This window comes from Elephas maximus, chromosome 14 (genome assembly GCF_024166365.1).
Source record: "Elephas maximus indicus isolate mEleMax1 chromosome 14, mEleMax1 primary haplotype, whole genome shotgun sequence".
NCBI lineage: Eukaryota > Metazoa > Chordata > Mammalia > Proboscidea > Elephantidae > Elephas > Elephas maximus.
In genome coordinates this window covers 87,235,076-87,307,164 of record NC_064832.1, presented here as the reverse complement: position 1 = coordinate 87,307,164, position 72,089 = coordinate 87,235,076, and the positions used below count along the sequence as shown (strand labels likewise).

General features: G+C 38.1%; 3 pseudogenes; 2 read left to right on the top strand and 1 right to left on the bottom strand.

The window, feature by feature from the left end:
- The first annotated feature begins 18,320 nt into the window (after positions 1–18,320).
- On the top strand, positions 18,321–18,624 carry LOC126058103 (cytochrome c-like; annotated as a pseudogene).
- A 12,598-nt stretch (positions 18,625–31,222) lies between these two features.
- LOC126058102 (GA-binding protein alpha chain-like) lies at positions 31,223–31,920 on the top strand (annotated as a pseudogene).
- A 1,133-nt stretch (positions 31,921–33,053) lies between these two features.
- LOC126058101 (GA-binding protein alpha chain-like) lies at positions 33,054–54,080 on the bottom strand (annotated as a pseudogene).
- Positions 54,081–72,089: the final 18,009 nt, after the last annotated feature.

Genomic DNA, 72,089 nt, shown 5'->3' with positions numbered 1-72,089 from the left:
AAAAAAGTAACTGCTGATGTTGTTTATGTACAATCAAACACCTCATGGGATTTGGTTCCTTTGTTTGGAGGTTTAGGGTCATGGTTTCATGGGACATTCCATTTAATTGGCCTAATAATGTATTTAGCACTTCTGTTCTACCTTCTATTTCATTGCATAGTGCCTGCGGTCTTAAAAGCTCGCAAGTGGCCATTCAAACCACAATTGTTCTCTAATTCACCTGAAGAAGCAGCAGAAGGAGAGTCAAAAATAGGAGGAGGATATGAAATGTGTGGCTAATCGCCTCCGTGAATAACTGCCTAGTTTGCCATGAGACCAGAACTGGATGTCTCATGTCCAGTTGTCTTGCCATTACTGAACATTTTGATCAAAGATTCCGCAGTAGACTCCTGATCAAAAAAGGGAAAATGTAGAACAGAATTTCAAATTTTCATGGATTCCAGACTTTTTGGAGCCATGGAGGGTAGATAAACCCCTGAAACTATTGCCCTGAGATAATCTTTGAAACTTGAACCAAAAATATTCCCTGAAGTTTTTTTAAAACCAAACAATAGTTTAGCTTTTGTGGCTTCGGTTCCAATTTTAAAGGATATCTCACAGTGATAGTCTTGGGGATTCCTCCAGTCTCTACCAGTCCAGTAAGTCTGTCCTTTTTCAGGAATTTGAGTTTTGTTCTACATTTTTCTTCCATTCTAACTGAGATCGTCTATTGTGTCCCTGATCAGAATGGTCAGTAGTGGTAGCCGAGCACCATGTAGTTCCTCTGGTCTCAGGGTATAAGAGGCTGTAGTTCATGTGGGCTATTAGTCCTGTAGACTTGTTTATTCTTTGAATTTTTGGTTTCCTGAAATCATTTTTTTTTTAATAAAAAAAAAATAGTTAATAGTTGTTCTAATGTAATTTAATTGTCCTGCCTGGAAACAGTAATGAATGTATCACATACCTTGAAACATCTAAAGTGTGTTACAAACTTAATTTGCACAATATCCATGATTCATAGAGTAATAAAAACGATTTGGATTTACAAAGCAATATGTTGAAAAGTTTATACAAAACCTTAGAGCTAAAAGGATCTAAAGGAATCTAATCCAATTTTTCAATCTAATCTAATCTCTTCATTTCAAATATGATGAAAGAGTAGTTGGGTGGTGGTGGATTGCATTATAGAAACTAAAATCAAACCAGTTGCTGTCAAGTCGATTCTGACTCATAATAACCCCGTATATGCAGAGCAGAACTGCTCCATAAGGCTTTCCAGACTGTGATATCTAGGAAGCAAACCTTTTCTTCTGGGGCACCTCTGGGTGAGTTTGAACTGTCAACCTTTCAGTTAGTAGTCAAGGGCCTAATCATTTGCACCAACCAGGGACTCCTGATTGTACTATAAAACTATAGGCGTTCCTTTTTTTTTTTTTGTTAAAACATTTCCTTTATCTGGGCCTTTGACATGTGGCGTTGGAGTTCCTCACATAATAAACCAAAATTGATGCCATTGAGTTGCTTCAGCCACCCTAAAGGACAGAGTAGAAATGCCCCGTGGGGTTTCCAAGGCTGTAAATCTATACAAGAGCAAACTGCCACATCTTTCTCCTGTGGAGCTGCTGGTGGATTCAAACCTCCAGTGCAAAGCCAAAAGTAAAAAAAATGGGGCCACCACTCAATTAATCTTTTTTCACCATATTTGAAATGAAGAAATTGGATTGGATTTTTCTTTAGATTCTCTCTACTTCCAACTCTTCAAAATAAAAAATATATATAGTGCCTTGTAAATCCAAAGTGGCCTTACAAATTTCCGCTTGTTCTCTTGTGCTTCTGTTATCCTCATAAAATGTATTTGCCCAAGGAGAATGAAGAGTCAAGTGGGGCAGAGCTGTTTCAGTTGAGCTGTCCTTCCGAGCCCAGCCTAGAACAGCAAATCCCCAGTCAACCTCAGAACCAATTGCACATTGATGTTTCCTTTCTGGTTTCCAGTGTCCAATATAATAACTTATTTAGGGGAAATCTTTTTTTGTTGTTGTTGTTAAGTTTTTATTGAACTTTAGATGAAGGTTTACAGAACAAACCAGTTTCTCATTAAACAGTCAGTATACACATTGTTCTATGACATTGGTTAACAACCCCACATGTCAACACTCTCCCTTCTCGAACTTGGACTCTCTGTTAACAGCTTTCTTGTTCCCTTCTGCCTTCTAGTCCCTGCCCCTGGGCTGGTGTGCCCCTTTAGTCTTTTTTTCTTTTATGGGCCTGTCTAATCTTTGGCTGAAGGGTGAACCTCAGGAGTGACTTCATTACTGAACTGAAAGGGTGTCCGGGGGCCATACTCTCAGGGTTTCTCCAGTCTCTGTCAGGCCAGCAAGTCTTGTCTTCCTTTTTGAGTGAGAATTTTGTTCTACATTTTTCTCCATCTCTGTCCAGGACTCTGTACTGTGATACTTGTCAGAGTATTCAGTAGTGATAGCCAGGCACCATCCAGTTGTATTGGACTCAGTCCAGTGCAGGTTGTGGTAGATGTGGTCCATTAGTTCTTTAGACTAATCTTTCCCTTGTATCTTTAGTTTTCTTCATTCTTCCTTGCTTCCAAATATTTAGTGGAAATCTTGAAGCAGCATAACATAGGCCACAGGGGTAGAATTACTCAGTGAAGTCTAACCTTTCTCCATTAACTGGAAAATGAGCCTGTACCAAATCATAATACCAAAAGGAGCCTTGTGATACAGTGGTTATGTGCTCCACTGCTAACTGAAAGGTTGAAGGTTTGAACCCACCCAGCAGCTCCATGGGAGAAAGACTCTGTGATTTCCTTCTTTAAAGATTCCCGCTGCCTTTGAGTTAATTTCAACAGCCTAGGAAACCTTATGCGGGCAGCTCTACCCTGTCATGTAGGGTAGCTATGAGTTACAATTGATTTGAGGGCACCAAACAATAACAACATACTACCCAAAGCAAAGTTGTAAAGAAAACAAAATTTACTTTGTTGCTCTTTTAATCTTCCAGAAGCTAAGTACTTTCAGGTGTTCAAAGGAATTATTTTTGGGACAGTACAGCTTGCATGCTAACTCCTCCTATTGCCTAAAAACTGTGTCCATTTTGTAACTGACCCTTAAGATGTGGGAAAATATGAGGAAATTTTAAATAGATCAAGAACCGGAGAGAAAGAAGCCTTGTTCTTTGGGAGAAGATAGTTCTTGGTGTCATTTCCCCCAGAGTTATTATTTTAGAATAAGAGATACAGGATAAAATGTCTTCACTCAATCAGGTGAGGAGGGAGACTAGAGGGGTCACTGAGATGTGAGAGTTAGAAAAAAATTGGAGCTATGCCCTAGTTGGAGTAGACCAGTCCCACCTACTATTGGCCGTGTGGTTACCAACCAGCAAGGCCGAGCTGATTAGGAGACCTGTACCCTGCCCTTGCCAGGGACCTTAGGAAGTGGCTAGAGCAACCCAAATACCATATAGTGAACCTGAACTGGAGCCCCCTGGTAGGGCAAATGATTAACACGCTCAGCTGCTAACCAAAGGGCTGGAGGTTTGAGTCACCTAGAGTCACCTCAAAAGGAAGGTCTGGTGATATTCTTTTAAAAAATCATCCATTGAAAAACCCTAAGGAACACCACCCTACTCTGACACACATGGGGTGGATGTGAGTTGGAGTTGACTTGAAGACAACTTTTTTTTTTTAAAACTTGAACTAAGCACAGATGAGTTCAATTCATCAAAAAAAGATGATTTTAAAAAATCCCCAAATTTTCTGATTTGATAAAGTATCTCCTACTTAAGCAAAGCCAAATGTGAACTAGATAAACAGAATTAGTAGCAGAATAAAAAAAATAAAATAGCAGCTATAAAATCATATAAAGAATAATCCTTTGAAATCTGACTTCAGGAAAGCAAAGGGAAAGGAATTTTTGCAGTCAGCAAAATTATTAAAAAAAAAAAAAAGGACTGGCTGGTGAAGACTACCATGATTCCTTCTCTAGCCATTATAAGACTTGACCAGGGGGCATGCTGGCCCTCAAGAGATTGACAACGGGGAAAATAAAACAAGTGAGCAGGGTGAGGTTAAGGTTAGAGAGTTAATTGCACAAAGGGCCTGGCCCCAAAGAGAGTGACTAGTTGCTGCCCTATGCTTCTGGCATTAGGAAGTAGAAACCGACTTGACCCAGCTTAAATCAAAAGAAGCATTCATTAGGAAGATGCAGAGTTATCTCATAATAGTGAACGTCCTGGAGTACAGGTAGCCCCTGACTTAACATGGGCTTCTGTTCTGACGACTCTGTCGTAAGTCAGTTCTGACATAAGTCGAATACCTCTTTTTTTTTTTTTTTTTTTAGTTTTTATTATTATCGCTTTTTATTTTCTGTATCTTTATAAATCCAATCTTTATTTGTCTTTGTGGGGTTGCATGAGAATGATAGCATCAGCAAATTACACACTGCAACATGTATGTAGTACATATTACTAACAAAACATGTACAGAAGAAAAAAAAAGATGGTTGTAAATGCAGTTGGTCCTAACATGAATGGTCGTAAATTGAGGACTACCTGTACTGCTGGCTCTTAAGTAAGATTAATCCGAAGTCCATGCGGTCACTCCTTTTCTTGTTTTTCCTAGGTCTCTCGGCCTCTTGTCTCTGCTTTTCTCTGCATGCTTGTATCGTTCTCCACTCTTGGCAGTCTAGGTTTTGCTCTACCTCTGGGATCTTAGCAGAGGAACCCAGCTTCACTTCTGCTGGTTTTGCATCACCTCAGTTGAGGTAATCTTCCTAGGTTAAACTAGAATCTGAAACTCTAAAATTCCAGGAAAAGTAATTTTATTGGTTTAGGTTCAGTGCTGTACCCATTTCTGTCCTATCGGTTATGCCCAGAATAGGGCATGTATGTGGTCATGTTGTATAAACAGACTTCCAGAGATATTGCTTGCATCTGTAGGTGGAAAGGTCAATTCCCATGGAAAGAAAGTTACCATGGACTGTGAGATACTTCCAAAGGGGTCTCTCTCATTTTATTCCTCGGCTAATCAACAGTCAAATTGTCTCAGTTTGGGTTCTCTAAAGGAGCAAAGCCAGTAGATGGAACTGTGTGTGTGTAACCAAACCTGTTGCCATCAAGTCGATTCCAACTCATAGGGACTGTATAGAGCAGAGTAGAACTGCCCCATAGGGTTTTAAAGGAACAGCTGGTAAATTCGAACTGCTGCCCTGTTTGTTAGCAGCCTGAGCTCTTAACCACTGGGCTACCAGGGCTCCATATATATATAGAGAGAGAGACAGAGACAGAGAGAGAGAGAGAAAGAAGGAGATTTACTTCAAGGGATTAGTTCATGCAATTGTAGGGTTGGCAGGTCCAAAATCCATGGGTCAGGTGAGAAGAAAGCTCAGGGTCAAAAGAGAGAGAGAGAGAGCTCTGCCAGAACATCCATTTCTATACTGGAGGCAGACCACACTCCCAAGGAAACTTCCCTTCCAATTGATCGGTTATTACGTCAGATCACGTCATGGAAGGTGATCACATTACATGACATGACATTACATTATAGAATAGCAACCAGTTCAATATCTGGCCAAACCACTGAGAATCATACCTTAGCCTAGTTGACATGTAAAATTAACCATCACACAAATATCTTTCCTTCTTCCTGAGTATTCACAGATGTCCCTGAGTATGGCCCCCTCTGCAAATACACTTAGTCATTTCCTAAGAGGTAGCATTGTACAGATGTAGGTAACTATATGGAGTCAAGGGGAAATGCCAAAAGACCTCTGCCAGGTGTAGGCTATAGTGGGCAGGGGTGTGGAAGAGAAAACTGTCATAAAGAATTCCATTTAGCAAATAGGGTAAAACCAACATCTCCAGGATGGCCCATGGAATATTGGATCCACAGGATAAACAGAATCCTGAGCAACAGTTGCAGTAAAATAAATGAAAAGGTCAACTGTTTATATCAGCAATGTGTGGTAATTGGTTTATCAATCTCACTCCTATTTTATTCCTGTTGGGAGGATTTTTCTTCTTTCAGATCTTCAGGGCACTACTGGGAAGGATTTAGGGTAGGATTTTCTGCTTGGAGTGATACACAGCTTTAGGGGAACACTTCTTTATACCTTCGTATCTTTGTAGCCTGTCCTAGAGAGTTATGCAACTGACTTGCCCAATGAATCCTTTTTTGTAGAGCTGATATTTTTCTGATAGTTCAACTCCCATAACTACAACTTTGGGTTTGATCTGAAGCATTTCCTTTACTAGGAACCATCTCAAGAATTCTTGAAAGCTCATGATTTGGGAATAGACTTCTAAACCAATTGGGTAGAATTATAAACCAATTGGGTAGTATGAGTTTCAGTTTCTTAGCAGCAAATGCAGAAGTTATTTATATCTATTTGTATTTATATCTATTATATAGTGGATTTGGAGGTAGTGGAGACTGTATTTATACTCATCCTTAGAGATCAAGACACTTTGTTTTATTTTATTTATTTTGATTATTTTTATCCCCCTGCAAATGGGCTGTGGACAAGGTATCCTAGAGTTCTTCGGAGGATCCTGTGTAATGGTTCCATACTTGGATCCTCTCACTTAAATTTCTATTCTAATTGCAGGAACCCACATTCTCTCTATCAGCTCTTTAACTTTTCTTTTTCTTTTTTTTTATTTTTACAGAAAGAGGAGTTTATTAGCAAAGACAGTTCTAGGTATTGTGATAGATAAATTCCTTCACCTCAGTTTAGTACAATAAAACTTTCTAACTCACTTGAAGTCTAGTTGGCTATAGGTGGTAAGGCAGTCATTCAGAGACTTAGGCTGACTCTGTGCCACTAAAAAAAAAAAAAAAACTCACTTTCAGGGACTTCTTGGGATACCAAACCAAAAAAACCAAACCCAGTGCTATCGAGTCAATTCCGACTCATAGCGACCCTGTAGGACAGAGTAGAACTGCCCCACAGAGTTTCCAAGGAGTGCCTAGCAAATTCGAACTGCTGACCCTTTGGTTAGCAGCCATAGCACTTAACCACTAAGCCAGCAGGGTTTCCCTTCTTGGGATAAAACTCCCAAATTACAGACAGGGAAGGAAAGATAATTGGTTATGTGAACTCTGCTCTAAGACTGTTAGTGGTGGTTGAATAATTAGAAATAGTGGTGATAGCTGCAGAGCATGATATACATGATCAATGTCATTAAGTTGGGCATGTAAAACATGTTGAACTGGCAAATGTTTTATATATACAGACATATTTTAACACAATAAAACAATTTTAAAAAACTGAGTCATAGGCATATTAATATAAGATTCTGAATGCTTTTGGTAATACAATTTCCTTATAAACTTAGTAGACTTCTGATCTGTATACTTCCTGTAGGCTTCATGTGCTCATAATTGTCATTCAAAGTTATTTCCAAGATATAATTTTCAAGCTTCATTTATATCTTTTCTTTCTAGCTCATGTGTCTCCTTCTCTGTTTATTATTGTCTACTCATAAGCCATCTGAAATAATAGGTGGGATGGCTGTGCCCTGAATCTAATTATTTTTGTAGGGTTGAGCATTAAGAGACTTTTGTACCTCAGAATCTTTTTCAACCTTAACTTTGTTGTTTGAGGCCTGATAGCAGGAGGTGTTTTAACTTACAGGCTCGAAATTTCTGGATTCCCTTTCCTTCTAATCTGCTTGCTGGACATAGAGGATTCAATAGAGGAATGAAAGTGTGAGGGCATGGTGAAGCCACTGAGGCACTGACCTTGGCTAGCTGTCTTAGGCTGGGTTCTCTAGAGAAGCAAAACCAGTAAAGCATATAAGTAAATATATACATAGAGAGAGATTTATGTCAAGAAAACGGCTCAGGCAATTTTTAGAGGTTGTAATGTCCCAAGTCCATAATGCAGGAAAGAGCCTTCTCTGAATCCATGTTGGTACAGGGGCTGGTGAACCCAAGATCAGCAGGCTGGAGAGCAGGGCTGTTGCAGGCTGCAAAGATCCACAAATCTCAAGATCGGCAGGCATGATTGCAGGTAAGCTGCTAGCTCACGTCCCAAGAACCTAAGTTCAGATGAACAGGAGTCAGCTGCAGGACCTGGAACAAGCAAAAATCCCAGCAAAGAGAGCAGGAAGGACTAGGTGGCTGAGGGCAGAGAAATGAAGGCCGAGGGGGTGGTGAGCAGCCACAGGGCCTGCCCCTGCCAGTACCACTCAGGAGGTCCCATCACCAGGGTGGTCACGTATCATATCTCAACACGGAAGTGATCAGTACATTATATGACTGCCAAAACACTGAGAATCATGGCTCAGCCAAGCTGACACACAATCTTAACCGTCACAGTAACTGAGTTTTTATTTGTAGGATATGTGTCCAAGGGAGCTACTTGAACACAGCTTTTGCTTGAGTGAGAAATAAACTGTTAGTGCACTGAGTTTCTTAAGTTTTAATGTTTTTATAGCAGGTAGCCTACCAGGCTGATAAAGAGTTGAAGCATAGAATTTGCTAGTTACATATTTCTTGTTCTGGACATAGCAGTCTCTAGGTAAATTCCCTAGGTTTTTCCACTTCAAGTGCAATAAGCTTCTATTACACTTTCTTTCTGGTTTTGCATACTCAAGATAGCTAAGACTCACCAACCACACTCTCATCCTTTCAAGATATTTCCAAAGACAGACAGCTGTGTATCCAGTGAAGAAGGAATCCTAGGTCTGCACTGCTGTGCCTTAGCTAATATCACATTTTTTTTCTTTGAGGCAGTTACTTGTGACTCCATTTCCTAGTACCAAATTACAATGAGGACTCAAGAATATTTTGCAGAATGCAAGAGTAGAAATACAGGCCAGCCTTGACACTGGAAAGCCATCAGAAACTGGAGAACCATTGGAAACCAAGGTGCTCTATCCCAGGGGCTTATCTGGTTTTGTCCTCTGCTTCTCTCTACCTGTCAGTATTATTCTTTTCTTCTGCTGACACTTCGTCTGCAGTTCTTCTTCTATTGGCAGCCCTGAAATTCCTGAGCTTACATTACTTCAAATCAAGTGAATAGCTCAAATTGTACTAGAAGCTGTCAACCTCTCAATTTCAAAATCCTGGTGTGAAACTCTTACTGGTCCAACTCAGCCCAGCTCATTGTCCATCTCTAACCCAATGAACTGGAGGCTTGGTCACGTAGTACAAGCATGGCTGCCAGAGATCAACTCTTTGAAATATGAGATAAATTCCTAGGAAAAAATAAATAAATAAATAAGAGGAGATGGCAAACCAGGCAGATACTTCATAAGATTTATACACTAATCAACCACAATACCCAGGGAGAGTGATAACGTTCATATCTTACCTGGGCTGATGGCTGATGTCTACATATAAGAGAATAAAAATGTTCCCTTTGATAAAAATAAATGGTCACGGAATCAAAGACCTTATGGCGTGGCTGAAAGGACATTAGATTTGAAGTCCGAAGATGTGGAAATAGTTGTAGCTTTGCTTCTGCTAGAAGTACGACAGACAAAATATTTCACGTCTTTGTGCCTCATGTTTTAACGCTGTGAAAATGGGGTAGAAGCCTCTTAGGTCCTCTTTGATGGGACTTTGATCTGGTTGTGTCGGCTATATATTTTGATGAATACTAACTGTTACTGTGCAGATGGTGATAGTTTTATTTTTTAAGGCCTCAGGCTGACTTCCTGATGAACTGAAGGAACAAATGTATTCTAAACACCCGAATCCATTAACCTTACACCAATCCCCACACACTAATTTCAGTGCAACAGGATCTCTCCCAAATGGGCACTAATTTCTAAACAATCCAATGTGGAAAATCCATAAATTAAACCTTAATTCATTATTAAAACCATATTTGCTAAGACTGTACAGCTGCCAAATCTGAGAGTCCTGTCTGCCACAAATTAGATCTGCGTAAATGTGTTTTTAATCACTCTGTTTTCAATGTACCATAAGTGTCTTATCTAATCTGAATAAATGTTGATACTAATTCATAGAGCAGTCAAATAGTTTCTTCCTCTGTGCTTTGATAGGGCTCAAGAACTCTTTGACTTTGTCTACACACTGTCAAGAGGGATCTGTTGGAGGCTCAAGTGTGAAGCTGGTGAAGTGGGTAGTTGGCTTATGCAGCTTCAATCCTCCAGTTTGCATATTCCTTATTCTCTAGCTGCACACTTGAACCCAAGTCTTTCCAGTGATGTAAGGTGATCTGGAAAACGCTGCAAGTATCTTCCTGCTTCATCAAAATGATCCTTTTCCTGTAAGTATTCTCTCGTGTCCACGTTCCTCAATGAACCAACTGTGTTTTGCTTGCCTCTTAAGCTTCAACTTCTGTCACTAATGTCAGGATGTTTAATATTCCATTACTACTCTGTATCTCCTAGGCTACCGCATACAGATTTTTACATTATTTCTCCAGTAGTCCCCCCCTCTATGTTTTCTGCTAGGCAAAAACCTAGACATTAAATTTCGTCCTCTGTGAAGAGTTTCTATACCAAATTAAGCACAGTCATTTGTGTCTGCACTATTCAGTACTTATCTCTAAAACAACACTCATCAAAGTGTATCGCCATGATTTGTTTTTATGCTTAACATTTCACTAGATATTGTGAACCTTGAAGAAAAAAATCATATCTTATTTTTTAGCATGTACCCAATGCCTACCAGGTTTTCTGGCACTTAGAGGGTGCTCAGGATATCCTTGAGAATGTTCTGGATAACTGGTGTGTCAACTCCAAGCAAACAATGTTTTGGGCAAGGAAAAAACAAAGTCCCTTAAAAAATAATGGTGTTTAGATCATGTTTACCCAGAAGCAAACGTTTCTCTCTTTTGCACCCCAAAATCCAGAGCTGACAACCAGATCCCTGGGTTTACTCTTGTTGCTGGTGCTAAATATTTGGAAAGCAGTTGAAATGCTTTATAATCTGACTGTCAGGTACTTGGGTAACTGGCATTGTGTAGGGAAGCTGATACTTGGACTTTTTATTTAGATGTGTGAGAACAGTGCCAGATGCAGCCAATACTCCTATATTGCCGTCATACACAACTCCTCTTGTTTGTTTAGATTCAATGTTTTCTCATGGGAAGAAGAGAAATAAAACTCTACTTGTTATTGGGAACCAGTATATACAAGAAGAGCAAACCTATAAAATGACAGAATGATCTTAACTTTTTTTTCCCTCTTTAGTGTTAAGTATGTGAAACAACAACTGGACAGGTGTGCAATGGGTTTCTTTCTAGTGTGAAAATTTCTAGACGATTTAAAAATATGAATACTGTATTTCACTTTATTAGCGTGCCTTAGTGACCTTCTTCCCCATCCCAACATTTTTCTTCCCAAGGAAGAAGAAGAAAAAAAAAAAAATCTGCTGATATAGTAACCCTTTAGGTAACGTATGATTGTGCTGTCTTGATTAAAATGTGGAAGACCACAGTTGTCAATTGGCAATGTGCTCAGCTATTCTGGCTTGTAACTGTGGTTTCATGAGTAATTTGGGCTTAATTCTAGCTTTTTCATGGTAACTTTAACTGTATTAGTCACACAGCTGAGCTAATAACATTAAATGGCCCAGAAAAAGACTAATCCCAAAACATTATAATTTAGGAACAAAGTCCAAGGTGTCTTAGCACGAGGTGTTTGCATTTGCAACTTTTTGAATAAGAGCAATTTTAAAGTGTGGCTTGATTCTTTGATTGTTTTCATGTCTTTATTGGACCCTAAGTCTGTCTTTCCACGGAGAAGTTCTGTGCTTTTGAAGTGCTGGTGGTCTAAGGGTGATTTTTAGGTGTGTGAAAAACTGAAAATACATAAAACAAAACCAAACCAAACCCACTGCCATCAAGTTGACTCCGACTCATAGCAACCTTATAGGACAGAACAGAACTGCCCCATAGAGTTTCCAAGGAGCGCCTGGGGGATTCGAACTGCCGACCTCTTGGTTAGCAGCTATAGCACTTAACCACTATGCCACAAAATACATTACAGCAGTTAAATGATAACTTATTGACTATGATTGTTGAATTTGTTGAACAACATTTACAGAGTGAGTGCCTGCTGTCAAAAGCTTTTTGGCAACTATTTTATTTTATTTTTTCCTTTCCTCCAGTTCGGTATATTAGATTCTATTAAAGATATGAACCATTGAGTTTTTTTGTTTGTTTGTTTGTACAAAACCTGTTGCCATAGAGTCAATTCTGACTCATAGTGACCCCACAGGACACAGTAGAACAGTCCCAGAGAGTTTCCAAGGAGCACCTGGCGGATTCGAACTGCTGACCCTTTGGTGAGCAGCCATAACACTTAACCACTACGCTACCAGGTTTTCCTTGTGTCAATTTAAGTTTTAAGTTTCCTTTGTTTCAATTTAAGTTTTCTTCCATTACTGTTTTTCAAAGCGTGTTTCCTGGACCAGCATCATCAGCACCTAAAAACTTGTTAGAAATGCACGTTTTCACACTGTAACCCAGATTTACAGAGTCAGAAAATCTGCAAGTGAGGTCCAAACATCTGTTTAAAATGCCGTAACTTTCTCCCATAGTGCAGCTGGTAGGTTCCAACTGCCCACCTTTCAATTAGCAGCCAACTGCTTTAACCACTGCACTACCAGGGCTCCAGAATAATTGTGACTATTTTTACAATCTACCATGGTGCTTGGTAGAGTTGAATTTACCTTCTAGTGGGAGGAGACTGACAAGGAGTATGCAAACACAAAAGCAAAGAAGCAAACAGAAAAACAATAAATAGATGAAGTAATATTAAACTGTAATAAGTAAAATGAAGAAAATAAAACACTTGAGCAAGGAGCATTCTAGGCAGAGAACACAGGTGGAAAAGTTTTACGTAGAAATGAGCTTTGTATGTTTGAAAGCCAATGTGACGGGAGTGTCATGGCTCTGGGGTGGGAATGGAAGGTGAGGCAAGATACATAAGTGGGACCATATCATAAAGAGCATTGAGGGACAAAATAAAGAGTTGGTGCTGTGATCTAAACATTGCAGGTTTTTAATCAGGCAAGAAATCTGTTCTAGGTTAAACCCCACTTTGAGACTTCAAGATTGTAGATGTCCTCAAATGACCTTTATGGTTGGAAGCATTAATTCCTGGGTGTTCCTCTTATTTATGCTACTTGTAGTTTTCCCTAGGAATTGAAATTTTGGCTGCTAGGAGTACTGTCAGCAGTCTCTTTGCCTGATAAATTCTGCTCCTATCTCCTTGAGCTCAAACTGGCCACAGGGACAATTAGGGAGAGACAAGGACCTAAACTCAAGAGTGAAGGGGAGATTTGTTAGAATTGTCACATATAGCACTTTCTTCTACCTCCATATTTTTCTCTGTGGCAAATAGCTAAGAAGGATAGGTATGAGTGAGTACATTTACTGTGAGAAAAATTGGTGACTACTTTCCTATGTACAAAACCAAGAGGAGCTACAAAGGCCATCAAGTTTTTACCTGATGTTTTTAGCCACTAGATATGCAGAGAATAAGATGTTCTAGGTAGAATACTACTAAATTGTAATATGAAAGTTACATTATCTCTCTCTCGATTATTCTTAGAGAGACTATGACCAGCTAAAGAACATTCTTTCAAGCTGTGTCTACAAAAGACCAAAACACTAGTTGGAAATAAAGAGATAAATCAAAATATTAAAGTCAAAGGCAGAACGCACACACTGACTATCAAAAATAAAATCTGTTTCCTGAAACAATCCCGCCTGAATTTTTCACATCATGACACACACAGAAAATGATAGTACTTGTAAAGTGCACTAAGACAAAAAGGTGAAGCTGCTTGTTAAAGAAGATAACTATATCCAGTGACTTCAGCCTCCAGAGCCGGCCTCATTGCCACCAGAATTCAGGGATGCTATGGATTGAATTGTGTCCCCCCAAAATGTGTGTCAACTTGATTACGCCATGATTCCCGGTATTGTGTGATTATCCACCATTTTGTCATCTGATGTGATTTTCCTATGTGTTGTAAATCCTACCTCTATGATGTTAATGAGGTGAGATTAGTGGCAGTTATGTTAATGAGGAAAGAATCAATCTACAAGATTAGGTAGTGTCTTAAACTAATCTCTTTTGAGATATAAAAGAGAGAAGCTAGCAGAGCGACATGTGGAGCTCATACCACCAAGAACGTAATGCCAGGAGAAGAGTAAGGCCTTTGGACCCAGGGTCCCTGCACTGCGAATCTCCTAGTCCAGGTTAAGATTGATGACAAGGACGTTCCTCCAGAGCTGACAGAGAAAGAAGGCCTTCCCTGGAGCTGGCATCCTGAATTTGGACTTCTATACTCCTAGACTGTGAAAGAATAAATTCCTGTGTGTTAAAGTCATCGACTTTTAGTATTTCTGTTTTTTTTTTTTTAGGACTAGATAACAAAGACAGGGGACAAATATTTCATCACATGTTTTTGTTAGGTGCCATAGAGTTACTTCTGACTCATAGCGACTCTATGTACAGCAGAAAGAAACCCTGCCCAGTCCTACACCATCCTCAAAATTGTTGTTATACTTGAGCCCATTGTTGCAGCCACTGTGTCAATCCATCTCATTGAGGGTCTTCCTCTTTTTCACTGAGCGTCTACTTTACCAAGCATGATGTCCTTTTCCAGGGATGGGTCCCTTCTAATAATGTCCAAAATATGGGAGACATAGTCTGGCCATCCTTACTTCTGAGGAGAGCATTCTGGTTGTACTTCTTCCAAGACAGGTTTGTTCATTCTTCTGGCAGTCCATGGTATAGTCAGTATTCTTCGCCAACACCCTAATTCAAAGGCATCAATTCTTCTTCAGTCTACCTTATTCATTGTCCAGCTTTCACATGCATATGAGGCATTTGAGAACACCATGGCTTGGGTCAGGCGCCCTTACTCTTCAAAATGACATCTTTGCTTTTAACACTTCAAAGAGGTCTTTTGCAGCAAGTTTGCCCAATGCAATGTGTCATTTGATTTCTTTTGTGCTGCTTCCAAAGATGTCAATTGTGGATCCAAGTAAAATGAAATCCTTGTCAACGTCAGTCTTCTCTCTGTTTATCATGATGTTGCTTATTCGTTCAGCTGTGAGGATTTTTGTTTTCTTTATGTTGAGGTGTAATCCATGCTGAAGGTCTTTGATTTTCCTCAGTAAGTGCTTCAAGTCCTCTTTCCTTTCAGCAGCAAGGTTATATCATCTGCATATTGCAGGTTGTTAATGAGTCTTCCTTCCATCCTGATGTTTTGTTCTTCTTAATACAGTCAAGCTTCTCAGGTTATTTGCTCAGCATACAGATTGAATAAGTATGTTGAAGGAATACAACACTGACACACACCTTTCCTGACTTTAAACCATGCAGTATCCCCTTGTTCTGTTCGAACAACTGCCTCTTGGTCTACCTACATATTCCTCATGAGCACAGTTAAGTTTCTAGGATTCCCATTCTTCTCAATGTTATCCATAATTTGTTATGATACACACAGTCGAATGCCTTTGCATGGTCAATAAAACAGAGATAAATACCTTCTGGTATTCTCCGCTTTCAGCCAGGATCCGTCTGACCTCAGCAATGATATCCCATGTTCCAAGCCCTCTTCTGAACCTGGCTTGAATTTCTGGCAGTTCACTGTTGATGTACTGCTGCAACCACTTTGGAATAATCTTCAGTAAAATTTTACTACACATTGGTTATCAAAAAAAAGCTAATATTTGAAAAATTATTTTATTTTATTTGAGCCAAGTATACTACCTCACTTAAATCTTAGAGGGAGATATTCTTTGACATTATTGATCCAAATGATTGCTATTTTGACTTTTGTAGGTAGCATAGTCTTGAACTGTTTCCTAAATTCTTTAAGTACTGACAAGTTCTTCAAAGGTGAGGGACAGGACTTGTGAAGGATGGTTGCATGTTCTTTTGGCAATTCTGGATAAAGAACCAAAATACAATAAATACAGTCATCAACATATCAATGGGGAAATGAATTTGTCTCTTTTCAATGTTATTTTCATTGGAAACATGTTTTCTTGGTTCGCGCTATAAAATGAGTACATCATTCTTGACATGCTCTTCCTGGCGCACTTGTCTACACTAGTTAGCAATCATCAAGATACAAAGTAGAAGCATGCTGTGCATAAGATGAGTTTAAGGGCCACACAAGTAGCCATGTTTACTTAATTTGGAAGATAGTGCTGTAATTTTCCACTTACATTTCCGTCTCTGAGTCTATAATAGAACTATTTTCTTGGTTGTGGCTTTTGCCGCTTTAGCATTTGTTGTAGCTTTGGTTTTGCTTGCTAGCCTTATTTCCCTTTTACTGTTTTTGGATTAAACCCCCCAAACCAACGCTTTGTCATCGAGTCGATTCCGACTCATAGCGATCCTATAGGACAGAGTAGAACTGCCCCATACAGTTTCCAAGGAGGGCTGGTGGATGCAAACTGCTGACCTTTTTGTTAGCAGCTATAGGTAGCCGTAGCTCTTAAACACTGTGCCACCAGGGCTCCATACTTAGATTAGATACTTCTAATTATACAGTGGCTTTCAAATGTACCTTAAAAAAGGAATTTTCAATTTTCCTAGACAAATTTTTGAAGCTTCTTTCCATGCTCAGGTAACTATTTCCTACAGCTTTATTGACTAGAGTCTAATTACTTGACTTAATTTGTATCATCTCTCTATATTAAGGATATTTTATGGCTTTTGTCTCAGGCTGTTGGTCTATACTTCATTAATGATGTTTTTTTTAAAGGCTACAGACATTTTCTATTGGAAGAACTATTCCTTAATTCATCACTTTTAAATTTGCATGTATGTTTTCTAGGCATTAAGTATTGCCATTATCATTAATATTACTATGAGCTTATTAAAGAAGTGGCAATATGCTGGATAATATTTAGCATATGACCTCCCCTCCAGAGCCAGCTAAAAATGTGAAGAAGAAAACACGGTACACTTGTCTCCCATCTCGTTGAGAAAATGAAGTTCTGGACACAAATAGAGAAGAGTCTGTTACATTTCAAGCCTATGTACTATTTCTTCAACTGTCTATGGTGTGAGTGAACAGTTGCCACACACGCTGCGGGGGCAGACTGAAGCAGTTGGCTCCAGGAGTTGCATTTTGTCCTCTTGGTAGCAGATTCAGAATCACCTTTCTTTTCCTGCTCACCTTTGAGGTGCAGTGAGTGAGTGACTGTAGCAGTGGTAGGAGACAGGGGAGGAAACATCCCGCTGTACAGAAGGTGCAAGGGTACGCTGCTGCACCATCTGCCTTCTTTCCTATGATGTGTTGTTGAGGACACATGTGGAGACTCCCAAGCTTGTGCATAGTAGGAGACAACCAGCCCAGCCTCTCTAGGGCTTCCAGGAAAAGTCAAGGAGCTTTGGGACAGCTATTTCTCTTTGCTATGTCTCACATTCTGTGTCAGTGACATGGTTCTCAGGATTTGGACACATGTATAAACATGCAAATATTCACTAAGAGGTGTTCACAGCCTCTCACTTCTAAATTGTTCACCAAAAAGTACAACTGTACTCGCTCATGGCAGATATCTGGACCCTGGAAAGATGGCAGTGAATATTGCTTTGACTGTTTTGAAGAGGATATCAGCGGCACAGTGGTTAAGCGTTCACTGCTAACCAGAAGGTTGGCAGTTTGAACCTACCAGCCACTCCTCGTAAAGCCTATGGGGCAGTTCTACTCTGTCATGTAGGGTCTCTGTGAGTCAGAATCGACTCCATGGCAATGGATTTGGTTTCGGTTTTTTATCAGGTAATTTGGGAATTTTCATTTACTCTGTTCTTTCCCTTAGGCCAGTTCCAAGGAATGACAGAGTCTTGCTAAGTTTTCCTTCTACATGTTTTTCAAATTTGTCCCTCTCCTGTCCATTACTGAAAATGCTGTCTTAGGTTGCACCCCATCATCTTGAAGTCTGACCACTGCAACAGCCACTTAAACACTTTTTCTGACTTCGATCATGTTGCCTTCAAGTCAGTCCTGCACCAAACCATCAGAGGGATCTAAGATAGAAATCTAATTCTGACATTCTGTTGTTTAAAACTCCCACATAGCTCCCCATTGCCCAGGGGACACAGTGAAAGTCTACGTCAGAGCTCTCTGTGATGGACTTCCCTCTAATTCCACCTTCGTTATTTTTTACGCTCTGCTTCAGCAACACTGAACATTTGTCATGGAGTTCCTCCTTTTCATGCCTTTGCTCACGATGGTCTATCTTCTTGAAATACGTTCTTTCTCTTATTCAGTTTTTGGTTCCTCTTCATTCTTTAAAACTCACCACAGGAAAGCAGAACATCCAGCTTCTGAGAGGTGACCTTTGTATGCAGCCTGATGAGAGAGTGAATTCAAAATGGGGGATGTTGAGAAGGGCAAGAAACATCTTGTTCAGAAATGTGCCTTGTGTCACACTGTGGAAAAGGGATGCTGGGCTAAATCTGCGGGGTTTGTTTGGGCAGAAGACTGCTCAAGTCCCTGGATTCTCTTACACTGATGCCAATAAGAGCAAAGTTATCACTTGGGGAGAGGACACACTGATGGGGTATTTCTAGAATCCCAAGAAGCACATCCCTGGAACAAAAATGATCTTTGGCATTAAGAAGGCAGAAAGTGCAGGCTTGATAGCTTACCTCAAGAAAGCTTCTAATGAGAAATAGTTGGCCTCTGTCTTGTTTATTACAGAACAGAAAGGTCTTGTGACCTTTTCTTACGAATACCAGAATATTTTTCTTGGACAGTCCTGAATTAAATAAGATTGGCTGTGGTTAAATGAATATGATCAAACTTTTTAAAATTTAGTAATAGTTTCAGTTCAGCAAGTGCTATCATTCCTTTCCTCTTCTAAAGATAGGTTTGGACTTGAGGCTGGGTTGGATTAGTAATGTTCAATTTTTCACAACGATGGTAAATGCCATCTCACAACCTATAGGAGATTGGTTTTTTAGTTAGATTTATATAGCTGGTTATATGAATATATTTAAATACTGGGAAAGTCTCTACTGCCTCACGGAACAGAGCAAGACTCATCTGTGTTTCAATTTGTATTCATCAGCCTGTTTAAATGCACAGGCTGGAGATAAAGTAGCAATGACCACTTTGTCTTTTTGCTCTTAACTATGTCAATCTAATTAAAATTCACTGTATCTAAAACAACAACAACAACAAATCAGCACAAATGCCAACTCTTTCAGGAATCCTTCCTATTCCCCTCCAGGCAGGAACAGGAGCCTTTACTCTGTGCCCCGTATGCTTGTAATTGTACTTGCTTTATAATGACACTTACTACAGCATCTCTGAGCTCATCTCTGCCACTGTACTTCAAGCCCTTTAAGGACGGAGAATATGTCTTATTCTTTGAATTCTGGACTCCTTGCCCAGTACATAACACATTAAAGGGACCCCAGTACATGTCTGTATAATGAGTGAACTAACACACCTCTGTGAGCAGATGAAATCTCTATGAGGCAGGGAGAGAGAGGAAGAGAAAAGTGCAATGGGCCTTTGGAAATCCCCACGAAGTGTGGCCTTTATCATATTCTATTTCATCTCTCTGTTCTTATTCTCATCTTTAGATTAAGGGCTATAGCTGGGTATTCTGCTTTCTCTGAACCACCTCACAATAGATGATATGGTTCTCAACATATGCACTGTGCGTTCAGTGAATGTTTGTAACTGAGTGACAATCCTTGGGACACCACTGAGATAATACTCACCAACAAGACAGAGCAACATCTAAGAAAAATTGATTCAAAGCAGAGATATAAATACTCAATATTATATTGCAAGGAATGTTCTTGTGCTCTATAAAAAGAAAACATGGGAACATTTGCAGGAGGAAAGAAAAATGAAAGCAGAAAGATCCATCCCTTCAGTCTGTTATTTTTCTTATAATTTATCATCTATCTATTATCCTCCTATTCTCTCTCACTCTAAACCCCCAAACCCAGTGCTACCCATCATCTATTTGCTCAACACCAATCATTAATTGCAGGAGCATATACTTTATTTTAGTAGTACCAATTTTAATAGGATATGTTTGTAAACACAAGGGAACACAGAATACTGATCTTAATTATTTACATGCATCCTAGTGCTCGAATATCTTCCAAGGTCATTTTCTTCTTCCTCTGTGTGTGTGTGTATGTAATACCTATTCTTTACCTGGTGAAAGAGAACCAGTTACATCATTCTTATATATCTAGAAAAATCAGAACAAAGTACTATCCATAAAATTATTTCATGTGAAATTGATATCAATTAACGTAGTGAACTATTATTTCTCCTGGATGGAAGTGTCATTTAAGAAATATGGAGATATTACTTCATTGTCTTAAGAGAAAAAGGTAGGCATCAGGAGAATTCTTATTCAAGCACAGATAGCTAATCAAACCTTACCTGAGGTGCCCTGTAACGGGGCCTCTCTCACATCCTGTCTTATCTTTGACAGCCTGTCTTAATGCAGAGTCTTAAGGCCAAAGGCAGGCCACAGCTCAGAACGGTGAACACCGTGCCAGTTTCACTAGATTCTATAGACAGTGTTTTTTTTAAAACTAACTTTCCTTGTGGCTGTATACATCCACGACAGTTGACATCCATCAATCAAGAAAGGTTTACTCTTCCCACTTGCCACTTGCATGGCACTTGGAGAATTGAGGCAAAACAATTCCACTGAGTTGTACATTTGGGCACAAAAGGACATTTCACATTCATCTACAGAGCAGAAAGCTAGAGTGAAATGAAGCATGATTAGTTCCGGTTATACACTTGATCTTGTTAGCTGAGAAAAAATCCCTTGCTGGAATATCTGAAATTCTTAATAAAAAATTTCTGGAAGACTGTGAGCATCTTGGCAGCATATGTGAATTTAGGAGAAAGAAATAATCACAAATCTGTCATGTTAAAAAGGGTTGGTTGGGGTTTTTTGAGGACAGTGGAAGAATTTCTAAACACTTGTTTAGCTCCTTTTGAAATTCACCAAAATATGGACAGTATATGTAAAGAAGGGGAAAATAATCTATAATCAAAACATGGAACTTGTGCAAGCTCTTGATGCAAATCTAAAGACTACTGGATATGAGGAAATTTTAAACAACATGAAAGGAGATTCAGAGATTCATCAATTACTCCCTAATGATGAATATGGTATTGTTTTCAACGAAGTAGATTATGGAATTGTGAATATTCTGCCAATAGTCTTTATCATGGAAAGAGAAGGAGTGGAAACATGGGAAGCCAAGAGTAAAAAGAAGTAAGGGGCACCAGACTTGAGGCCTATTTTCATTTTCTAAGACAGCATGGAATTGGGCCTGAAAGGCATCTTAAATCTATATATGCTTCTGATACAGAAAGGTGGCCTGGTGTCAACTGATATTTTAGAGGAAGTAAAGAGTGGGGAGGTACTGGTGAAGGAACAATAAGGCATCTGAGAGGATACAAGTACTAGAAGAACTGACAAATGTAATAACTGAAAGTTGATGGGTACGATTTTTCCTCGAGGGATTGGCCACACTGTGGTTGAGTATCTTAGTTATGTAGTGCTGTAATAACAGAATCAAAAGGTCGCAGTTCAAATCTACCAGCCACCCCTTGGAAACCCTATGGGGCAGTTCTGGTCTGTCCTATAGGGTTGCCGAGAGTCAGAATTGACTCAGCGATGACAGGTTTGTTTTTCTTTAATTATGTTAATTAAAAGTTTAAAACATCAAGTCGTATTATCCCCTAAGTACCTCAACATTCACTTCTAACAATAAGGAAAATTTCCTACATAACCATTATACCATTATCATTAAAATAAATAATTACATGATATCATTTAGTATTTAGTCTTTATTAAACATTTCTAAATTGTTGCAATAATACATTTTATAGTTTTTTTTTTTTGAGGCCTCGGGGACCCAAGACAGAATCGTGGTTGATGTATTGCAATTGGCAGTTTTATCTATTTAGTTTCTTTTAAGCTAAAACATCTCCCTTCCTTTAAAATTTTTTTCATAGCATTCACTTTTTGAAGAGTTTAGGACAACTGACTGACGTATTTTTCCCAAATCTGAGTTTGTCTGATTGTTTTTCTTGGTGTTGTTTTACCTACTCCTTTACCATGTCTTATTTTCTGTAAACTGAAAATTAGGTTCAGAGGCTTACGAAAGAGTTTTGAACTTGTATAAACTTAGGGAATATTTTTTCTATGAGTTTTTTTTTTTTTTTTTTTAGGAATTTATTGGAGAAAAAAACTTCAGCTTTTCAAAATGACTGGAAATTTTGCAGTAAAAGGATCAGTGATGATCATTGGATTTACTGCAGTATTACTTCTAGTAGAGGCTAAGCCATTGTTACAAAATTATCCTAAAATTTAGAGGCCTAAATTGGATAAAAGTTTTTGTGTTCATGAAATGGTCCAGGTATGAGTATTCAAGGGCTGATGCAGAGGCTATGCTCTAGGAAGCCAGGCATCTCCCAGAAAGTAGTCTTCATGGTTTAGATTGGCTCATCCCAGCTCCTGATCCAAGAAGGATAAGGAAGACAGTGATTAGCAGCTTCTTCTTTAAGGAAATATCCTGGAAGTATAACTCATCCTTTAGTTCATAATCCATTGGCCTGAACTGTGTGATAAAGGCACACTTAGCTGTAGGAGAGGCTAGGAAATTTAGTATCCGGTTTGATTACCTTGGGACAAGCTAAACTTAAAGGGACTCATTGAAAAAATGAAAATGTTACTAGGTTTGCTCTCCACTATTAACTGGAAGGTTGGAAATTTGAATCTACCCAGTGGGTCCATGGAAGAAAAGCTTAACGATCTGCTCTTGTAGGATTATAATCAAAAAAACCCAGTGGAGTGCAGTTCTACGTTGAGGTACATGGGGTCGCCATGTGTCAGAATCAACTCAATGGTAACTGATTTGGCTTTTTGGTTTACTAATTAAAAAATATGAAGATGAGGTGACAGAATGGACTGCAAATGCCAAATGCACTGACAATGAAGAAAACAAAAATGCAGGTAGCAAACGTACAAAAAGCGAGCTGTAGAGTAAGTGTGATGATTTAGTCTACTAACTGGAGGCCAAAACTCACTTAAACTTACCAGTCAAAAAATAGATATATAACCAAATTTACGGCAACAAGATAAATATTAAGCTTGATTATCATTGTTTAAAATTGGAAGTGGGAAGGAGAGTAAAAGAAAACACTAAATTTATCACTGATTTTTGTATTGAATTAATAGACACTTTTTTTTTTTTTAGTCTAACAAAATGGAGTCCTTGTGGCACAGCGGTTAAAAGCTCGGCCGCTGATCAAAAGCTTGGTACTTTGAATCCACCAGCTGCTCCTTGGAAACCCCATGAGGGAGTTCTACTCTGTCCTATAGGGTTGATACAAGTCAGAATTAACTTGATGGTAAATGGCAATGGATTTTTTCTTTTTTTTGTCTACTAAAATGAAGGTGTAACTTTACTGTATTAAAAAATTATACAGTAGTTTGTAAGCATAAACATCAGAATATACAAACTTTAAAAGGCTAGACAGTAAAATCTTTTCAAAAGCAATAAAACTAGAAAAAATAATATGAACTAAAATGATAAGCCTAAACAGAGTCTTCTTAGTACACATAAATGAGTAGACACATCAAGGAAGAAAAGGGTTTCCGATTGAATTTCAAAGCAAAACCCTATACCATGATGTTAACAAGAGATTTGTGTTCCAAAATGATTTATAGACTGCACTAAACAATAGGCAAAGTGGGCAAAGTCCCACCTTCATGGCTAACTGCCTGATAAGAATGAGCATGAATCTAATCCTCAAAATGGGGAGATGGATCAGTCCTTCCCTTCCCTCTCCTCCATCCTCATTACCAGCCTCCCAGGTAGTGCTCTTTCTCTGACAAGTTAGTCCTTCAAACCAGCTGCACATGGCCTCTTCCCTGACCTTAGCCACTCAAGTTAGATCAGAGCTCACAAATTGAAAAGACACAGTCTTTAGACTGTCAAGTAGGCGGATGCCAGTCCCTGCTGGCTCTCGCTGTCCCTGTGCATTTGACTCACAGAATCTCACAGAGTGGATACCATACAGCTACAGACTTAAGATGTCAGAAAAAGATGTAAAGGAAGAGATGCATAGGGCAACGTCTGGGAGGAGACCCCATGCAAAGCTTCTACGTCCGAAAGGGATGTGCATCCCTCCTGAGAGTAGATGTTGTTACCAATCAGTCTCAGGGCTCAGGGTTTTTACTGGCCTCACCACACGCTCATGGTAGGTTACATCATGCCTTCTGAGGCTTAGTCAACTTTGGGCCCCCTAGTGGTTCTTCTCGGTCTGGCCAGCCCCCATTCATTATGTTCAAGTGTGGCCCAGCTCTCAGGAACCAAGACCAAAGGCAAATTGATTTTTCCAGGTGACTCATCACCTCACAGAGAGGTTGAAAAATAAAAATGTTCACAAAGATACGCCAGGCAAATGTAAACAAAAAGAAGCAGAATTATGATTTTATTTTTGGACAAGTTTGAATTCAATCCCTAAACAATTAATAGAGACAATGAAGAGCCATGCTTAGGTATGCAGTCAACAACGATGATCTAACAGTTACGAATGTCTATACACCAAAAACCTAGTATCATTATCCGTAAAGTAGAAAGTATAGGAAATTCAAGAAGAAATAGATATCATTAACAGTGAAAATAATAATCCCAAACCAACCCAGTGCTGTCGAGTCGATTCCGACTCATAGCGACCCTACAGGGTTTCAGCCCATGACTGATACAGACAAAAATTATGTAAAGATATCAAAGACCCAAAAGACATAATTATTGAGGTACACACTTAAATGATCACACTTTGTACCTAAAAATTTTGTATTCCTTTAACTATTCCTGAAATAGTGAATGTAGCATTAATTAAACAAAAACAAAAGAGTTTTTACAAAGAGAAAAATACAATCTAATCTTACTTTGAATATAGAATCAAAATTTCTAAACAGTCAGCAGCACATTAGGACATTATATATTATTGTCAAGTGGTATTTATTTTAGAAATGAAAGAATATTTCAATAATGACTAAAATTAACCATATTAACATGTCTAATAAGAAACATCATATTACCATTTTCATAAATGTTAAAAAGTATTTGTCAAGACTCAATATTTATTCTTGATAAGAAGTCTTAAAAACAAAGTAAGACTAGATGAATACTATTTCAACATGACAAAATAATCATCTAAAATAAAAGGCTGGAATAATACTTGTTGGAAAAACTTTAGAAGCATGCCCACCTATGTCAGGAACAAGACACATGTCTCCAATCTTACCTTTGTTAATTGGATTGAATCTGGGGGCACTAGCCAATATATTTAGACAAGAAAAATAAATTATAAAAACTGGAAGGAAAGAGAAAATCGTCACCATTTGCAGATGATATGATTATATATCTAAAAAACTCAATCAACTAAAAACTACTAAGAGATTCAATAAAGGTTGCCAGTTAGCAGTTGCTGTCAACATGATTCCAAGTCATGGCAACCTCATGTGCGTGTCAGAGTAGGACTGTGCTGCATAGGGTTTTCAATGATCAATTTTTTGGAAATAGATTGACAAGTCTTTCTCCCAAGGTCCCTCTGGGTGGACTCCAACATCCAACCTAAGAGTTAGCAACTGATTGTGTTAACCATTTGCAACACTTAGTAAGGTAGTGAGATACAAACTTAATATACAGTAATCAATAGCCTTTATTTATAGAAAGAATAAGATAGGTGATATAACAGAAAAAAATACCTTATTTATATTAAGATAGAATATCTATTGTATTAGGTTTCTATGGATACTATAATGAATTACCACAAACAGTGGCTTAAAACAACACAAATATATTATCTCACTGTTCTGGAAATCAGAAGACCAAAATAGGTCTTACTGGGCCCTGGTGGCACAGTAGTTAAGCATTTGGCTGCTAACAAAAAGGTCGGCAGTTCAAATCCTCCAACTGCTCCTTGGAAAACCTATGGGGCAGTTCTACTATGTCCTGTAGGGTTGCTATGAGTCAGAATGAACTTCATGGCAACGAGTTTTGGGCTAAAATCAAGGGCGGTGTTCATTCTGGAAATTCTAGGGAATGATCCAACCCTTGCCCTTTCCAGCTTCCAGATGCAGCCCACATTCTTTGACTCATGGCCCTTTTCCTCCTTTTTCAAAGCTGTGTTGGTCCAACTCTTTTTCACCCTGTAATTTCTCTGGTTCTTACTCTTCTGTTTCTTGTTCCACTATTGGGACATTTGTAATTACATTGCGCCCACCCGAACAATACAGGGTAATCTCCCTATCTCAAAGTCTGTTGATTAGTAAACTTAATTGCATCTGAAACCTTAATTCTCCATTGCCATATACCCTAACATATTCACTGTTTCTGAGGATTAGGGTGTGTATATCTTCGGACAGTAGGGATCATTCTGCCTAGTACGCATAGTAATAAATTTAACAATAAAAATGCAATGCTGAGCACAAGAAAGCTTTGAGACAGTTCAGAGAGGCACAAAAGAATGCTTGAACAAATGGAAAAACACACCATTAAGCATGCACTTCAATAGGAAAACAAACATAAAGATGTCAGTTATTCCTAAATTAATCCATATATTTAAAGCAATCTCAATTAAAAAAAAAATGAACAGAATGATTTTGGAAAGAAGCAAATTGATTCTAAAATACATATGGAAACCAAAGCAAGAATAATTAGAGAAGTTGTGAAAAGGAAGAGTAATGGGATATTACCAGATGTCAATGCGTATTATTAACCCTCAGTAATTAAAACAGTGTAGTACTGCTCGTGAGTAAACAAACACATCTATGGAATCACATAAAAAGCCCAGAAATAGGCCCCAAAACATATGAGGATTTACTAAATGAAAAAGATGGCATCTTTGATAGTGGTGAAAAGATTATTGAAATCAAATGGTGTTGGGACATCTTGGTAGCTACCTGGATTAAAATAACCTTTTTTACTGTTTCACATCTTATACCAGGGTACATTTCAAATTAATAAACACTTTTAAGATATAAACAAAATCATAAAAATACTATAGGTTCATGGTAAAAATTTTATAATCTCAAAATTGGGAAGGTCTTCCTATGACAGAAAATCCAGGAGCCATAAAGAAACTACCTAAGAACAATAACAACAATGAAAACAAAATTATTATAAGGAAATTCAAACTGGGAAAAATTATTTGCAACTAATATTAGAGAGAAAACTCTAGTTCCATAATATACAAAGAATTTCTGCAAATTGAGACGATAAAGACCAATAGGTAAATATAAAAACATGCAAAGATTATAAAAAGATAGTTTTTGGAAAAGGTGAGACATTTTGATTTTAGATATATGAAAACATCCTTAACAAAACTCAATCATAATAAAAGAGAAAAAAAAGTACAAGTTAAATCTATAGTTAGATACTCATTTGTTGCCTTTCAAATTGGCTTTTCTAATTGGCAAAGAACCCAAAGTTTGATAATCTACCCTGTGGACAAGGGTGAAGAGAATAGCCATTGTCATTTATTGCTTGTGAATATTTAAATAGGCTCATTTCCTATGGAGGACAATGGCTATCAGAATTACAAGCCACATGCCTTAACATCCAACAATTCTACACCTCAATATATTCAATTATGTGCAAAATGAAAAGGCTTATTAATTGCAACACACTCACTTTTAATAGCAAAATAGAACAAAGAACATAAATGTCTACTGTTACTGTTGTTAGCTGCCATTGAGTTGGCCCCCTACTATTGGTGACCCCATGTATGACAGGGTAGAATGCTCAGTAGGGGTTTTTTTGGCTGTGATCTTTACAGAGGAAGATAGCCAGATCTTTCTTTCCCGGAGCTGCTGGATGGGTTGGAACCACCAACCTTTTGGTTAGCAGTTGATTGGAAATCACTTGCACTACCCGGGCTTCTTTAAAAATAGGGACTAATTAACTGAATTATGGTACATCACACAATGGGTTCTACGTAGAGGTAAAACAAAATTATGACTCTCTTCACATTAAGATTTGTTAAGACCTGCATGATACACTTTTAAGTTAAAAAAGCAAGAAGCAGAGGGGTGAATGTAATATTGAGGTATTATCTGTTTGAAAGAGGGGATAAAAAGACCCTACATGTAATTGCTAACACTAACGAAGCACCCCTGTGCTCTAGTCCAAATTATTCTATAAGGCAGGTAGGGTTATTTCTTTCCCCAAACTGTAACAACTGTCTTGTTAACTGCTTTATTCCCAACACCAAGCACTGGTCCTGGCACTTAGGGTGCTCAGTAAGCATTTGCTGACTAAGTGAATGAAGGAATCCCTATTTAAAGATAAGAAATTTGACACTCAGGTAGGTTAAGTAACTTGATCCACATCACACAGGCAATAAGTAGAGGAGTCTCACCTGTGAATATGATATTTTTGGAAGCATTCACAAGCCACTCCCTCCACACCACTCCCCCAAACTCTTCCCATTAGTTATTTGTGAGGAAAAGAACTGGCTGGAGGGGAGCTGGGGGGCAGGTCAGACTTTTTACTATATGCGCTATTATTATTTTTGGAATTTTGAAATATATGAATATATTACACATTCAAAAAGGTAAATTAAAAATATAAGTCATGATTAAGAATGGTGACATAAAACACCAGAAATATGCACTATATTACTTTAAAATATATGTAATATAAACGTTACTGTTGTTAGGTGCTGTTGAGCCGATTTTGACTCAGGGATCCCCTGTGACAGAGTAGAGCCACCACATAGGGTTTTCTAGGCTGTCTTCTTTATGGAAACGGATTGCCAGGTCTTCCTCCCGTGGAGCTGGTGGTGGGCTTAAGCCGTCAGCCTTTCCAATTGCAGCCAAGCACTTAACCGTGGTGCCATCAGGGCTCCTATAATACAAATAAATCATATAATAAATGTGGTTAGTACTATTACACAAAGGGCAATTCTTGAAGTACATCTTAAAATACTTATGATTTGAAAATAAAGAGCTGGAACAAACCTCAAAATACAATCACAAAAACTGGAAATTTGCAAGAAAGAAGAGAGACAGTGAGCTTACTTGAGTATCTCTCACAGAGGGTGCCTCTCATGACAGATTTTTGGGAGATGGTTCGTTGATGCATAGATGCCTAACTCTCTTATGTAAAAGTACAAACATGGCCTCTAACAGTGCTAAACAGTTTCCACTACTACGAGTAATGAAAAAAAGGTGGTATAACAAAAAATGCAGAGAGAACGCATTCATATATTAAATACACAATAATCCCATATTGGCTTACAACGAAGCCCCTATCTATGTTAATAAAATATCCAAACTGACTTTGAGAAGTTGAAATAAACACCTAATAAAAATTATAATCAGTAAATGTAAACAAAAAAGGGGGAATTTATAATATTTAAATTTCATAAATAAAATATTGAAAAAAGCCATTGAATGGGAACAAAGTCCCTCTAGAATGATAGACTACATAGCTCTCAATGAGTGTTCATGCACCAACTGACATAACATCCACAATACCTGAAGAAAATATTACAGGAACCGAAATGAGAACTAGGGGGAATAACAGCAAGGGAGAGAAAATTTAAGAAATAATGTTTTGTTCTTCAGATATCATGCATACAAAAGTTATCACTAGAAAAAATTTAAATAGTAAAATGAAAGATTGATATGTTCTACTCAGTAAATAAGCAAATATACTAAAAGCTATAATCTGCAAAGAGAACATTCTTTGGCAATTGCCCTTAGAACATTTTACAAAAATGTTATCATATATTAGCCAAAAAGAAATGTTCATTCAATTCCAAAAAGGAAAAGTACTTCAGATCATATTGTCAAACCACAATCTAATAAAGTAAAAAAAAATGAATGTCAAATTTAGAATAAAAAATTCCAAGTATTTGATGTTTTAGTACGATTTTTTTCTAAAGAATTCTTAGAGCAAAAGGAATTTAAAAAAATATTGCAGAGTATTTATAAAATAGTGGTAATAACAAGGAACCCTGGAGGTGAAGTGGTTCAGAGCTTGGCTGCTAATCAAAAGGTGGGCAGTTCGAATCTACCAGCAGCTCTTTGGAGACCCTATGGGGCAGTTCTACTCTGTCCTATACGGTTGCTATAATATGGCCTCAAATATTTCTACTGTAAACAAAAATAATGAAAACAATAAAAATAACATTCAACTCCATAAGTTATGAAAAACAATACAGTGAACCCAATGAAGACAAAATAAAACAACAAAAATGAAAGCATAAATAAATGAATTAAGGAACAAAAAGGTGGTAGGATTGATAATAGCTTATTCTCAGGGGAAAAATAAAATGAACGTCTGACTTGCCCATTCACGAGAAAAGGAGAAAATGCAGCACAAATATAAAAACATTAAAAGTAAGGAAGGAAAAATAACACAGATGAAATTACAGAACTTTAAGATAATATTTTATTATTTAAAAAAACTCTGCATTAAAAAGACCAGACTTAATGGTCTGACTGAGACTAGAAGGACCTTGGTGGTCATGGCCTCCAGACCTTCTTTTGGCCCAAGACAAGGAACCATTCCCAAAGCCAACTCTTCAGACAGGGCTTGGACTGGACAATGGGTTGGAGAGGGATGCTAGTGAGGAGTGAGCTTCTGGGATCAGGTAGACACTAAGGGCTATGTCGGCATCTCCTCCCTGGAGGGGAGACGAGAGGGTAGAGGGGTTAGAAGCTGGCAAAATGGACATGAAAAGAGAGAGTAGAGGGAGGGAGCAGACTGTTTCATTAAGGGGAGTGTGTAGTAAGGTCGCATATAAGTTTTTGTGTGAAAGACTGACTTGATTTGTAAACTTTCACTTAAAGCACAATAAAAATAAAAATAAAACTCTACATTAACAAATTGAAAAACCTAGATAAGTAAATGATGGTATATTGCAATTAAAATTTCTAAGACAGATTCAAGAAGGGAAAGAAAACACAAAGCAAACAAACAAAAAATAGCTAGTGGTAAAAACTCACAAAGTTGCCAGAGAGTTATACTTGCCAAGTTACCAGGCTCAGATGGTGGCGTGGTTGAATTTTATCAGATCAATCAAGGAACGTCTAATTTTCATGGTAAATGAATCATTCTAGCAAAAAAAGCCAAAAGGGGGAAAAAAAAAGTCTTCTTTTAATTTCTTTTTATGAAGCCACATGACTCAGACAACAAAACTTGGAATTATAGTACAAAACTAAAATAAAAAAACACATATTAAAAATAATTATGTAGCCTCAATCAAGAAGATTTTTTCAGCGGGTTCCTTGGGGAGAAATTCTCTGTAGTCATCTGGACCTTCTTTGAAAATAAGTACTGGCAAACCAAGAACAACACAAGAATGAAATAGTTACAATCGATCGGCCTGTGCAGATTATCCCAGCCTCAGGGCAGTCGGCTACACCAACTACCATTAAAGTTATCCACGGTGATACAAAGGCAGCCAAAGTGCAGAGAGCTCCACGGATTTCAGGAGACGATAGAAGCCCCTCCAGGAACAGCACAGGAAACCATGGCCAGTTGCTGCTATGGCAGTTTTTGCTAGAGCTTCTTACTGACAAGGATGATGGGGACTGCATTTCCTGGGTTGGTGATGAAGGCAAGTTTAAGCTGAATCAGCCCAAACTGGTTGCACAAAAATGGGGACAGTGTAAAAATAAACCTACTATGAACTACGAGAAACTCAGCCGTGCATTAAGGTATTATTATGACGGGGAGGTGATTTGTAAAGTTCAAGGCAAGTGGTTTGTATACAAGCTTGTTTGTGACTTGAAGACTCTTACCGGATACGGTGTGGCAGAGTTGAACCGTTGGGTCACAGAGTGCGAACAGAAGAAACTTGCCAAGATGCAGCTTCATGGAAGTGCCCAGCCAGTCACGGCAGTAGCCCTGGCCACTGCTTCTCTGCAAACAGAAAAGGATAGTTGAGTCCCAGGACCTTCTGGGAGGCTGAGGGCTTTCTGAAATATTTAGAGCAAGTATTGCTCTTACCTTTATTACTGAATTTGAATCTTTTATTTCTAGACTCTAAAATCTGATTCATGATTTTTTTTAAATAAATATTTCATGCTCTTGTAAATTTGGATCTTTTTACTTTGAACGTCTATTTTAGACAATGTGTATGTTAAGGGATCACCACAATGTTTTCAGTGTGAAGGCAACGTGCATTGCGGGGTAGTTGGTTAACAGTCAGGAAAGCTAAGCTGGTCAGTATTAATGTCTAGCCCTACCAAAACTAGTCAGTACCATCTGAGGATGAAAAGTAAGTGAAGGATCTCCAGGAAAAAAGTCTGGTTTAACTATTTTTGCAAACAGTTAAAAAATGCTGCTTTAGATGTTGCTTTACACAGTCAGAAAACGGCATTTTCACAGCTAAGGCATGTGTGCCTGTGTCATTTAACCAAGCAGAGCCGAAATAGTGGTATCAAATACAAGTATAATGATATTAATAAATCACTCATCTAAGAGTATCAAGTTATTAATTTGTATATTTGCAAGCAAAGACCATAAGAAGTCGACTGGCAGAAGAGCTGTGCTGAAGAAGGAAATCTAGCCAACTTTAAGGATTTACTGTATAGATTATACATAATGTGAGGCCATGAAGTTAAATTATTTTGAGGAGGCATTCAATTCTAATAAACCAGCTATTACAAAAAAAATTTATAATAATAATAACGGTGATGGGGCAAGCATTCTTTCTTTTGTTTCTAACAATGTTTCATCTTTGAACATTTGAGAATCATATGTATGTACAATTGTGCTCTTTCTCTCTCTATATATGTATATCACATTTTAAAGAAATATCTACTTATTCCAAGTTTACTAAAAATTTTATCAGGAACAAAGATCAATTATATCAAAAGACTTTTGCTTATCTATGAAGGTGATTTTTATCCTGGCTTTTATCCTTTTTTGTCCTTTGTACATATAAAAGGCTTTACTTTTTGTGCTTATAACTGTAGTGAATTCTACTAACAGATTTCCTGATATTAAATCATATTTACACACCTTGGAATGAACCTCACTGGAATGAACCTCAGCCTCCCAGAAGGTCCTGGGACTCAACTATCCTTTTCTGTTTGCAGAGAAGCAGTGGCCAGGGCTACTGCCGTGACTGGCTGGGCACTTCCATGAAGCTGCATCTTGGCAAGTTTCTTCTGTTCGCACTCTGTGACCCAACGGTTCAACTCTGCCACATCGTATCCGGTAAGAGTCTTCAAGTCACAAACAAGCTTGTATACAAACCACTTGCCTTGAACTTTACAAATCACCTCCCCGTCATAATAATACCTTAATGCACGGCTGAGTTTCTCGTAGTTCATAGTAGGTTTATTTTTACACTGTCCCCATTTTTGTGCAACCAGTTTGGGCTGATTCAGCTTAAACTTGCCTTCATCACCAACCCAGGAAATGCAGTCCCCATCATCCTTGTCAGTAAGAAGCTCTAGCAAAAACTGCCATAGCAGCAACTGGCCATGGTTTCCTGTGCTGTTCCTGGAGGGGCTTCTATCGTCTCCTGAAATCCGTGGAGCTCTCTGCACTTTGGCTGCCTTTGTATCACCGTGGATAACTTTAATGGTAGTTGGTGTAGCCGACTGCCCTGAGGCTGGGATAATCTGCACAGGCTGATCGATTGTAACTATTTCATTCATGTGTTGTTCTTGGTTTGCCAGTACTTATTTTCGAAGAAGGTCCAGATGACTACAGAGAATTTCTCCCCAAGGAACCCGCTGAAAAAATCTTGATTGAGGCTACATAATTCTCTTCCCGAAATGGTTAGCGTGGTAAGGTCTATATTAGCCATGCTGAATTCCTTAGTTACCCAGACCATCCAATGCAGGACTTGGTCTGTGGACCACTGTATAGGATCGTAGGGTATCCCCAGGCGTTCTTGCTCTTTCCTTTCCTGTAACCTTCCAAAGTGGCTGCCCATCTCCTCACTTGTTCTGAGGCTTTATCCGAGATGGTGGTAATGTGTTTTGTGCCATCAAGGGTTATCCCAGGAGCCTCCTCAACCAGGTGTGCTTCAGCTTCGGCACGGTGGGCATCTGGGTCTATAACTACTTCAACAGTTTCCGCAGGTTTAACAATTTCAAGGATGTTTAGCTTTGGCTCAATTCCTTGGTAAGAAGTTACCTGTACACTAAGTTGTACAGTTCCATCTGTCTTCACTCCTTGGTCAAATAAACTTCGTTCTGGATCCAGCTGGATATCTTGCAGACAAATGTCATGAGTCCGATGAACACTGTAGTCTTGATTCCGGCAGTTTAAGTTGCCCATTGGCTCATCGATGTCTATGGCTTACACATTCTGCTGGGGTGTAGGTTTGTTCTACAATGCTTTCTCCTGCTCACTCGGCTTCTCTGTTCCATCAGTCTCAATTTCTATCAGCTCCTCTGCTTCTCTTTTAGTTATGGCTTAAGTCTTCAAGGGAGCAGTCCCACTCCGGAATCGGGCCGGACGCCCCCGCCCCTCAGCCGGCTGAGAACAGCGGTGGCCCCGACTGGGCGTGCAGCGTCTCTCCGGGTAAGACCTGCCGCTCCTGCGACCCGAGGTCGAGGCCCCTGGGCCCTTCCCGCGGAATCCGCTCCGAGAAACCCCGCACCGTTATTTTTTATATTATCTTGCAGCTGCTAGCCAATGCAGTTAAGCAAGACAAAAAAGTAAGAGGTAAAAATGTTTAAAAGGAGAGAGAAACAAGTTTTTTACTTTTTGAGTTTATGTGGGCAGTAAGAATTACCCTATCCACGGTTGAGTCCTTGCAGGCTAGCAGGCTAGCATGCTACAGAGCGCTGTGGAAAGCATCTATAGCCGAGGTGGTGGCCACAGATTCTATTCTGCTTCATTATCAGCTGTAGTTGCAAAGCTTGGATTCCAGTCTCCTCATCCCACCAAGAGGGGAGCTGGTGTTTTCTTAAGCATGTAGGCTCAAGGCCTGGGGTCCCTCTCACAGAAGGAGAGGTCCAGGTCTATTCCATCCCTATGCTCTGCCCTGGATTATAAAAGGCAATGTAAGGCCTGTTCACCAGATGCTGCTGTGATGCTCTCAATCAAAAAGCTCTGCTAGTAGTCTGGGGGAATTCCAAGAGAACTAAAAAGAAAACTTTATGAATAATAGTAGAATTTAGAAAATTTTGAATTATTGTGAAAAAACCATTAGCTTTCCTCTATATAAAACAATAAGAAGCTAGAAATACAACAAAAGTCAACTTCCAAGCAATTATGTAAATATGCAGCCTGTGAAAACTAAAAAAAAAAAAAAAAATACGGATGGACAAAGTCAGCAAGATGGAGACACTGATGATCCCTGGAAATTATCCAAGCCATAGGAATCGAATACAATCTCACCAGCAACAGATGTCATCCCTGAACACCAGCAGGGCAAGCAGCATCTGAATGGGCAAGGAGTATTAGACATGGCAAGAGGCCAGAGGAGGTAGAAGACATAAAGCCAGAAAGCCTCAACTCTTCCCTACACTCTGAGGCTACAAAACTCACACCCTTTATTTCCTCCTCCACTCTCATATCTGAGTGCCATCTTGGATGTAAGCTGAGTTTGGAGAACGGAAGACTAACACCTGAGAAAATAAAGAAAGCTTTGAGAAGAAAATAACACTTAAGTTAAACCTTCAAAGATGGGTAGAATTTTCACTAAATGAAATGAGAGAGGTCCTTTTTTTGGTAGACAACCCATAGCTGCAATGGCACATGGATAGGAAAAACCAAACATATGCTCAGAGATTTGTGAGTAATTCAGTTTGGTTGTAATGAAGGTAGGTGAAGAAAGTGAGAGAAGGCTAAAAGCTTAGATTAAAACTTAAATAAAGTGTCACCAGTAGGGGTTTAATCTCATGACCATGTATTATTTTGACTGAGGCTGAGAGATCCCCAATGTGTTAAAATCAGCCTTGGGTTTGAGGACTGGAAGGAGGAACGTCATTCTAGAAAGAGAAACATGGAGGGTAGATTGCATCAATATCAAGAAAATATGGGTGAGACTTAGTGACAGGTTGTAGCAAAGAACTAGCTCTGGCGGCACAGTGGTTAAGAGCTCGGCTGCTAACCAAAAGTTCTTCAGTTCGAATCTCCCAGCTGCTTGTTGGAAACCCTATAGGGCAGTCCTATTCTGCCCTATAGGGTTGCTAGGAGTTGGTATCAACTCAGCGGCAATGGGTTTGGGTTGGTTTTGTAGCAAAGGAACAACAGAAAAGGATAGATTCTGAAGATTGTAAAGAAATTATGATACCATTAGAGCAAAAGAAGAAAAAATTTAGGACTAAGAACTGACCTGAAAAGAGAATAACTAAATTCTTTTTTTACATAAGGAATTAGGAATGCCTGTGGTGCTTCAAGATAGATATAAATGCCTTACAGGAGGTTGGAAATATCATAATATAATTGGGAAGAGAGGTTATCATGGAAACTATAAATTTTGAGTCATTCACATGTATACGATAAAGTGTTGAAATGACCAGGCTTTACAAGAGAGAAGATTTAGAGGAGAAAAGAAAGCTGTGGACAAAACTTTGAGCAATGCCTCCTTGTCAGCATCAGCAATAAAAAAATTGAGAACAAGTAAGAAAGGAGACAGAAAAAAATAGAGATTGAGAAAAAGGAAAATTCAATTTTTTAAAAGAAGGACTAGCCGACAGTTCTAAATGCTGTGAAGTGGGAGGAGCAGGTCTTAAAAAGAGCATGACTATGAATGATTAAAAAAAAAATTAAAAGGCATCATTGCTGAGAAATAGATTTAGTGGGCTAATTGGGAGAGAAACCAATAGTGGTGTGGGTCATGAGTTTATAATACAATTTTCCTCATCCTATAGCTTGCTTCTCCCTCGTGTCTGTTTGTCGTACTGTGGTGGCTTGTGTGTTGCTGTGATATTGGAAGCTATGCCACCAGTATTCAAATACCAGCAGGGTCACCCATGGTGGACAGGTTCCTGCTGAGCTTCCAGACTAAGACAGACTAAGAAGAGGAACCAGATGATCTACTTCTGAAAAGCATTAGCCAGTGAAAACCTTATGAACAGGAGCAGAGCATTGTCTGATATAGTGCTGGAAAATGAACACCTCAGGTTGGAAGGCACTCAAAAGATGACTAGGGAAGAGCTGCCCCCTCAAAGCAGAGTAGACCTTAATGACGTGGCTGGAGTCAAGGTATTTTTGGGACCTTCATTTGCTGATATGGCACAACTCAAAATGAGAAGAAATAGCTGCAAACGTTCATTTATAATTGGAACCTGGAAAGTACTAAGCATGAATCTAGGAAAATTGGAAATCGTCAAAAATGAAATGGAACCCATAAACATCAATACCCTAGGCATTAGAGAGCTGAAATGGACTGGTATTGGCCATTTTGACTAGAATAATCTTATGGTCTACTATGCCAGGAATGACAACTTGAAGAGGAATGGCATTGCATTCATCTTCAAAAAGAACATTGCAAGATCCGTCCTGAAGTACAACACTGCCAGTGATGGGATAATATCCATTTGCAGTCTGAAATTGATCGAACATGTTATCAGGATGCATTGATAATTACTGGTGATTGGAATGTGAAAGTTGGAAACAAAGAAGAAGGCTCAGTAGTTGGAAAATATGGCTTTGGTGACAGAAACAGTGCTGGAGATCACTTGACAGAACTTTGTGAGACTAGCGACTTCTTCAATGCAAGTATCTTTTTTTCAACAACATGAACAGTGGCTATACATGTGGACCTCAACAGATAGAACACTTAGGAATCAAATTGACTACACCTGTGGAAAGAGACAATGGAGAAGCTCAATATCACCAATCAGAACAAGACCAGGGCCTGACTAAGGAACAGACCATCTATTCCTCATATGCAGGTTCAAGTTGAAACTGAAGAAAATTAGAACAAGTCTATGAGAGCCAAATATGACCTGGGTCAGCAAAAAAGAAGAAGACCCTCAACGAGATGGATTGACACAATGGCAGCAAAAATGGGCTCAAGCATGGCAACAACTGTGAGGATGGCACAGGGCTGGGCAGTGTTTCGTTCTGTTGTACATAGGATTGCTGTGAATCAGAACCGACTCGAAGGCACACTAACAACAACAACAACAACAATAGCTTGCTTTGTGCACTGAAGTTTTTTGGGGTAGTGCTACGGCTGCTAACCAAAAGGTCTCAGTTCGAATCTGCCAGGCGCTCCTTGGAAACTCTGTGGGGCAGTTCTAATCTGTCCTATAGGGTCGCTATGAGTCGGAATCGACTGGACGACACTGGGTTTTTGGGAATCTTATAAATGTAGTCCTGGTGGCACAGCTGTTAAGAGATCAGCTGCTAACCAAATGGTCGGCAGTTAAAATCCAGCAGCCACTCCTTGAAAACCCTATGTGGCAGTTCTACTCTGTCCTATAGTGTTTTTGTGAGTCAGAAAGGACTAGATGGCAAAGAGTTTTTTTTTTTTTAAATCACAAATAGTATCTCTTTCAAATACCTGATAATCTACTTAGATACCATCCACTCAGAATATTCACACACCAATTATTAGCAACATCCTTGCAACCCAAACATAGAAAATAAATGTCATCACATTTTGGGAGTATTTTATTACCTAGAAAATGGAAAGACCAAATCTTGCGTTCTTTTTTTTTTTTGATTAGGTGGATGCAAAATCCTGGTAATAATAAGTTTTTCGCTTGAGAAAATCTCATAGGTTATTCATTAGATTGTTAATTAACACAGTGCCTTAGTTATCTAGTACTGCTATAAAGGAAATTCCACAAGTGGGTGTCTTTAACAAACATATTTATTTTCTCACAGTTTAGGAGGCTAGAAGCATGAATTCAGAGCCCTGGCTCTTGGGAAGACTTTCTCTCTCTGTTGGCTCTGGAAGTAGGTCCTTGTCTCTTCAGCTTCTGCTTCCTGGTTCCTTGGAGGTTTCCATGTGTCTTTTTTGGCATCTATGTTACCCCATCTCTCCTCTTCTCACTTGTTGTGATTTCTCCTGTATCTCAAGAGATCTACTCAAGAAACACCCTACACAAATCCCGCCTCATTAACATAACAAAGATAACCCATTCTGGAATGGGATTATAACCACAGGTAAAAAGGTTAGGGTTGACAACACTTTTTTTTTTTGCAACAATGGGCTCAAACATAACAATGGTTATGAGGATGGTGCAGGACTGGGCAGTGTTTTGTTCTGTTGTACATAGGGTTGTTTCTCTTGGTAAATATCTAGGAGTGGGGTTGTAGGTTGGTAAATATATGTTCAGCTTTAGAAATGATAAAATTGTTATTTAAATATATGTGACATTTTGTTTTCCCACAAGCAATGTGTATTCCGATTCTTCCACATCCCTGGTAACACTAGGTATCACAGCTCTTTTAATTTTGGTTGTTCTAGTGGGTGTGTAGTGGTTGCTTGTTTTGGTTTTAAATCGTACTTTCCTACTGATTTACATGTTATCATGTAAAATAAAACATGATATATGCACTTGCTATTGAAAATGGAATTATTTCCTTAATTTCATTTTTGGATAATTAATTGCTATGTATTAATTGCAAAGAAATACAATAGATTTTTGTATATTCATCTTATACTCTACAACCTTGCTGAATTTGCTTATTAATTTTAATAGTTTTTTTAATGGAGTTCTTGGAATTTTCCATACAGAAAATCATGTCGTCTACTCATGTTGCTGTTGTTAGGTGCCACCAAGTCACTTCCAACTCATGGCCACCCTATGTACAACAGAACAAAACACTGCTGGGTCCTGCACCATCCTCAAAATCGTGGTTATGCTTGAGTACATTTTTGCAGCAGCTGTGTCAATTCATCTTGTTGAAGAACTTCCTCTTTTTCACTGACCCTCTGCTTTACCAAGCATGATGTTGTTCTCCTGGGGCTGGCCCCTCCGGAAAACATGTCCTAAACATATGAGACAAAGTCTCACCATCCTTGCTTCTAAGGAGCATTCTGGCTGTCCTTCTTCCAAGACAGTTTTGTTCATTCTTCTGGCAGTCCATGGAATATTCAACATTCTTCGCCAACACCATAATTCAGAGGCATCAATACTTCTCTAGTCTTCCTTGTTCGTTGTCTTGCTCGTCTACTCCTAGAGAGGTATTTATGTCTTCCCTTATAATCTAATTGCCTTTTATTTCCTTTTCTTGTCCAGTTTCCCAGGCTGGAACTTCCAGTGCGATGTTGAATAAAAGTGGAGAGAATGAACATCCTTGCCTTGTACTGGCCTTAAGGGGAAACATTTAGTATTTCATCATTTTTTTTTAAGAAGCGCTTCATCAAATCGAGAAAACTATTTCCAGTTTTTTAAGATGCTTTTCTTGTGAGAGAGCATTGGATTTTATGAGATGATTTTTGTGTGTGTGTTGAGATGACAGTGGGATTTTGTACTTTATTCCATTGATATGGTGTATTATATTAATTGATTTCTGGATGTCAAGCCAGCCTTGTATTTCTGGAATAAATCACACTTGGCAATGTTTTATAATTTTTTGTATGCTCCTAAATATGATTTGCCGGAATTTTATTAAGACTTTTTGCATCTATATTTATAATGATTATTGATTTATAGTTTCCTTTTCTTGTGATTTCTTTTGTTTGGGATTAGAGTTAATATGAGCCTCAGAGGGTAAATTGGGCTATTGTTCCTTTTCTATTTTTTGGAAGATTGTGAAGAATTACCGTTGATTCTCCTTAAAATATTTGGTACAATTCACCAATGAAGCCATCTGGATCTGTTGTCTTCTTTGTGGGTAGGCTTTTTTTTTTTTTAAACTAATTCGATCTATTTACTTGTTACAGGTCTATTCATATTTATTCTGAGTCATTTTTGGTAGTTTGTGTCTTTCTAGAATTTAGTTTGGTTGATTTATGTTTTAATTCCTGGAATACACTCTATATGATTCTACTCTTTTAAATTTGAGACTTGTTTGATAACCCTGTATGTTAGCTAGACTTGAATGTTCCTCAAGCATGTGAAATGAGTGGGTATTCAGCTGTTGTTAGGTAGAGTACTTTATAATATCATTTATTATAAGTTGTTAATGGTGTTGTTCAAGTCTTACATATTCCACTGATTTTTTTTTTCTGTACTAGTTTTGTTAGTTAATTATTCAAAAAGTGTGTTCAAATCTCTAAACATAATTTTGGATTTACCAGTTTTTCAGTTCTATCAGTTTCTAATTTAGGAATGTTATGCTTTCTAGATTAATTGGCCTCTTCACATTATAAAATACAAGTTTTCATCCCTGATAATAGTGATTTGCTTGTCCTTCCTTGTAGGATAGTAGTATCATTACTCCAACTTTCTTTTGATCAGCTTTTGTGTAACAAAGGCTTTCATCCTTTAGTTTTCATATGTTGTTGTTGTTGTTAGGTGCCATCGCGTCAGTTCTGACTCATAGCGACCCTACGCACAACAAAATGAAACACTGCTCAGTCCTGTGCCATCCTTACAATCGTCGTTATGCTTGAGCTCATTGTTGCAGCCACTGTGTCAATCCACCTTGTTGAGGGTCTTCCTCTTTTCCGCTGACCCTGTACTCTGCCAAGCATAATGTCCTTCTCCAGGGACTGATCCCCCCTGACAACATGTCCAAAGTATGTAAAACGCAGTCTTGCCATCCCTGCTTCTAAAGAGCGTTCTGGCTGTACTTCTTCAGAGACAGATTTGTTCATTCTTTTGGCAGTCCATGGTATATTCAATATTCTTCGCCAACACCACAATTCAAAGGCGTCGACTCTTCTTCGGTCTTCCTTATTCATTGTCCAGCTTTTACATGCATATAATGCGATTGAAAATACCATGGCTTGGGTCAGGCGCACCTTAGCCTTCAGGGTGACATCTTTGCTCTTCAACACTTTGAAGAGGTCCTTTGCAGCAGATTTGCCCAATGCAATGCGTCTTTTGATTTCTTGACTGCTGCTTCCATGGCTGTTGATTGTGGATCCAAGTAAAATGTAATCCTTGACAACTTCAATCTTTTCTCCGTTTATCATGATGTTGCTCATTGGTCCAGTTGTGTGGATTTTTGTTTTATGTTGAGGTGTAATCCATGCTGAAGGCTGTGGTCTTTGATCTTCATTAGTAAGTGCTTCAAGTCCTCTTCACTTTCAGCAAGCAACGTTGTGTCATCTGCATAACGCAGATCGTTAATGAGTCTTCCTCCAATCCTGATGACCCGTTCTTCTTTATATAGTCCAGCTTCTCGTATTATTTGTTCAGCATACAGATTAAATAGGTATGGTGAAAGAATACAACCCTGACGCACACCTCTCCTGACTTTAAACCAATCAGCATCCCTTTGTTCTGTCCGAACGACTGCCTCTTGATCTATGTAAAGGTTCCTCATGAGTACAATTAAGTGTTCTGGAATTCCCATTCTTCACAGTGTTATACATAGTTTGTTATGATCCACACAGTCAAATGCCTTTGCATAATCAATAAAACACAGGTAAACATCCTTCTGGTATTCTCCACTTTCAGCCAGGATCCACCTGACATCAGCAATGATATCCCTGGTTCCACATCCTCTTCTGAAACTGGCCTGAATTTCTGGCAGTTCCCTGTTGATACACTGCTGCAGCCGTTTTTGAATGATCTTCAGCAGAATTTTGCTTGCGTGTGATATTAATGATATTGTTCTATAATTTCTACATTCGGTTGGATCACCTTTCTTGGGAATAGGCATAAATATGGATCTCTTCCAATCATAAGGTTTTCATTGGCTAATGCTTTTCAGAAGTAGACTGCCGAGTCCTTCTCCTTAGTCATGTTAGTCTGGAGGCTCAGCTGAAACCTGTCCTCCGTGGGTGACCCTCCTGGTATCTGAATACCAGTGGCATAGCTTCCAGCATTACAGCAACACAAGCCCCCACAGTACGACAAGCTGACAGACATGTGGGGGTGATTGGAAGTTTTCATATATCTGTGTTTTTATACTTAAAGTTTGTGTTTTGGAGATAGCATAGAGTTGGTTCTTGGTTTTATATCCAATATGACAGTCTCTGGCTTTTATCTGAATATTAGGACCATTTATATATTTTTTCATATTTAATGTAAGTATTGATATAGTTAGGTTTAAATATTATACCTTGCTATTATTTTCTATTTGTTCCATCTGTTATTTATTCCCATTTCCCTCTTTTCTTGTCACCTTTGATAGTAATTGAGTATTTCTTATTATTTAAATTCATCTCCATTATTAGATTATTTGCTAAACAACTTTATTTAATCTTTTGTGATTGCTCAGATTTATAAGATTCATTTTTACATTTTTGTAGTCTATATTCAAATATCAATCACTTCATGTATCATATAGGAATCTTACAAAGTATAATTCCATTTCCCTTTGTTTTTTTTTTTTTTGTTATAGATTGAATAGTATCCCCCCCCCACAAGATATGTTTTAGTCTTAACCTCTGTATCTGTGAGTATGACCTTGTTTAGGATTTCCTAAAGAAAGGTTTTTCTTTTTCAGAGGTTATCAGTCAACAAGGTCACACAGAAATAGGCTGGGTCCAAATCACTCTGAGTGGTGAGTTATAAAATGGGAGAACAATCACAGAAAAAGTCACACACAGGGGAAAGACACCATATCAGGATCCATCTATTAGTCGAGGAATGCCAAGAAATACCCAAGGCTACCAAAGCTGAAAAGGACAACGAAGGATCTTCCCCAGAGCAGAGAGAGAGAGAGAGAAACCACAGCTCCATTGATGCCCTGAGTTAGGACTTCCAGAGACAATACATTTCTGTTCTTTAAAGTCACCCACTTTGTGGCATTTTGTTATGACAGCCCTAGGAAACTAAGATTACCCTCCTTCCTCCTTTGTTATAGATTTTAATCCTACATGTCACAAATCCCACAATCCACCGTTACTATTTCTGCTCTAGAAAGTCAATTATCTTAATGAACAAAAATGTCTTTTATGTTTACTCACATATATACCATTTCAGAACTTTTTGTTCTTTTGTGTGGATCCAAACTTTCATCTGGGGTTTTATTTTATTTTTTTCTTCTAAGGAAGTACTTCCTTAAATACATATTATAGTTCAGCTGAGCTGGATGTATACTGGAAGTATATTTTCTCAGCTTTCTTTCATTTGAAAATGTCTTTATTTCATTATTTTGGAAAGACATATTTGCTGGTTATAGAATTATATGCTTTCATTTTTTTTCCTAAGATTTTGAAGAAATTGTTTCATTGTTTTCTGGCCTTCATGATTTCTGAGAAGACGGTTGTAATTCTTTTCTTTGTTCCTTTGTATGTAACATATCTTTTCCGCTGGCTCCTTTTAAGATTTTCTGTTTACCTCCAGTTTTTGAATTTGATTATGATATGATGTTGTTTTCTTTACATTTCTTCTGCTTGGTGTTCATTGACCTTGTCGGATATTTGAGTTTATAATTTCCATCAATTCTGGAAAATTTTGACCTTTATTTATTCAAATATTTTTCTTCCTCCTTTTCATCTTCTGGATATCCAATTACACATATTTTAGGTTTGATGTATTCCCATTGGTCAACGGGTCACTCTGCTTTATCTCCTTTTTTTTTTTAAGTATATCTTCTCTTTTTGCTTCATGCTGAATAATTTCTATTTTTAGAAATAGAAAGGGGGTGTAATGGTTAAGAGCTCGGCTTTTTATTAAGGTAATAGAAGACTGCCGACCAAATCCATCAGCTGCTCCTTGAAAACGCTATGGGGGTGGTTCTACTATGTCCTATATGATCATTTTGACTTGGAATCGACTAGATGGCAATGGGAGTGGGTTATATTCGCTTATAGTTCTTTCTGCATTGTCTAATCTCTTGTTATTCCAGCGCATTTTACATTTTATATATTGACTTATTCCTTCCTATATATTCCAAATGGGCTCTTCTTACATTTCCCATTTCTTTCCTCTTTATATTCATGTTTCCTTTATGTATTTGAGCATATTTACAAGATATATACTAGGTATTTATTTTCATTCTATTATATCCTTTATGGGTATGTTTTTGTTGATTTTTTCCTTGTGGTTATGGTTAATACTTATTTTTCTTTTTAGCATCCCTCTAATTCTTGATTGGATGCTGTATATTATGAATTTTACATTGGTGGATGCTGGATTTTGTTGTGTTCCTTTTAAGAGTGTTGACTTTTGTTCCAACACAGTTAAGTAATATGTAGATCAATTGGATCCTTTTGAAAGTTTGCTATGGCTTCCAGAGCAACATTTACTCTAGAATTAATTTAGTCTCACTTTTAAGACATGATCCTTTTGTGGACTCTATCCAATGCCATATGTATTACAAAATCTCACCACTCTGGCTTATGTGAACACATCAGTAAGAGCTCCAAGAATCAACTTTTTTATTTCCTTCTGATATTCTTCCCTGGTTTCAGGTAGTGTATGCATTTATAATACTCAACCAAAGACACAAGGAAACCTCTAAATAAATCTCTGGAAAATTTTCTGTGTGTCTCCTCTTCTTCTGTAGTCTGCCACACAAATTCTAACCACCTCAGCTTCTCCAAGCATCATTTTTTCTGTTCAACTAAGTGAGTCAGCCAGGCTTTGTTTGGATTTTCCTGTCCATAAATTGGAATTGGGAACAGCCTCTATGTAGTAAATGGGAATAATCATAGGGTTTATTTTGTTTCTCTTTGCTCAGTGGTAATAGTCCTGTAACACCTGTTGACTAATGTCTGAAAAGCATTTTTTTTTCATGTCTTTTGTCCTGTTTTCAAGTTGTTAATGGTGAGAAGGCAATTCCTGTAGCAGTTAATCCTTCATGAGCATAAGCCATGTGACTGCTTTTAAACACATAATATATTCTATCTAAATGAGTAATTATCTTTCAAAGTAATACTTGTGTTCCAACATTGTTAATATTTCATAATTAAAAATAAATAAAAACAGCTAACATTAATCAAGTGCTTACAACTGTGCAGCAAAAATTATACGTATTTTATTTTAAAAAATTTGAAACTCTTCTGTTAGAATCTCCTTCAAAAGCTGATCAATCTTTTTTAGATATCATTATGGTCATACATATTTAGTCGTGGGGGTTAATTTAAGTTATTTGAAGCTGAGAAGTTAATAAAATTCTTGGCTAATATGAATATTGATTTTTGGAAATAAATAAGATGTGATAATAAAAAAATAGACTCCCTACAAGTTTATGCTTGTTTTTTTCCTCTCTTTTGTCCTTGATAGCTCTTACGTGTGCCTCTAGATTCAACTCAGATGACATCTTTGAAACGCTGGATTCTTTTCTAACTTTCCCCAGCTGTGTTCACTCTGCTTCTTTCATTTTAGCATGTATTTCTGTTTCTCTTCCCCTACCATAGAATCTCTGGCATATTCAGCCTTCACCAAGTAGGATATATTCTATTTCCTCAATAATTTTTATATTTCCTCCTTCTCTTTGTACTCAGTCTCTCTGCCTTCTTTTGGGCACTCATCAGGCTTAATTTATATTAAGGTAGTGGCTTTCTAAATGTTTTTTACCCTGTCTCCATACATGACCACTTCCAAATCCTATCTGACTAAAAGATCTTTCAAAGGCTCTCCATTGTTTCAGAACTGATCTCAGTTTTTTTTTTTTTTCCTTTAGCATAGCACACTTATTCTTCTTATTAATTTCCACATCTACTTCCACTAATACTATGGACTACTCAAGAAGAGAGATTCCATCTTTGTTTGTATGTATCCTTTTTAGCATTAGCACCTTGGGTAGTGACTGTGGAGAAAGGGCCTAAAGTAGCAAGCTTGTAATCCATTTTCCTCCTCGTTACCAGGAGGATCCTCCCAGAGAAAGAATGTGGGTAATGCAGTTTAATCTTGTGACCATGCTTATCACGGGCCTCCTGGTAAATAAACTAAGGACACTGGATAGGAAGAGAGTACTTACTAATAGATTGTGTTTCGCAGGATTTAGGATTACTGTTTTAGGATTACTTACAAAAAACAAACCTATAATGTATGGGCTTATTATGTGAATCTTAGAGGTAAGAGGGAAGACTGCAGTAGCAGAATAATGGCTCCCAAAGATGTACACATCCTAATTCCCAGAATCTGTGAATATGTTTGGTTACAGAGCAAAAGGGGAATTAAGGTTGTAGATGGAATTAAAGTTGCTAATCATCTGGCCTTGAGATGGGGAGATTATTTTGCAATATCTGGTAAATTCAGTGTAATCTTAGGGATCCTTGTAATTGGAAGAGGGAGGCAGAAGAGGGAGAACCAGGGAGGTAGCAGCATGAGCAGGACTCAGACTGACTTCGCTGGCTTTGACATGGAATGAAGTCATGAGCCAAGGAATGTAGGTGGCCCCTAGAAGCTGGAAGGCAAGGATATGGCTATGGCTATGGATTCTCTCCTAGGGCCTCCAAAAGGAATGCAGCCCTGCCAACATTTTAATTTTTATTTCAGTGACACCCCTTTCAGACTTCTGACCTCTAGAGCTTTAATGTTTGTGTTGTTTATGCATTAAATTTTTGGTTATTTGTTACAGACGTAATAGAAAACTACACACTAGGTTCATGTGCTTCTGATTTGATAATCCAATCCCTTGCGTTAGTTCAATAACTGAAACATAAAATAGATTCCCAGTCACTATTTTGGGGGTGGTGGTTAATGAATGGAGGTTTGAGTATCTTCTAAAATCAACTTAAAAATTGGTGGGTTTCTAAGCTTTTGGTATCAGAAAATTATTTATGTTTATATCATAAAATGGGAGACAGATTTACAACTTTGAAAATTAATTTCAGTGACTAATTTTAAGGGGGTTAATTCGAGTAAGTATGACAGCAACCAGTACAACTTAATTTAATGAGTATTAAACTCTTTCAAGTGTATAGCACTTTAGCAAATTCTGTGCAAGATTAAAAAAAAAAAAGAACTATAAGGTAAGTTTCTGTTCTCCATGATCCTACTATGCAGATAGTATATGATAGAATATGAGGAACATTAAAAGGTGGTTACAAAATACAGGGAAAGCAGTGATTAGAAATTAATTGCATGGTGCTTGGGGAAAACAAGCAAGGCTTCTTGACTTAGAAAATAAAGAATTAGTATATTTTGGAAATACACAGGTGGGTCTTTATGTAGAATATGTAGATAAATTATGGAAGAAAGCATAAGAACAGGCATTGAAGTGACCTGTGTAGGACATATTTGGGAAGAGTTACATAGTCCCTTTTGGTGGTGTCTTGCAAAGCTAAGCCAAGCCACAGATCTGTGCTTGTAAGAAAGTGTAGTTCACTCTGTGCTATGCCTTGGATTCCTGTATCAACCATGTGAAATTCATTTCATATAGACAATGGGGAGGTAATGAAGATGTTTAAACAGGATATTGATTAGATCATAGAGGTACCTAAGAGAATTCTAAGGGTAGGTGTATGTAGTAGAGATTGGAAGTAGATAGATATTTCAGGAGGCTGTTACAATTCTCGAACTAGAATTCATACGTGATTCTATAGGTATACTGTCCACATGCCTTAAATGGCCTAGGAGTTACGCCATCCACCATGCTGACGTTGCACATGATCAATTCTTCTGTGCATCCTCTTACCTGCTCCTTGTCAATATTTTGTTTACAAGATTCACATTACTTTAAAGCTGTTCAATTAAATCCTGAAAGCTTAAGAAGCTACAAAAAAGAAAAAGCAATCTCAAATATTCTAAAGTCAGAGCCTAGTGGATTATCATATCATCACTATAAACTCACGTTCGGCGGGCATCCAGTGGAGATGCATGAACTCTTGTGACTTTAGATATGGATTAACCAAAAGCCAAGTATCTGCAACCATGTGTGATAACCGTAGAATCTTACAACCATAGCATAACAAAAATTATTCTTTCCTGAAACAACAATGCACCCTTTCCACAATAAAGAGCTGCAGTAGGAAAAAAAAAAAAAAAAAGGAAGGTGTTATTTTAATGTATAGTAGAGTATGTACTTTCTCATAAAACCAACTGTTCTTTGGTCCCAGGCATATGGTACCCAAATACTTATTCATTGAGATCAATAATAATAAAGGTAACACTGTGAGTCTTAGTTATGCTCCAGAACACCGTCCTATTCAAATACATCAAATTGTTTCAGGTCACAGTGGTTTTAGGAGGCAATGTTATTAATCCCAACTTAGATCAGGAACTAGGACCAGAGAGAAAGGATCACAGAACTAGTCAGTTCTGGAGCTGAGATTTGAACCTAAGCAGTTGACTTCCAGAGTCCAAGTTTACAAGTTATCAACTAATCTATCATATTGTTTCTCAACGAAGTATTTATTTTTGGTGACATTTGTAGGCAGAGTGTACTGGTATGGTTTTCCAGCTCAGTGTTGACACTTACTTGCTCCCATCTCAATTGGTTCACTTGATTGGGGCAACAGTCACATATAACAATGAGAAGAGAGAAATCTGGGAGAAAGGGAGAGGAGAGGAACAGGAAGAAGGAGTAGGTATATGGCAATTTTTGATATAACTTATAACTTATCCTTTGACAAAATGACAACACTGGACAGAGGTAGTATGAAACAGGATTTATGTTCTGGAAAGGGCCTTAAGACATCAACTAATGACAAACTATATACTTTTTAAAACCAAAAACAAAACCCGTTGTCAACGAGTCAATTCTGGACTCATAGCAGCCCTATAAGAGAAAGTAGAACTGCCCCACAGAGCTTCCAAGGAGTCGCTGGTGAATTCAAACTGCCAACTTTTTGATTAGCAGCCGAGCTCTTAACCACTGTGCCACCAGGGCTCCATATACTTTTTAGAGAGGTGGAAAATTGATCCCCTATGGTTAAGTCACTAGTCCCAGGTCATATTTAGTGAGAGATGAGATATTCAGCTATTTTAAAACTCTCATGAGCGTGTTCAGTATACTGCAAACTTTTGACAAACGGGATATGAAAGAAAAAAAAAAGCTCCAGAGAGAATGACATATGTATGTGTGCCTGAGAAAAATTTTATCACATAGCAACTATTGTGAGGATGGCACAGGACAGGGCAGCGTTTCATTCTGTTGTGCACAGGGTTTCTATGAGTCGGAACCAACTTGATGGCACCTAACAACATTTTTCATTACTGAAAATGAAGTCATCATTGTCTTTTTGTTAAATTGAGTTTTGTTTCTTATGATGCACATATGAAAAAATTTATTTTCAAAACAGCATCACCTTTTTGTCATTCCACCTAACCTGTTCTCCAGAGGCAGCCAGTCTTTCCCCAACTCTTTAAAAACCTGTTTGCTTTACTATTCATGCCCATAATTAAACAATAAGCTTCTAGGTCTACTCTTCGTTTTTTCAGTTTTAAGCATTATGTATTGACCTCTTACCATGGAAGATGATTCCACTCAACTACACACACATCTCCCATCTCCCATCATTTCTGCCCAGTTGTTTCACAGTTTTGGTTAGATTAATATTCTGTGTTGATATACATAAAAAAAAAAAAAAAACCTGTTGCTGTTGAGTCGATTCTGACTCATAGTGACCTTATAGGACAGATTAGAACTGCCCCATAGAGTTTCCAAGAAGCACCTGGTAGATTCGAACCACCGACCTTTTTGGCTTGCAGCCATAGCTCTTAACCACAACGCCACCAGGATTTTCATTGATATACATAAAAAAAAAAAAAATTTTTTTAAATGTTATTTATAGTTCAGCCAAGTAGAATACCTTGATTTTTTGTATAAATTTTATTTTCAATGAGTAAATAGTTATCTAGCTTTAATTTTTTTTTTTTTTTTTTTTAGTTTTCTATGACTTTAAGATTTATTCTTCCCCAAGCTGTCACCTGCTCACTCAGTTCTCTACATGTTATCTCAATATACGCAAACTCATCAGGTATTCACCTTATTAGTTTGTCTCCCAGGAGACAGGTATCACACAGACTTCACACAAACTTCAATCAGAACCAAGGGAAGTTGTCATTCTGAGATCCCTCTTACTATTCACTAGGTCTTCCTTGTACATCTGTCTTAGATGAAATCCCGTGTTTTCTGTATTCCATGTGTTTCTGCCTTTGGATCCATACCATTGTTTATTTTGGCCTACGTCCTTCAAAAGCTTTTTGAGAAAGTGAATGCTGAAAAATTTTTGGGTTTACCCTCAAACTTGATTAATATCTTGTTGGACATAGAGTTTTAGTTTGTAAATTTTTATAATATGATTTTCTCCTGGCCAGGAACAATGTCATGAGAAGAATCTGAGCTTTGAGCCAGTTAAATAAAGGCAGTTGAAGACGAGATTTGTGTTTTGTTAGATGGATTTAAAATGTGATTTAAAATATTCTGCCATATTTTGGTAAAAGTTTTTTTTTTTTTTTTTGTAAGATTTTTTGATTTTGTAGCACTTAATATTACAATGGCCCAAAACTGATTTTTGGAAATATTTTTTTAAAAAGTGAATTAAAATTAATCTTGTTTTAAGTGATTTTACAACTCTGTTTTATGTGAATTGTGGTAATCTTAACTAGTCCCTGGATGGTGCAAATAGTTATTGTGCTTATCTGCTAAATGAAAGATTGGAGGTTTGAGTGGACCCAGAGATGCTTCAGAAGAAAGGTCCGGCAAACTATTTCCAAAAATTAACCATTGAAAACACTTTTGAACACAGTTCTACTCTGACACACAATTCCATATCTTGGAATTCACTTCATGACAAGTGGTTCAAAACTGAGATTGGTAATCTCTCTTCTAAAACCGCTTCAAGAAATGCCTCAGTCAAGATAGAAAAGATGTAAGAGTTGTGTAGGAAACAATGCTTATAGCAAATTAGTGGTTCGTATTTGCTAAATGACCAAGTAGTTCATGTGGAGATGTTAATTGGGATGAAGGGTTCAGTCATTTTGAAGATTTTCTAAGAAAACAGTGCTTCTTGGATGCTAATAAACTACACAAGACATTTACAGATAATTTAAATGTAGTAAGATGGTATATATTTTATTTTACGATAGTTATAGCAGCAACTTCTCGTATGTTGAATTTCAGTGCACATATCTTATTACATTAAAATTCTGCATTTTAAATACCGGCATGTACAATTCAAGGAATTTTTCTATTTTAAATGTCATAAAATAATTTTCTAGAATGAGATGCAAATTTTGAAACGTTTGTCATCAATACTAAGCACTGAATAATCAAATTATCTGATTTTTCAGGGAGGAAAATCATGTGTCTTTGGAGAACTCGCTCACCTTTAGATGGATTTTAAGGACATTTGTTTATTTATTAATTTATAACACAATTGATTTTATCTATCCAAAAAATGCTTACTGAAAATTTTTGAGATGGTATCATTGGCCCTGTTGAGACAAAAAAGTACAACCGGAATGCTCCTTAGATTGCGTCTTACATACTTTGGAGACGTCATCAGGAGGGACCAGATCCTGGAGAAGGACATCATGCTGGTAAAGTACAGGGTCAGTGGAAAAGAGGAAGACCCAGAATGAGGTGGATTGACACAGTGGCTGCAACAGTGGGCTCAAGCATAGCAATGACAGTAAGAAAGGGACAGGACCTGGCAGTGTTTCCTTTTGTTGTGCGTAGGGTTGCTATGAATCAGAACCGACTCAACAGCATCTAATAACAACAAAATTATTGCCTTCAAGGAGCTTAGAGTCTTTCTCTTAGCCAAATGCCATTGTTGACATTCTCCTTTGTCATAAAGTAAACTATGGAAAAAAGATGTTTCCCACTTCCATGAGAAACTCAGTGGATGGGGAGAACAAGGTGTTTCTCAAAGCTTGTGGACTTTGGAATTATGCCTATACACGCACATGAATTGCCATTGGTCAGTTCTGACTCCTGGCAACTCCAGGTGGACGAGTGTAGAACTGTGCTCCACAAGGTTTTCATGGTTGTGACCTTCTGAAAGCAGATCACTGGGCCTTTCATCTGAGGCGCTTCTGGGTGAGTTCAAACTGCCAACCTTCTTGGTAGTAGCAGTGGACTTAGCCATTTGTCCTACCCAGGGACTCGTGGAATTATTAAAGCTTAAATTTAATTCCTGATTCCCGACTTTGACACTTACTGACTGGTTGAGCTTAGAAATGTCTCTTATTTTCCTAAATCACAATTTCTATAGGCATAAGTATCCTACAGGCTTGTTGTTTGGATTAAATGGAGACCTGTGAGAGCTGAAACTTCACGGGACTGCCTCGTTTCTCCGGGTCTCACAAGTTTTCCAACTTTGACAGGGTACAGTCTTACCACTTTTCTATCACTTGTTTTAGTGGAAAAGATTTGATTTTTACTTCTCTGACAGGTTTTTAGCTTACACAGTTTCCAGTTTTCGCAGGTTTCACTGTGTGTGAAGGCACCGGTAAATGCTTAATAGTTCCCTTCTTCATGGATTTTAGCATCTGCAATATCCCAAATACAGCATTAGCACTCTGGGTAGAATCATTACACAAACACCGACAGTTTTGATGGGAACACTGTAGATATATTGGAAAAATAAAAAGTCAGATCAGACCTAAAAGGGACTTTAGAAATAATCTAATCCATCTTCATAAATCACCTATCTCAAAGTCACACAGCTAATCCAAGGCAAAGCCAAAACACAACTCAAATTTTTATAGTAGAAACGATATAGAAAGTCATTTTTAAACTGTGCTAGACTATAAATAAATAATTTCAAATAGAATCAAAATTCTTTGGGGATTTCAATACCCTCCTAGGTAATAGTTTCAATTTAGTGCTTTGCCACGTCTTACAAGAATTGAAAAATCTATGACTTTGAATTTTGGAGTTTCTGGAAACTTGAATTTACCTGATGTTTGTACTATCATTCCTGGCTTTCCTGTGAAATTGTTATGATTGCTAGAAGATGCTCACTACCAGCGCTGCATGTTATTTAAGAAACTGTAAATAGAACCAGAAAACAATTTCTAATATTTGTTTCAAATGTCAAACTCAGTTGATAGTCGGCTGCTTTTAGAACTATTCTACACATGAATCTGCTCCTCCTGAGAAGAAAAATTGCCTGGCTGCTTCCGTTCAAATAAGCTTCAGGTACCTGCGTGAGAAAAACCAGTGACCTGCAGAAGCACGTGGTTCCGACGGGCTGCACAGGTCTGGGGCATGACGGGACACTACCCAGCGGCCCCTTCCTCATACCAGTCTTTAACCCAGATAGCAGTAGGCTGTGGTTTTGCTTAAGAACTTGTGTTGATACACCAGTGTGGGATCTGTTCGTTCTCAGGTCAGTTCCTAAGTCAGGCATTTTCTCGTTAAAACAACAACAAAACAGATTAAACCTTTCTTTAAGAGGGTAATTTTTTTAAACCTCTTTCCCAGAGAGGTGTTAGGGTAAGCATAGCACCTAAATGTATACTATTTTGATGTTACTTAGAAAACTGTCCGTTGCTGTGCTAATCTATCAAGTTTTTCTCCTGATGTTGCATTTCAGTGAGGAAAGGCAAGTTCCTGTCTAGTCCCCAAAACTTTTAAGAAGACATGACTTCAATGAACCCTGATTTACACTGCAGGCCATTAGATTTTGAGACCCCTTCTCTTTTTTTTTTTAGTTGAGTCAAGGAAAAGTTGCTGGCATTGCTCTAGTATCCAAATCACAATGAAATACTTGCTGGAGCAGCTTAAACACTTGGCCTTTAGTGCTGAATTCACTCCTCAGACTGCCTGCTGCACAGCAGCCAGAAAACACTGATTTATAGGGAGAATAAAAGAAAGTTGGTCTCCTTGGGCCTGGTTCATCCTACGAAAGCCAGGGTATTGCAGATATTTTAAAGATGAATTCCCATTTTAAAGATGAATTCGCACCACTTCCACTGGCATACTCTCCTGCTTTAGATCTGCGGGCCGAGGGAGGGCTGCTCCGGATTTGCTCCCCCTGGATCCACACTTTATCGGTGACCTACCCTTTTTTGATGTATCACCTGCTGTGCATTTCCTCTCTGCAAGTACTTGGGACAAAAACAATGATCCTACTGCTTCCCCCTCTCATTGCTCCCCTCTAGGTTCTGAGCACTACAACTAATCAGACTGAAGCCAACGTTAGCATTTCCTGCAGCAGACAGTGACCCAGCTGAGAGACTCTTGAATAAAGGGGCATGACTGCAGCTTTCATGTTGTTATCTTCCTCTTGCCTGAGCAGGAAATAAACAAGAGACCACCAATTCTCATAGGGGAGGTACTTTCAGACTTTTTCTGTAGATGGTTAAAGTGTTCTAGATTATTGGCTTCTCCAAATGCACACACTACTAAGCTCAGTTTGGCTGCTGACATGTAAAACATATTGTACAACTAACCTGGGAAACCTTTTTGAATAAAACCGAATGGTAACAGTGAAGGCTCAAAGATTATGAAAACTAAGTGCTTATGGTCCTTTCTCTCCCTCATCACAAAGATTTATTTAGCCTTGTACCATACCATGTACATTAATTATTGGGTAGAAATTTCCTTGTACAGTGTGGGTGGATCCTACTAACCCAGCTGTTTGCAAAATAATTACAATACCACTGACTCTGACTCACTTTGTGTATAGGTGGGAGTAGCTAATATAAAGACCTTCATAGTGTGTCAATAATTGGATGAATTTCAGCTGAACTTACCTCCTCTCCATCTTGATACCTAAAAAAACCCATTGCTGTCGAGTCGATTCAGACTCATAGCGACCGTATAGGACTGAGTAGAACTGCCCCTTAGTGTTTCCAAGGAGCGCTTGGTGGATTTGAACTGCTGACCTTTTGGTTAGCAGCTGTAGCTCTTAACCATTACACCACCAGGTTTTCCATCTTGATACCTCAGGCCCACTAATTCCAGCACCCAGCACAGTGCATGTAGCAGGCCATTGATACCAAAAAGCTGCTTAATTTTTTGTGTGCTTAACACAAACAAGAAACATTCACACACATGCACCCTTTTATTATTTACTGGAAATCTTCTATTAGAATTACCATATTTACTGTTAGGTTTATTGATGCATCAATTGACTCATGACAGCTCTGCCTCTTTCCATTCTCATAACAATATTATTTCTTCAATGTTTGGGGTACCTGTTGTGGATTGAATTGTGTCCCACAAAAAGATACAGTAAAACCTGTGAAAGCTGGAACCCCTGTAAGGCAGAAACCTGTCAGAGAAATGTGTCCTGGTTTTGAACGCAGAAATAACCAAGATAATGAATTCCCTGTAGGAAGGGACAATTCAGTGCAAGTTTGTGGGAAGCACAATACCCTCAATCATATGGAAACAAACCCCTAAGCCACTTGAAGGCAGGGACACAATTTACATACCACCCAGGAGTGGTGTCTGGTTATTTGAACTACAGCAGGGAGTGAATGAACTTGGGCTCTGGCTGGAAAATTAGAGATTCTTGAAAAAAAAAAAAAGGACCTTGCCTTTGTTCTGTGTGAGTTGAAACATGAGCGTTCTTGGACTCTTTGTAGGCTCAGAAGAAATTTCAGTAGGGAAGTATTTACACCTGCGGAAAAGATAGAGAACTATCCTTCATATTCTTGAATAAGAGAAGTTTCGTTAAGAATTCATTCAGGATCCTGTACAAGGCAAGGGCCCTCAGGGGAAGACTATGGAAGAAGAAAATCAGATCCTGGTCCTCTGCCAAAAGAACCAAGCCCCCGACCAGGTAGGCACTAAGGTGGCCAGTCAAGTGAGAGAGATGGCTCTGTTAATAATGACCAACCAGCCAGACGGAATGACCAACGAAGATCATTAGCCTGAGGCTCAGTCTCAGGAATACTGGATATCTGGTTTGGGAAGATTGGGCAACTGGTAGCAGGAAGAATAGAGGAGAGGAAGGAGAGGCAGAAGGCAAGAAGGATAGTGAATCTGGCGGCTGACCATAGCGGAGAGTGAAACTGCTTGGCATGCAGATAACTGAAAATGTCTTGGGTTGCAGCACAAGGTCATCTAGGCTTCTTTCAAGAAGCAGCAGAGATTAGTGATGGGTAAAGAGTATGTCAGTCAGGTAGTTAGCAAACGAGAATGTGAATCTCCAAGGTAGCCATTCACTTGCTGTGTGAATTTAGGATGAATTATTAAACCTCTCTGAGCCTCCATTTCTGCATCTGTTAAAAGAAGAATAATAGTCCACATCTCATAGATTATTGTGAAGATTAAAGACTAAATGAAGTAATGGTTGTAAAAAACTTAGCATGATTCCTGGTACACAACAACTATTCAAATAAATGCTACCTGTATAACTGCTATTATTATTAACTCCTAGGAATTTAGGACTAATTGTCTATAAATGAAATTTGGGAAGCAAAGCAGGAGCTTAGTTTTCAAATGCCTTGGAGGACTCTGTCCTCACTGGATAAAAAAATGGGAGTGGAGTGAAGACATTAAAGAATGAAACATTACAATAATACCAAGACCTATCAGTGCACAGCGATTCAGTAACGTTGCACAGTTGGGGTAAGGGCCATATGGATAGTCAAGAAGGGAACTCCAGAGCAGGTCCCCACCCTTGCAGAACCAGGTGGTCAGTCCTCTTCAACTTCACCAGATGTCACCAAAAAAGTATTGAAAGCTATGCCCCTCACACTAGTTTGTTCAATAAACCCACAGAAAAAGTGGGTCTACTGAAAGATTTTATTATCTTTGCTATTTCTGTTTTTGAAACCAGGGCACCTACTGCCCCTTCACACTCAAAACGATAGTTGTCACAAGTAGATTCATGAGCATCATCAGCCATAATTGGAAAAGACAGGAGCAGTGATGAGATCATTGTATCATCCACAGTAGCAACGGAAGACCTAGGAGAATGAATTAATCGATTCATACACCAAAACAATCTTTTAGAAATCAAATATGTCTCGAGACTAAAGAAAGTATGGTCAATTTTGCTTGGCAGGAGACCCTGGTTTCTGCTGTGGAAAGTAATGGCGTGACAGCCTGCCTGTCCTCTCTGAGAAAAAAAAACTTGGCTGGCTTCAAATTATGCACTTATGTACAAACCAGACTTTTGCATTGCCATTTTTCCTCTTCTTTCTATTAGAGCCTGATAGTTAAAAGAAAGTCTTACTCTCTGGATGGTTGTTTTCATCACATTGTTCTAGTGTAGAACATGGCTCCTTTGAGGCAGTCACAAATGTGAGCAAATTGTTCAAGCAAAACCAAACAGCAATTCACTTGTGGGGGGAAGGGGGCAGGAGTGAAATGTACAATCTGCACAAAGTGTTCCTTCTCTCCAGTCTCCATTTCACACCTTCAAAATAGTTATTTGCTGAAAGCGTGGGACAGAGACACTTCCTTGCTGCGATTATGGATATAGTGAAGAAAAAGAAAAGACTGTCAGAATCTAATTGACAGGGAAAAATTGTTTTTACATTGGTTTTGTACTTTGATGGCCAACTTTTGTGTTACTTAAAATGAAATAGAGGGTGCATGTTTTTAAACTAAGAAAAACATTATTTCCTCCCTTATTGTAAAGTGAGTGATCTGGGAACAAAAATGATTCCACGGGCTTCCCAGAAAATGGTCTTGGTTAGAATAATACAATAACAGGCTTTCTGCTATGATTACAAGTAAATCACATAGAATATTCAAAGGTCATTCTTCTTTTATTAAAATAAACCTCAGAGATCACTTTGCAACCTCTTTGTTTTACAAATGAATAAATACAGAGCTTCTCCTAGAGGTTAAGAGACTTACCCAAGATCTCAGTGTTGCTTAGAGGCAGATCAGGCTATGCCATTGTTCCCCATGTGACGATTGATTGTATTTTGTCCATACGTTTATAGGAACATAGATGTTCAGAAATATATTTTGCCTCCTGGAACTGCTGTGTTACTGGGAGAAAAAGGAGGAGGGATACTTACATTCTTTTCAGTAGAGAGGCTCTGATCCCTCTCCATTTGTGGACTATGGGGAGACCCATTGACTCCAGTGATTCCCCAGAATAGCACATGGGGTTTGGTCTAAAGCAGATTACAAAGAAGGGTTACAGAGGATTACAAAGAAGTTTGAGGCAATCCCTTTCGTCTTTCTTGTCCTCCTACTTCAGACTCTCAATTCAGTCACTCCCCTGTCATTGGCCTGTATCCTGGGAAATGATATGGCTACCAGACCTTTTCTGTGGTGGGAAAAAATCATACTAATTTTTATTTCCATTTCTATTTAACATATCAGAGATTCACTCAACTTTCTTGAGTATATATGATCTTACATTGAAACTCTGGCTTTAATAACATTAAAATTATGACTCATTTGCTTTATCCTGAAATGTAGATAAAACTTTTAAAGAAAATACAGCAATATTGTTATTAGTTGTCATCAAGTTGACTCTGACCTATGACGAACCCATGTACAACAGAACAAAATGTTGCCCGATCTTGTATCATCTTCACAGTTGTTAATATGCTTGAGTCTATTGTTGCCTCAACTGTGTATTTTGAGTGCCATCCAACCTATAAGGCATATCTTCCAGCACTATATCAGACAATATTCTGTTGTGATCCATAAGGTTTTCAATGTCTAATTTTAGGAAGTAGTTTTCCAAGGCTTTCTTCCTAGTCTATCTTAGTCTGGAAGCTCCACTTACACCTCTCCCCATGGGTGACCCTGTTGGTATTTGAAACACTGGTGGCATAGCTCATGCAAGCCATCACAGTATGACAAATTGACAGTCAGATGGTGAATGCCAATAATACTGCTAACAATTAGTTGTAGAATGCAGTTTAAGGTTTCCTTTTAGCTCTTTATTACCCTAGAAGATATCCTACAAAGGATGGACAATTAAGTAGTGTCACTTGAAATATATTTTTCCCTCTGAGATGGTTTGTTGCTAATATGATACACAGTTAGATTCTCTTGTTTTATTTTGGTTTCAATTTGAAGTCTTGCATTTTTGTTCATTTTGATTGGATATTTTAAATTTAATATGTAAAAACACTGGCATAGTCCTCAAACCAGAGTTTTACGAAAAGGCACACTCAGAAGTCTTACTTTTGTCTCTACCCCTGATACACTCTTCCCACCAACCATGTTCTATGTGTAATCATTTTAATTAGTTTCAGGATTATCTTTTAGCAGTTTTGTTGTTGTTGTTGCAGCAAATATATGCATATCTTATGCGTATGTTCTTTTTTCTCCCTTTCCTTATGAAAGGTAGCATATAATTTCCATTGTTCTGCGTCTTGCTAATTTCATTGATTATAACGACAACAACAAAAAAAACGGTTGCCCTCAAGCCAATGTTAACTCATGGCAACTCCACATGTTTCATAGTAGAATTGCCCCATAGGATTTTCAATGGCTGTAGTCTTACAGAATTAGATCACCAGTCATTTCTTCCATGATGCCACTGGGTGGGTTTGAACAACCAACCTTCCAGTTAGCAGCCAAGTACAAACCATTTGTGCTACCCAGGGACCTGTTCGTTGACCATATATCCCCAAAATGATTCTCTAACAGTCTAGAGAGATCCTCCCCATTCTATCTTCTTTTTTTTCAATTTTTCTTCCAGGCTGCATATTACTCCATTGTTTTGATTTTCCAAAATTTATTTTAACAGTTTGTATTGACCAACATTTGAGATGCTTCCAATTTTTGGACAGATAATACTGTAATGAATAATCTTGTCTCAATGCCATTTTGTATTTATACATTCGCCTTTGGGATAGATTCCAAGATGTGGGATCATGGTATCAAAGGATACAAATCTATATCGTGGCTAAAAGTTGCCAAATTACTGTCCCTAGAGAAATTATTTTTATATTTGTACAACTAGCACATGGGAGTGCACCTCTTCAATCAGACTCATCAACTCAGATTATTGTCATTTTAAAAAATTGCCAATTTGGTATGTGCAAAATGGCATTTTATGGTTTTATTTTGCATTTTTAAAATTATGAGTGGAAACCAGCATCTTTTGGTATGTTTAAGAGCTATTATTTAGGACTCGTTTTGAAGGCTAGGTTTCTTTGTACATAATAGGGTGAAAAATTCTGATAATAAAGTTGCACAAGGATATAATTCTCTGTGAATTAATATCAATACTATATGGCATTGTAATAAATTTGTGGGATATTAGTTAAACAAATAAAGGTCTTTCCCTGATCACTGATAATTTCTGAATTAATCTACCAATTCAAGGTTTTAATAATTGAGAGTTTTTTTTTCTTCTTATAAAATTAACATATCCTTATTGTTACTTAGAAAATCTAGTAAAACAATTAAACCACCTAGAGGCAATATATCTTGGACTATTTCCTCTCAGTCTTTTTTTCTATCCTTTTATAAACACAATTGAGTTTAATGACGAATTGAGTAATTTTTTGTCTACTTTATTTGTAGAATATCTCTAAATATTTTTCATTTGCCCATAAAACTAGATTCCAATTTAAGCTTTAATGACTCCACGATATATCATCTATAGAACGTTTATGGGGCTTTTCCTTTGCTAGGGTAGCTATGAGTCGGAATTGACTCGATTGCACTGGGTTTGGTTTTTTTGATTTTCCTTTGCTCTTACCATAGGTAATGGTGGATTAAGCATTTCCTTTTTAAAGTCAAGTGAAACCCCTTTTGAATTTAATAATATCAATTGGATGAGTTTATCCTGAATGCGATTTTTCCCTCATATCTTTGTATGCATATAGGACTACATGCAAAAGACTCCTTCTTGGGCTACCAATTTAATATTTTTCCTACCAAATAGTTTTCAAATATTTTCACACAGGGAGATACCTACTCATTCAGAAAACAAAAATTCCTAGGGAAAAATTATTCAATCTTTCTCACAAAATTTTTTTCAAGGGACAGCATATGTATCAATTATAGTCCCTCTCATCTACCATGTGATTTCTCTTTTTATGGAAGCTAGAATTCATAGTGCTATGGTCAGCAGAAATTCCTCTAAAATGTTGGTATTGATGCTGTAGAAATATGAGACTAAAAATATAAAATATAAAAATATATATATAATTATTAATATAGAATATAAAAATAGACTTTCCTTGTAATCTGAAATCCTTATTAAAGTAATGATCGAGTAGTGTACCCTCTCTAGCTTACAGACACCAAAGTCATATCTACTGGACCGCTCTAATGTCATAAAACAGTGGATGCTTCCAAGTCGCTAAAGCGATTCTGTTACAGCACACTGGAAAATCTAAGTTATAAATGAGGTACGTGGAGCCAACATCATCATCACTCTTTAGGGACAAAAGCACATATGGAAACACTTCATGGGTTCATTAAATATCAATCTGAAATAACATGACATCAATATTGGTAGCTCAAAAATGATCACACCTGACAGATGGCAACCAATTAAAGCAATTAGCAATTAACTTGTGCGTCGTGTCCCACCTTCATCCTCCTTCATGTGCTCCATGAATTCCTACAATTCCTGGAAAGGTGCCTGAGACTCAGGCTCTGCTACAGACCATTGGGATAATATATTTTGGCCAGTTATTGAAAATGGATTTGGAGTGAAAGAGTATGGTACTCTTCAACTGTCATCCAAAAGAAGTCTATTTGCCCAGGGTAACCATATACTTTAAAGCACATCCTATAATTTTTTTTTCTAGAATAAAAGAGTGCAAAAAATAAGGTTACAAAATTTTGAAATATTTTATTTATTGGCACATAAATAAGTTTCACTGTTTCAATGGCCCTGTATAATAGTTCAATTAAAAAAAAATCCATTTTTTTCTAAAAAGTAAAAAATAATGTATAACCACAAATATTTTTAAAAAAGAAAATAAATATCCTTGTTCATAATATTTATCTTATCATTAAAAATAACATAAAAAATTATTCTTCAAACCCACCAAGCAGGTTCTCAGGAAAAAGACTTGACAATCTGCTCCCTTAAAGACTACAACCTAGAAAACCCTATGGGGCAGTTCTACCATGTCACAAGGGGTTGCTATGAGTCCAAAATTGACTCGATGACACGTAACGATAACATATATTAATATATTTGTCCAATTTCCATATCTCTACCCTGGTGACATAGTGGTTAAGTGCTACAGCTGCTAACCAAAAGGTTGGCAGTTTAAATATGGTGGTGCTCCTTGGAAACCCTGTGGGGCAGTTCTACTCTGTCCTGTACGGTCAGTATGAGTCAGAATTGACTCGACTGCAATGGGTTTTTGGGTTTATTACCAGCCAGTCCTTCAAACAGAACAAGGGAATACTGTGTGGTTCAAAATCAAGAAAGGTGTGTGTCACAGTGGTATCCTTTCACCATACGTATTCAATCCGTATGCTGAACAAATAATCTGGGAAGGCAGACTATATTATGAAGAATGGGGAATCAGGATTGGAGAAAGACTCACTAACAACCTGTGATATACAGATGACACAACCTTGCTTGCTGAAAGTGAAGAAGACTTGAAGCACTTACTGATGAAGATCAAAGACCACAGCTTTCACTATGGACTACATCTCAACATAAAGAAAACAAAAATCCTCACAACTGGACCAATAAGCAACATCGTGATAAACAGAGAAAAGACTGAATTCGTCAAGGATTTCATTTTATTTGGATCCACAATCAACACCTGTGGAAGTAGCAGTCAAGAAATCAAAGGATGTGTTGCATTGGGCAAATCTGCTGCAAAAGACCTCTTTAAAATGTTAAAGGCAAATATGTCGCTTTACAGACTAAGGTGCACCTGACACAAGCAATGGTGTTTTTAATCACCTTATGTGCATGTGAAACCTGGACAATGAATAAGGAAGACCAGAGAAGAGTTGACGCCTTTGAATTATGGTGTTGGTGAAGAATACTGAATATACCGTGGACTACCAGAAGAATGAACAAACCTGTCTTAGAAGTTCAGCCAGAATGTTCCTTAGAAGCTAGGATGGTGAGATTTAGCCTCACATACTTTGGACAAGTTATCAGGAGTGACCAGTTCCTGAAGAAGGACATCATACTTGGGAAAGTAGAGGTTCAGTTAAAAAGAGAAGTTCCTGAATGAGAGGGATTGGCATAGTGGCTACAACAATGGGCTAAAACATAGCAATAGTTGTGAGGATGGTGCAGGATTGGTGGGGTTTCTTCTATTGTTCATAGGGTTGCTATGAATTGGAACCAACTCTAGGGCACCTGACAACAACAGTATCAGGTCAATGGTATTTTTATGAATAAAGTATTTTTTAGTAAAATAAATTTTAATTAAAAAAATAGCCTAGAATCTTCTTAAAGTTGCATTTTATGGTTAAAAAATTTTCAATTTTTAGGCACCCTCCATTAACTTTCTGTTAAATATAATTTTTTAGTTGAGAAAATATTTTCTCCATGTGCTGAGGTAGATGGTAACCTCAAAAAAAAAAAAAAAAAAAGTTAGAGTTTACATTCTGTATTTTTAAATTGAAGTATGTATCTATTTTACTTCATTTCAGAGCATCTTCACTTGAGAAATATTTGCAAGATTAAATTTGTCAAATAAAATGTCTCTAATTGTCATTCTTTTAATGTTCACCAAATTTAGATGTTGAAAAATTGGGGGATTTCTCAATTGAATTCCATTCAGATAATGAATGTAAATTTATCTATTTGAGTTAAAATAGGATTTCTGTCAAAATACTATTCCCACAAGTTGACATGTTCAAAATATAGATGTGGTGGGAGGGGGATTGGCTCCATTTGGTAAATAATTTGATTAAACGTTTCCAACTGATTTTGAACAAAATACCAATGACTCATTTAGAAGTACAAAAAATTCAACAAAATTATAGACCACTGAAGATGATTTAGGAGCCCTGGTGGCACAGTGGCTAAAGCGCTCAACTGTTAACCAAAACGTCAGTGGTTGGAAGCCACCAGCCAGCCACTCCTCGGGAGAAAGACGTGGCAGTCTGCTTCCGTAAAGATTTACAGCCTTAGTAACCCTGGGGGGCAGCTCTTCTCTATTGTATAGGGCCGCTGTGAATCAGTCGGAATCACTCGATGACAACGGGTTCTGGGTTTTAAAGATGATTTAGTTCCTGTGTGATGCAAATGGTTCGTGTGACTGGCTATTGTAGAAAAGTTTGGAGGTTGAAGTCCAACCAGAGACACCTCAGAAGAGAGTCCTTATGAGGTGCTTCTGAAAATCAGCCACTGAAAACCGTGTTGAGCACAGTTTGACTCTGACACATGTGGGTTGGCATGAGTCAGCCACTGGTAGATTTTTAAGGATGATTTACAAAGCAGTTTTTCAAAGGCTTGAACTTCCTAAAGTCCTGTTGATCACAGGCAGCTAAAAGAGAGTGTGTCACAATGCTAAAGTATTTTTTTTTAATTCACTGTACATTTCATCTCATGCACACACAAAAATATAGTGAAGTTACTCTGTGTATATGCACGCGTGCATTTAGACAATCATACTCTCTTTCCATTTGAAGAATATCACAGGATTTTATCTTAATGTTGAACATTTAAAGTAATAACACTTACATTGATCTTAGATGTCTCACCTTTGACAGAACGAGTGTCCAAGTCTTTACTTTGATTCCAAGAATTAAACGGGGGGAAAAAAGATTCATTACTGGGATTAACTCATCTTCTGGCTTAGAATATTGAATGAAACTGATAGAAGAGTGCCATCATTTAACTCTTTGCAACGTTCTTCTGCTAATGAAAGCAATGCAGTCAAGCTTCAAAGAATGTCACTTCCTGCCTTTAGATTGTCTTCTGGAAGTTTTTCTGTCAATTCAATTGACTTCAGTTACTAGAGGAAGCAACAGAGACAGTAGTGTCCAGTCGTGTAGTTGAAAAATTGTACCCTACACTAGTTTGAGACCTATACAAGGTTGTCATTGTTGTTAGTTGCCTTGGAGTTAATTCCAACTCATGGTGACCCCACGCGTGCAGTATAGAACTGTGCTCCACAGGGGTTTCAAGGCTTTGAACTTTCAGAAACATATCACCAGGCCTGTCTCCTGAAGCTTCTCTGAGTGGGTTCTAACAGCAGCCTTTTGGTTAGTAGTCGAATGCTTAGCCATTTGTGCCATCAGGACTCCTTATACAAGGCTACACCTTATAAAAGACACCCAATCTAAGTGACAAAATACAACCCTTGCTCTACTCTCTAAGCCATTGTGCCCGGTGGAGGCTGTGTCGCCCTGGAAAAGCAGATGAATTTTTAAATTAGCACAAAGTCACTGACTGCTTCTCAAACTTAGGTCCACAGAGCAGCAGCTGCCCAGATGGACCTTTTGCTAATTCCCATAAAGCGCTCCCTGTGAACTAGGTGCTGCCCTCAGTACAATGGTAAACTTGAAGGATTAGCAAAAGAAAAAATAGCCTTCCTTTTTCCAAATCATTGCCATGCAGTTCCCAGCACTTTACATTTTCAAAGTCCTTTAATTAATTTAAATTTTATTGGGATAGAGAAGCCATTTTGAGCTCAAGCTTCTTAACCCTTTCTTAACTATATCTTTTCTCCTTTTTGATGGCATGTATTTTCAGAATTGGAATGTATGCTCACTAATTGAGTGTGTTCAAATTTTTGGTTGGTAATATGAATTTTGAGAAATATGATCTGGCAATGCAATCTGCCAATGATGCTAGTGGCACTGTGGTGCCACCAATGTGCGGTATGAAGGCATGTCAATGGAAACTAGAGATGTAATTTATTGTGGGTACCTGTCCATTAGGTTACATGGGGAACCTCTGGTTTTCCAAATATGACAAAGAAAAACCAAAACAAACACATCAGGGCTCCCTAGCTATCACACAGGAAAGCCATAATTATGCTTGAAACCTTACCTCATGGAAATAAAGGGAGAAAAGGCAAAAATTTACAAAACTAACACATCCAGGAAGCATCACCCAATAGAATACACAACAATGAGGCTCTAACTCAGGTCTGTTGAGCTTCATGCATTAGAGCCAGAATAACACCCTGCCACTGAGGTCCAGAGGCCTAAGAAGTGGCTGGCCTATAGTTTGTGCCAATGATAATGAAAGGGTAAAGTTCAGCCTTTGTTGTTGTCTGCTTTTGGATTGATTCTGACTCGTAGATATCCCACTGATAGAGTCCTATTGCCCCAGCCTAGGGCTTCCAAGGCTGTAATCTCTATGGGAGCAGATCACCAGGTCTTCTCTCTCGCAGAGCGGCTGGTGGGTTGGAACTGCTGACCATTTGGTTAGCAGCCCAGCGCTTAACCATTGCACCACCAGGGTTTCTTAAAGTTCAACCACGTTGCTGTTGTTGTTTGCCCTCAAGTCGATTCCGACCCACAGCAATCCTGTAGGACAGAGTAGAATTGTCCTATATGGTTTTCTAGGCTGTGTTCCCTAGGGGAGTAAATCACTAGATCCTTTCTCCTGCGGAGCCACTGGTGGATTTGAAAGGCTGACCTTTTGAATAGCAGCTTGGCACTGAACCATTGCGCTGCCAGGGCTCCTTTAGCTGCTCTAAGGGCTTTTCTATCATGCTACGGTCTCTTTGTGAATGTGCGTCCATATAACTAGCTGTCAGGGAACACTGAGGAAATCTTTTCTTGTAACTTTACAGCTCATTAAAAGAGACACTGCTTTGATATGATACATGGCTTTTCCAAATATAACTTATCTTTTGGTCATTTATGAACCCCGCAAAGTTACAAGGAGTTATCATTTCCATGAAGAAACCTGAAATCATTATTAACTGTAACACGAGCCGGTTAGGTAGGTTCTAGAGCTGAATCAGAATCAACTCGACGGTAATGGGTTTGGTTTGGTTTTAGAGCTAGTCTTTTCCCAGTAGTATCTCCAAACTCAGCATTTAACATACACAGTATTCTACAAGCTACAACACTTACGAAGATGGCACAGGACCAGACACTGTTTTGTCCTGTTACGTTTCGAGTTGCCACAAGCTAGAGTTCACTCAATGGAAATTAGTAACATATTTTACAAATGGCGGGGGGGAGGGCGGGCGGTGGCGGGTAATAAAATTTTAGGAAAGTGAAGGCAAGAAAGCTTCTGTCATGTTTTGAACAGCATATCACTCGTTCTTTTCCAGTTTAGAGGTAGATAGGCTGAATGACAACCAAAGATAATTCATTAATATGAAGAATTCAGCGCTCAAAAGGATGGGATACTTTTCTGAAAACACAGCTCTGATCTATGGAAGTCCAAAATTTTAAATATATATATATATATACACATACATACTGGCTTTTCCAAAATAGCATGAACAGCTTGACAGGAGCTGTGTATCGTTAACCTAATAACAACAGTGTTGTACCAAACCAGCTGTAACCTCCTTACACAAAACATGCAAGATTAGGGCAGGATGGCTTTCATTTTGTCCACGTTATTTTATTCTGTTTTCGCTCATGCAGGATTAAAAATCATTGAGTTATTTATCACTCTCTTATTATTTGTGATAGAGCCATCTTCATTCTGCAAAATAATAATAAAAAACCCCGTAAGAATTGAAATGGGATCCAAGCACTCACCAGATGTAGCTGTATCTCTCACATGAAAATCAACAGAATGTTTTCCTTAATCAATCAGAATGAATAATGTTGGTGGGTTTGGCAGTGACTAAATCAGGGCTGCCAGCTCAAGCTACCCTGCATGATTTCATCTTTCCCTCCAGACTAAAAAATGCTTTTCCTCCTTCACACTGGACAACTTTATTTTCACATGTTCAATTTAACAAAGCTCAAAAGGAATTCTAAAAGGTACGCCTGTCTCATAAAATGTTTACCAGATATCTCTACGGGATGGTGGCTGCCCTACAATGTTTCATAATAAGCAGAAACAAAGTGCCTGAGTAAATTCTACTGACGAGCATAAACAATCATATTTGGTGGGAGGTTGTTTATAGCCTGTCATGCTACAAGGTCGCGTTTTTGAGCAATTTTGTTTAAAACTCAACTTAAACAACTGCCTGCTATAGAAAATTCTGGACAACTGTAAGGCTGCCTTTGTTTAAATCAGCTTTGGAAGTTGGTTCAGTCAGTGACACCCCTTCACTTTCTATTTTTAGTAGGTGTTCAAATTCCTGGTTAAGCAGTCTGTTTTTGAGTTTCAGTGTGTATTTCCAAATTAAAAGGGGTGAGGGAGAGCACTTTAGTCTTTTTACCAGTTCTCCTGTTCATCAGATAGTCAACAAAGTAAGACATTCAGGCAAAAGGAAATACCTGGATAACCAAAAACCTGTTGCCGTCAAGTCGTTTCCAAGTCATAGTGACCCTATACCAAAAAAAAAAACCAAACCTGTTGCTGTCAAATTGATTCCTATTATGCTAAGAATTTTGTTTGTATGTTTATTTCTTTAGGCTCATGAATATATTCCGGTTTTAAGTGATTTTCATATATTAGATTATTTACTCCTCACAACAACACCATTTTACAGATGAGGAAACTAAGGTACAGAGAGTTCAGTAATTTGTCCAAGGACACACTGCTTAGAAATGGTGGAGCCTGAGTCAAACTTCAGCCACATCTGATGACAGCACCCATATTCTTGACCCCTGTATTGCCTCGTGGAAATCAGTTTTTTTTTTTTTGTTTCACCTCCTTGAAATGTTCCTTCCTACTGGTCTTGAAAGTTTCCCAAAACTCAGCTTTGGATTTGGATTTATGATTCTGGATTCATGAGTGGTGTAAGGCAGTAGGTGAGAGAGCAAGACATCCTAGACATGACGGCTTCCAGTAATTGCCTCCCTGGGTTATTTGCAGTGATGAGAAAGGAAGTTAGGCACACTCTTTTCTTCTCTTTAAACACTGCCATGAAGTCATATTTTGGCATTTCTACACTGTTGGGTTACACTGATCCACAGAAGTGAACTGTGGCTTTCCTCATCTGAGTCCAGTTTGCAGCCATAGTAGTTATTGCTAAAGAACAACACTTATTCTGTTATGACAAGTCAGTGTCCAAGGACTCACTAGTGGGTAAAGGGTCTTTGAATGTAATACAGGCTATGCCCATGCAAAAAAGTACTTATCCTGGTAGGTGGCGAGTCATTGCCATCTGGTGGTTAAAGCAATTTAACCTCATATGTTGGTAGAGAAATCAGCAATGGCACAGTTGGCTAGTTGATGTGCTATTACTGACTATTGACAATGGAGACAATTAGGGACAGATGGTTTTAAGCGTTAAACAGTTAAGTGCCTACCCCAAATTCATTTCCATCTCTCCATATTCTCAAAATTCCCCTGAGTATCTCCCCTCTCTCTTCCTGCTCTACTGGAAAATTATCTTACCAAAATTCCATATTCAGGACTTGACTCACTGCAGCTTCTTCTGAGATGGACTTTATCTACATAGAGTTGATTGCCCTGAAGCCAGACCATGAACTCTTTAAGGCCATTTTTCAAAGACTTGTCATCTTTGAGAATTTTCAGAATCTGAAATAGGGATATGTTTGTGCTTGTATTAAAAAAATATTATAAAGTTTCTAACTATGCCCTAAAAATAACTAGTTGGTGTTATCATGTGTCAGAAGCCAGATGTGTGACCAGAAATAAAAGAATGGTATAGTAAATATCTAAATCTAAAATGAAGCCAATAATGTCTGGCTACTGACATTAAATAGGCTAATAAAGGAGAGGAGAACAAAATAAAAATTTATAAAATGGCTACACATTAACTGTCATCCCTCTGATCTGATTTTGTTCAATATCAAGGCAATACTATGTAGGAAAAAATCATGGTGCTTAAAAGAAAGACATGCTTTTCTTACGAATGCAACAATAGCTTAATGAAGTGAATCTCCTAGTCACTTGTCAAAGTTTTTACCCCAAGACAACAACAGAGTATTGGCCAAGGCCATTCAAATGTAATCAGCAATCCATGTCCTTCTTCCCTTGGCCGTTTTATGTCTCCATAGTTTCAGGAACATCATGGGAAATCCTGTGTCTCAGATGACAGTTTTTCTTTTCAGTTATGGCAATAAATTTGTTCATATCCCCCACTTTTTGTGGCAAAGTGCCATCTTGGGAAAGGTTCAGTAGTTTTTAGTCTTCAAAGTGTGGGGTGTCTAATACTAACCACTATTCCTTTTCTTTTTCTTCTAGCAGTGACAGAAGTGATCTGGGAAAAACATTTAAAATGAAGAAGCTCATATTTTTGAAGCCGTATAAAAAAAAGTGCCACATTATCAGTGTTATTATTAGACAACCACAGAAGCAAGGCTTGTCCCATTGAGCCAAACAGACAACGTTTTGACAGTCCATTTTAGAGCCCATACTTGCCTCCTAATCTTCAGCTCTGATTTCACGACAAGAATATATGTATCTTTTTCCTAACTGTATAATCATGCATAAAAATACTGTAAAAGGAGGTTAAACACCCGTCTTCCTGTTTGTCGGCACCACATCTCATTGTACATTTTATTTCTACAGGATCCCATAAAGACAGCTATGCATCAGCAGGAAAATATACTTTCTAACATTCAAAGTCAATGATGCAGATAATAGGGAACCAGCATCCTCGTGTGGGATACGCACCGTCCTCAGTCCCTGGCCCAGATGTTGGTAACAACCAATAAACTGTATTATACACACACATATATAAAAAAGTAGCTTGAAGAAATGGCCTGCTTAGCTAGATTTATTAGGAGAGATCTTTAATATGCCATATGGCAGCTTGGCTCTTCCAGGCAGCTCAGTCCTGGGAAGGAATGTATTGAAGTGTGATGACCAGCCCCAGTGTAAGCACTGATGCTCCCCCAGGGAAACTAGTACTTGCTGCAGGATTTTTCACTAATGTCACCCATGATATGTGTCCTAGTAGTCCAGTATGCCTCAATATGTTTTCAATCAGAGCCTGGATCGCCATTACCACTACTGTTTAGAGAAATCTCTAGACATCTTCAGGGGTGGGGAGGGGTGAGAAAGAGAGAGCAGACCTAAGATCCATCATGTTATTTAACATAGCTTCTGCCTTTTATTGAGACACTTTGTGCAGGAAATACCAATGAGGGGATTTGCAATGGTTTTAAAGCTATTATTCAAGTAAATGGAAAAGTGGCATCGAGTGCATTGTTTAGGATACCAGAGAGCGCAAAATAGATTTTTCTTCTACTTGAAGATGGCTGTGCGAGGACTACTTTTCTTTACTAAAACACCATGCCTTCCACGCACAAAGGCTTTCATTGAAATGATTTGTACCAACCCTGGTACTGCCTTTTCATTAGTGTGCAAGAGAATTTTATCAATATTTTAAAGC